At 36.9% G+C, this 72,089-nt stretch overlaps 2 protein-coding genes across 3 annotated transcripts; one reads left to right on the plus strand and one right to left on the minus strand.

Moving 5' to 3' along the window:
- Positions 1-17,584: 17,584 nt before the first annotated feature.
- LOC131159694 (protein SLOW GREEN 1, chloroplastic-like) lies at positions 17,585-49,341 on the minus strand. 2 transcript variants are annotated; one of them, XM_058114801.1, is made up of 2 exons: positions 48,069-49,341; positions 17,585-17,978 (listed from the first exon to the last, which is right to left on the minus strand). In XM_058114801.1, exon 1 carries the CDS (start codon positions 49,182-49,184, stop codon positions 48,141-48,143), a length of 1,044 nt encoding a protein of 347 aa, XP_057970784.1. In that variant the 5' UTR covers positions 49,185-49,341; the 3' UTR covers positions 17,585-17,978; positions 48,069-48,140. The 2 variants fall into 2 exon arrangements, with proteins under 2 accessions (XP_057970784.1, XP_057970785.1); XM_058114802.1 differs by lacking the exon at positions 17,585-17,978 and adding an exon at positions 22,960-23,420 and having other exon boundaries at positions 48,069-49,332.
- LOC131160893 (uncharacterized) lies at positions 40,357-41,551 on the plus strand. The gene is made up of 2 exons (XM_058116768.1): positions 40,357-40,445; positions 41,131-41,551. The coding sequence occupies exons 1-2, from the start codon at positions 40,357-40,359 to the stop codon at positions 41,549-41,551; spliced, it is 510 nt and encodes a 169-aa protein (XP_057972751.1).
- Positions 49,342-72,089: the final 22,748 nt, after the last annotated feature.

Consider the following 72,089-nt stretch of genomic DNA (forward strand, 5'->3'; position numbering starts at 1 on the left):
TATATTGTAATTAAGGTTGCAATTAATTAATCAATATATCCTACTTTTGAGAGGGATTAGCTGGGGCTGATGGGTAGGCAACCTTAGGCTTAATTAGGGTTAGGCACCATATCCAGGCATGCATCATCAAATCAAATCCCTTAATTAGGGACACCTTTTCTGATTTAAATGGCTAATGATGTGTAAATACGTCATCGTTTTATTTGAGGATAATAACACATCTTCTTTTATAAATTATATTGATCATTTTGTGAACCAAACGTTCATAAATAAAGGATAAGATATTTAATTATGGTTACAAATCACATCATAATTAAAGGACACTTAAATTAAATTCTAAGAAACCAAACGAAGATAGCAAAATTCCTTTATGAAGTTAGATTGAAAGTAGGCCTGACAAAACGGGTCATGACCTGTCGGGTTATCCGAACCCGCCCATTTAAAACGGGTTTGGGTTTAAAGAAGTCAACCCATTTAATAATTGAGCAGGTCACGGGTTGACCCGGTTTAATAGGTTTGGGCGGGTCACCCGCTGGGTGACCCGTTAATTTGGATCCTTTATATATATATTTTCAGTTTAGGCTGTTCAGCCTTCACTCTTCCGAAGACTCTCGGCATTCCATGACTCTCCACCCACACAGCCACATAAAAAAAACCCTAAATGACTAAGTCCCTAACCCGCGTCGCCGGCCGCGGCTCTCCTCTCAGGCTCTCAGCCCTCACCCTCTCAATCCTCTCCTCTCCTCTGGACCTCTAGTGTGCTGCTACGTTGTGGCCCACGGCTCTCCTCTCAGCTCTCACTCTCTCAATCCTCTCCTCTTCGGATCTCCTCTCAGCCCTCACCCTCTTAATTCTCTCCTCTCCTCTGGATCTTTGGTGCGCTGCTACGCTGCGGCCCACGACTCTCCTCTCAGCTCTCACTCTCTCAATCCTCTCTTCTCCGGCTCTCCTTTGGTGCGCTGCTACCTGCTGCGGTTCCGATGCTGCGAACGATCCACTCACGGTCCCGGATCAAGCCACACCTCCAGCCTCCACAGTCCACACCTCCAAGCTCCAGCCTCCACAGTCCTGCATTAATAAATATAATGCAGTATTTTTTTTTTTAAAGTCATTTTATATGGAATTTTTTGAAAAATTTTAAAATAAATAAATTATATATTTTAAACGGGTGACCCATTACCCGTCCGTTTTTTTAGACGGATGGGTTAGGGTTGGCATGTGTGTGTCACGCATTTAACATCAACCCGTGTATGACCCGACTAGTTGGTGACCCGCCCGGACCTGGCCCGCCCACCCGTTTTGCCACCCCTAATTGAAAGGTATTTTAGTTTGATTAAGAGATCGAGAAATTATGGGGTAGTTATATAGGTATGTGGGGGCATTTAAAAAAAAAAATACGAGAGCAAGTTAGGGGAGTCTCCTTCCTAGTATTAGAGATTTCAAACCACTCAACAATTGAAGTAAATACAAACAAGTGAGATTCCTTGAAGAGGGATGATATGAAATCACCTATCAATTAATATACGATTCAGGTTGACTCCTCTGCTATACACACTAACACACACATATACTTGAAATTTATATGTGTACTTAAGTATTTGTCATATAATAACAGGATATTATCATCAGTTAAGTATTATTGTTTTAAATGAGATTTTTGCTTTGAAATGACAAAACTTAACATTAATACTGTGATCGGTCCAAGATCACCACTCATAATTAATTTTTCTTATCCTCAATAATAATGTAGAATGGTCCTTTAAGGGTGTGATTCAAGTGGTAAACTCAAAACTTGATTAAAATTTTAAGTTTTGAGCTTTTGATTTACGATTTTTCGTTTGAAATAATACTTTAGTATTTAAATAAAAAAAAGATACAAGTACATATCCATTATCCTAAAAGATTAGTCAAGAAATCCTTAAAAATAATAACATAAATAGTGTTGTAAATTCATATATATACATATCCATGTGTATATTTAGCAAGTCGAAAGAATTTACAAATTGTCATACGCTTTTACGTGAGTAAGCATTTCTATTTATAATAGTGTTTATTGTACAATTTGATTACATTGCTACAATAAAAAAAATAATTAAAATAGATTTGTGTGTAACAATCAAGGAGGAGGATTTTGTGTAATATCTTCTGCGATCAAAGGAGGAAGATCAAAACATATTTGCGTGACATCTCCAGAATCCCGTGAATCAATGAAGGAGGATTTACAGCAATTCTCAATACAAGTAGACGACAATTTCATGGCCCCTAAAATTAAGCATGGAAAGCAAAAGAAACTGGGGGAAGATCCAAGCATCTCTGCTCTTGCTGCATGTGGATGGATGCAGGACGTACGTACAATCATACATCAGCATGGGTTGGGAGGTGAAGCTGCCCAAAACGCTCCCAGCCCTTGGAATAGAATCTCAAGTCTCCTCCGAGCCTAGGCAGTCTCATCGTCGTCGGCACGGCTTCCAACACGACGTCAATTCAATCGTACATATATCTGCCTATGCATGCATGCATGGATGCATGGGATTGGGAGCCCAGTTAAGCGAAAATTGAGCAGGTAATCCGGTCTGTGTCGCCGTTAAGGCCGACATCTGGCTTCAAAATTTTCAAAAGATGCCGTGCCGCACCACTTTCTGACGAAGGCTACAATGACACTTAGAAAGGAGAGACCCACCCCCATTCAATTAAATGGCTTCCGCCCGCACCCGCTCACTTCTTAACCTTGCTCATTTATTTCAGAAGTTGCTTTTAGTTATTGCTGGCAATTGGTAAAGGAGTAGCACACAGTTTGTGTATTTAAAGGGGAAATAAAAAGGAAGCTGTGTATTAATATTTATCTTAAAATAAAGATGGGAGTCGTTGAGAGAGCCAAAAGTGAATAGTGAAGAGGGCAAAGTAGTTTGTAGTTTATAGGCAAAGTTTTAGAATATATTTATTTATAGGATATGTAAAAGTATGAATAGTATAAGGTGATTTGTAGCTTTAGTGATTCAAAGGTCACGGATTCGATCTTTTCTTGATGCATTATGTCTGTAATTTATAAAGGATGTATCAATTGACGAGCAATTTTATCTTTCGGATTTGATGTCGCACCATAATTTTTAAAGTGGCGTAATGATAACTGAAGTTTTCAAATTATAAACAAAAAAAATAAAAAAAATATTAAAAATTTTCATTAAATGTAATTATAAATTAATTTATGGATAAAAATATTTTTATTTTTTTTTAAAGATTTATTGGATTAATATTTCTGAGAATAAAATTTCTACACTATATATAAAAGTATGAAGAGTGTAAATTATTTAATTGATAAAATTATTCTTATGTTTTGAAATTAAGATCAAATAATTTTTTAAAAAATAAATATCTATAATAAATATAGAAAATAAATTCAACCAAAATTAATAAAATTATATCTATAAAATCTATTTTAAATATGTTAAAGTTTGAGCCTAAAAAAGAAATCCTATATAGCCAAAAAAATAGTATTATAGAAAGAACAAATAGTATTATAAATAATTTTGTAGATAAAAATATTATTATCTTTTAAAAACAAGATAAGTATTTCAAGAAAAAATATTAAATTTAATAACACTAAAAAAAATCTACAGCTAAAACTTTTATTTTGAACAGGTCAAGATATTTGGACGTAAAAATTTCATTTCACTCAAAATAAATAAAATAATAATAATTGCAATGGTATTATAAGTGTTAAATAAAATGTTAATCCCAAAATAAAATTGACGAATTTCCCTTATATCTTCTAAAATTATTATCAAGTGTCTGACATCATTTAGATGAGTAATAATATAATTCAAAAAGATAAATTTATATATGAAATTGTAGATCTAGAAGTACATACCCTTTAAACATAATAAATTTAAAATTTAAAAAATCTCATTCATTAAATAAACAAAGATAACAATAATTAAAATTTTAAATAGCATATCACAATTTAGAAATTGTAATAAAATTAGTAATATTTTTCTAAGAAAAAGTCATATGTTGAGATTTTTATAAAATAAAAAGTAATGAAAAATTTACTTATTAATTTTTTTGATCTATAATGTTATGTAAATATTAAAATTCAATATTTTTTACAATTTAAATTAGAGTGTTTGTCATATTACATCTTATATTTTTATTTCACATCCCTAATCCTCATATTTATATGGTATTATAATAGTATCTAATGTCGATGTTTGTATTTTATAATTTCTAAATAAAGTATTAATTTTATAAATAACTGAATATTTACACTTTAATATTTAATAATTAAATATATCTAAAGTTTATTAAAAATTATAAAAATATTTTATGCAATATTATTAACATATAATCACATGCAATACAAGTAACATTTTAACTAATATATATATATATATAATGTTAGTTTTTCTGTGAAATTGTCTTTAGCTAGCGCTGACTCATATTAATAAATTATTTTGAAGCCATCCTCTTTTGACTTTATGCAATTACAGTTATGTTGTAGATGTAAATGGTTAAGAAACAACTTTATGTCTTGGAAGAAGACAATAAAAGGTAATTCCATGATGAAGATTCTCAAATTGATTGGATTTGTTGATTATGACATAATTAATTTGATTGACCAAATTAACAAGCATCCGTCACGTGAATAAGCACTCAATATACATGTCGAGTTAGAGAAATAAAATAAGTCGTAGTAACGGTACTTCTAACACAAGCAAATTTGCTCGACAATATGCTCAAGACAATTACAAATTGCACTTCCGTATGATATAAAAACATTAGCTCAGTGAAGTCTAAATGTGATTACTCTCAAGATAACGTCAATATTATCAAGTAATATGTGAGAGTGGTGTGAATATATCTTTGTGTTAAAAATGTATATATCAATCGCAACCAATAACCACAAAGAAATCAATAGAATACTCAAATATCTCTAGAACAAATATTAAGTATAAGGTATAGGAGATATTTGAAATCAAGCTTATTTGAAAAAAATATTTCATAAAGCACAAAAACAAACCTTTGAATACTTGCAATAATAATGTAAGATTTACAAGCTCTAGAGAGTATTCCCACTGAAGATTTATGAATTAAATCACAAGGCGACTCTCAAGCTCACTCTAAAAAAATCAACATCAAACAAATACAATGAGAGCATGAGCCAATATAGACAATCTCAATAATACTCTTACCAAAAGATTTTTACAAGAAGGATAGGTAAGAGATGAATTTATGGCTTGTATATGATAAAATAAGGGTTTTGAAATTCGGAGAGTTTTAGCTAATGATATTTGCTAATCCCTAATTAATCTTTTCAAATGAATTGGTATATATAGACATTCATAGAAATATAATCGTTGGGAGACATAGGAGTCTTTTTAGAAAAGATTAATGAAGGTTAGATAAAATTAACCTTATTTTACTACAATTAAAAATGTTCAACCCGAGGGGTTTCGGGCGACTACATTTTAAGTTCGGTCGACCCAATTGCCAAGTTTGGTCGACCGAGGCATTTTTGAGCTGAAGGTTTGGTCGACTAAAATAAGGCGATTTTCGAACCCTTCGAGGTTTCGGTCGACTATATCTATGTTCAGTCTGCTATACTTTATGATTGGATTGACTCAATAAAAAATAATTTGGAAGTTCGGTTGACTAAGTTGTTGGAAAACAGACACGTGTGAGTTCGGTCTTTTTGACCAAATAAACCTAAGTTAAATCCCTATTAAAGTGAGTTATGAGCCTATTTACTTGAGGGATTCCTATAATCATTCTATGGTTTTGAACTTATGCAATCTATCATACAAGTCATGCAATTAATTATAGACCAAATTGAAAAACAAAAAAAAATTATTCTTCTTTCTTTTGCTCTTCAGATTCCCATGGATTATACCAGGAGTATGTACTCGTTGAGATCTTTCTAATAACCACATCACTTTTATGTGTATGTTCTAAATGATTAACTTGTTCAAGTACTTCAATACACATATTAGTAACATGCGGTTTGTCATTATTAAAACTAGGGATCAGATTGGAAAAGTTAACAGAGGTGAAAATACTTAGATTAGAACAGGTAATGAGAGACATAGAGGAAAGAGAATAATAGGAGAAGAAAGCGAGAGAGAGAGAGAGAGAGAGAGAGAGAGAGAGAGAGAGAGAGAGAGAGAGAGAGAGAGAGAGAGAAATAAAAGGAATAAATGGCGAGACTCGGCCAATTTTTTCTTGAAAGAATACAAATTCAATGCTCGCCACAAATCAAATGAGTCTTCAGAATATGGAGCATAGAAGTTCAAAAAATTTCAAGGAATACGCCTTAAAATGGAGAATGGCTAGTGCTCAAGTAAACATTTAGATACCAAAATGGTTAGCACTTTTGTGGGAACACTGAAAGGTCTTTATTTTGACAAATTAATTTCACAAAGTCTATCAAAATTTGCAATAGTTGTGGTTATCGGGGAAAGAACTGAAAGTGGGTTGAAGTTAAGGGAATTGATTGATTACACCATTCTAAAATCAATTGAACAAGTCATCAAAAGGAAAATCTTCATCAAGAAAGAGAAAATTGAAGGAAAAGTGAACGAAATTTTAAAAAACGAGGCATAAATCCAAATCCAACTCAAGCAATTTGCACTTATACCACTCAACCCATCATCACTTATAACCAAATTAAGCCAGTCCTAACCCCAGATCAAGAGAGGAATTCATCACTCTTCTAATTCCTTTGATTGTCTTATACACTCAATTGTTAGCTTAAGTGAAGATTGTGCCAATACCCATGAAATTAGGACAGAATATGAAGTTCTATTATCTAAATCAAAATTGTGAATATCATATAAATGCATTTGGTTATGCAACCAATAATTGTTTAAACTTGAAGCATCAAATTCAAGGTTTCATTGACACCAATATATTGAAATTCTAACCAGTAAATAATGGTTCAAATCCTAATGTGAAAACAAATCCTTTAAAAAAAAAAAATCCTTTGTCAGACCATGGTAGCATATCCATCAATGCTTTTATAGTATGTGAAATACACATCATCAGTTGGTCCACACCTTCTACATCTCCCATTACTATCAATTTCACACTAATAAACATCCAATACAAGTCATCATCCATATCCAACACTGAAACCTTGATTCCTAAACCACCTACCCCATTACCATATTCCTCAAACTGAGTTGTGCCTTGGAAATATTAAACAAAGGTATTGAAAGCAAGTGAGTTATTAAAGGTGGCTGATCTATTTGGTACTAATGGTATGATGAGAAGTGGTCATTGCTGAACTTCAGAAGACTTTGAAAAAAAAAATATAAAGGAAAAAAGGAAAATGAATGAAGAGAAAGAAAATAAGGCAAACCTGGAGAATGACAAAGAAGTTGACGATGATGAAGTTCAGAAGCTCTTGCAACAACTCAAAATCAATGACAACAACATTGTGGAGCAATTGAACTAAACTCCAACTTGGATCTTTATACTCAACTTGCAAGAAAATGATACAACAATTAAGATTTTTAACGAAACCATGCAAGGATTTACGAGAGAGAATGATCTTGACATTGAGGTTGGTCCTCGTATCTTCACAATTGAATTCCAAGCCTTAGACATTAATCCTTCCTTCAATTTTTTATTGGGTAATTCAAGGATCCATATAGCCGAAGCAGTGCCATCCTCATTGCACCAAAAGTTGAAGTTCATTCATAGTTATCATTTGATTAATTACTATGAAAGGAGATGAGAACATTGGGGGAAATTCAATCGAATGTGGTACCCTGCATTGAAGTCGAGCTAAAGTCATTGCATACCCTAAGTAAAGTTCCAGGAGCTCATTGAATTTTATTGAGAAACCTCGGGTCATAGGGCTTGGGGTTGATTTTTGATCGATGTGCATCTTATCTTTAAAGCCTTAGCCGCATTAAAATAGTGAGTCAAAACTATGGACGCAATGTTTATTTAGTCACAAGTGGCTTTGTGCTCAACCTCCAACCTTGCCACCTCGTGTGTCTCCTCACCCAGTTTGTCACGCAAAGCGCAAAACTGGAATTAGGGAGATTTTGAGGCTAGTCTATAATGAGGCATCCTTAGTGAATGCTAGCATCACCAGCAAAGGTCTTCAAGCAAGCCTTATACTCCCTGTTCCTTGCCTAAAGAAGCATTTATATCTTGGCAAGCTATCAATGGATGATTAGGAAAGACATAATCTCTGTCTGCTGAGTTTAAGCTTAGAGGACAATAACTTTAGCATCATTAGCCAAAAATGAAGTGCCCTCAAAAAGTGGTGTGGATAAATGTCGAAGCATTTGTGTTGGTGTCGCCCTTGGGAGGGGGCATAAGGCCATGGAATCTGGGTTGTAATAGTGCACGTAGAATACCAATGGAAATTATTCAAGTTCAAGCAAGTTTCAACAATATTATGGTGACTATTATAGATGTACAACGTCGGGTGATTTCTTAGTCCTTTGTGGGTACATAAGTGATGCAAGAAGAGGGATACCATTTTCTGCTCAAACCACAATAGGATGCTATTCATATAGTAATGGATCAAGGTATTCAACAAGCAAGAGTCATCATAAAAGGTCTTAATCTCGAAATAGAGAGTAATGATCTCTTTGCTTAAGATTTAGTGATAGGAACAAAAATAATATCACCTCAACAATGCAAAAACAAAAAACAAAAACAAAAAACAAAAAACAAAAAACAAAACAAAACAAAAACAAAAAAACAAAAAAACAAAAAAAAAAAAAGATGACAAGTTATAAGCTTTGGGAAACAAGATGGGACTAAGGCCAATACTTGGGGGGTGATTATAAAAGACGATGTTTTGAGCTTTTACACTGAGCTCTTGGAAACTAAAAATGAAGTGGTGCTCACTTTTAATCCATTTTTTCCAAATGGCTTACTAAGTTCCAACTAGTCAATGGGAGCACAGAAAGCTTGGAAAGCCTATTGATAAAGAAAAGAGAAAGAAAGTTGTACTTTATCTTCTAGATTAAGAAACCCTAAGCATTGATGGTTTAATGCTAGATTTTATTAGCATTTATAGATTATTATTGAAATTACTTATTGGCTTTACTTACCTCTCTTTTTCCTTTTCCCCCCCCCCCCCCCCAAAAAAAAAAAAAAACTAAATTCAAAGCTACTAATTCTAGCTTCCAAGGTCAAGACTCCATCTTCCCCTCTAACTACAAGCTAGCGAGTTGTTGCAATGTTTTATACAATCACATTACAAAAATACTAACCATTAAACTTAAAAATGCTTAGTGTTCTTCTACTAGCTCCAATGAAATAGATATTGCAAGGGAAGATACATCCCAAGTAATTTGTTGCTTGCAAAAGGAGCTTTTACACAATTTTCATTGGTTATCAAGTCCTCAAGAAGCAATTGGAAATCATGTTGTTATATACTGTGTTAACTTTATGAGTCCAATCCTATTTTGATAATGACAAATTACTTGATATTTGATCTGTGCATTGAGAATTTGAGCATGAACATTACTTAGCATGCACGAAAGGTAATGAAGTCATCGAAGCCACAAGGATTAAAACATATATAATCTGGCATAATCCATGGAACTAAAAGAGTAGAAGAATGGAGATGCAAGCGTCAAGTTCAAGATCGTCATGGGAATGGGTATTTAGAATTGATTGTATTTGCATATTTTATATCATATAGCTAGAAGCTCAAAATATGCCCTACACATGCATCTTATGAAAATCTTATAGGGTTAAACATGGACTTAGAAACCTTAATTTGAATCCCGAAAAATTTTTTATAAGAGATCAAAGTAAGAGAGCAAAATTGATTTTGAAACTGAAAATAAAAATTTTGAAGTTGGTCTGCCCAGATGACTGAGGTGTACCCTTAGAAGTCTGAAAATGCAACCTCAAAAGACTGAAATTTTATTTCAGACGTCTGAAGAATTTTCTTAAAAGACTGAAAAATTAGTTCAGTCATCTGAAGAATTAATTTTGAAACACAGGAACAGGCAGAACACCTTCAGATGTCCGAACCCTCAATTCAGTCGTCTGAACTGGGACTTCAGAAGATTGAACCTACAGTTCAGTCGTCTGACCCTGTGTCCAGACTATAATTTTCAGTGCTTTAAGGAACATCAGGTGTTTAAACCCAAACGCTCGATCCTCTAAACCTGCAAAAACTTTAAAAATATGAACTTTAACGAGAAAGCACGCTCACTTAATCAAATTGTTCCAACGGTCAAGACTTAACCTAAGGTCGAGATTACTTATAAAAACAACCTTTAAACCCTAGTGCCTCACTTTTCGCATATGATTGGGAGCCTTGAACATATACTCAACTCTGGAAAGCATTTAACACATTGCTAAGCTCTTGCCTACGATTTCAAAGCATTTACATCATATCTAAACTTGGGCTACGTTGATTTTCAAAAGGAGTTCCAACAAATATTGTGCAAACAACTTGGGTATTGAGGTTTGACAATCAAACTAATTGTTTGCTTATTCTCAAAAACGTTTTCATCTCACAAACTTATTCTTGAATATTCATTTTGAGAGATTGATCTTGAGTTATTAATTATATATACATTTTGTAAAAGATAACTACATGAGAAAAGTTTTTGTTTAAAACTAAAATCTTGAAGATAGTTTTAAATATATCTTCATTCAAAGATTTTCTATTTGATTAGTCTAAGAATTATTTGATTGCAAATACTAAGAGCTTCTAAATACATATTCTTGAGAAATATTATTTTTAAAACATAGTGTTTAAATCTTTGCAATATTCAAAGTCATATATTTATTCAAAAATTTAGCTTAGAAAATTATTGATAGCAAGAACATGGATCTGCGCATTATTCAAGATTATTTTTTAAAGGATTTTATTTTCTAATCTTGCATTAAGTATTCTAAAATCGAACCATACAATTTTCTCCAAATCATTTATTTATAAAATCATTTTTTGGAGATATCGATTTAAAGGGTAGATTTGTAAAGCATATCATTCATATAATGATCTCATCGTTACATACATACTAAACTTCAAGTTTTATCATATGAATATGTGTTAGGATTTCAATTGTATGCACTAATTTGGTTAGAAACAATATTGAGTTTTGCAAAATTGTAATTCTATATTGTAATCACGGTTTGAGTTGTGAACCGGGGGAAGAGGAAGTTGTGCCTCTTATAAGCAGTGGAGTAGGAGAAAACTGTACCTCTTGTAAGCAGCGGATTATAAAAGAAACTCCGTCTCGGTTAAAGAAACAGGGATTTAGTGGAATTTTTGAGTGGGTTGCTCAAGGTGAGGGCATAGGCCGGGTTGACTGAATCTCGTAAAATCGTGTTTGCCTTCTCTCTTCCCTTAACTTTTTAATTTTCACTTGCATTTTATTATCAGTTTTTGCATGTTTGTATGTTGATTAATATTACATGCACTTGATAATTAATTGGGTATAATTGAATTTATTGAGATAATAATTTGAATTAATTTTAAGCCCTTGCGATTATTTTTTTAAATATTGAAATAGGAATTATATGGTAAAATAAATTTAAATAATTTTGAAATACCCAATTCACCCCCCCTTCTTGGGATAACACCGTAATTCATATACTGGATTCAAGAATACATAACCATCTCATATTCCTCTGTCTATAAATGGCCTTCTAGAGGGCTTTTTTTTTTCAAAGATGAAAAATATTTGGTTAGAGGGATATAATTTCACCATAACATTCTTCACCAACTTGTGCTTTGTTAACCAATTTTCTTATTTTTCTCACATGGAGATGTGATGTTTGCAAGGAGCATTAAAATTTTTTTGGAGTTTTCCTTCACCGACTTGATTGCTAAGGTTTGCTAAGAATACATTCAAGGAGAATTGTTAAAAAATTATATCAACTTTAAGCTTCTTTCCCAATTCCAAGAGGATTCAATTCATCAGTTTAATTTTTCTTAGGTTTCTTCACTCTCAACTTTGCTTGGGATCAAATAAAGGAAAAGAACCCTATTAATCCTTGGTTTTCAATTCTTTGGTTCAAAGATAAATTCCTAGACATATCTTCGTAACATGGCTAGCAGCTTAGAAATAGATCGAACTCATTTTCAAGCAACAAAAGTAGGGTAAAGCTTAGTCTTTTATCTAACTTCCATGTGATCACACACTAGAGGAAAGGAATCAGTTGTTTTTGTATTGTCATTACACAAGCGTAATAAATTTAATAATTCTTTTATATTTCTATTTTCGGTCCTGAATCAATTTACATATCCTTTTTATCTTAAGAAGTTTGTAAGATTTGCTTTCCTTGATTTTGATTGTTTTTCATTTCCCCCTATATGCTTGTAACTACCGTTGTTGTTTCCCTTAAGCTTATACACCTTTGAAAAACTTGTTGTGACAAGCTTAATGAATAAATTTGCTAAATTAAACTAATAAAGCTAAATACAAGCGCATATTAAACATTATCAAATTGAGACAAGCTATATTGGATTGTGCTCGACTAAATTTGTGCCAAATTGTAAAATAAATTGTAATCAAATTGCACATAAAAATAATGTCTATAGTTAATAGACAATTTCAGGTTATAGTGAATGTAAATTTATAGTCAAAGTAAATAATCATAATATATAATATTTGTTTTAAAATGCATGCATACAATTTACAATTACGATGTGTGTTCTCCTAAGATCACCTTGTTGTATTTGTGTGTGGCTCTTATACTTGGTGGGAATCACAAACAAAGGAAGGAAAACATGAGATAGAGGTCTTCATGTGCTGGTAGCAGAAGACTCATCGTCGGCGAGAGGATAGACTTATCGACGAGTGGGCTTCTTTGACTCGTCGACGAATCCCATGTTCTCGTCGACGAGTGCGCCTGGGCTGCGAGAAGAAATTCAAATTTTGAATTTGAGCGCTGGGGTGGTTGGGTAATTGGAGGGAAACCTCCGAAGGAAAGTCTATTTATCCATATCTGAGGGTATTGTGAGATATAAGAGAGATGAAGTGTATTGTGTATTCTTAGATTTTTTTAGTGAAATTTTTGTGTTGATTGCTTCCGTGGATGTAGGCTTTGCCGAACCACATACATCTTGTTGTTGTGCTTGTCATTTCATGTTTTCTAGTTAAGTTTCATTTACTTGTTGTATTTATTCCGTTGTGCTTTGTATTTATCCTATTCATATTACAACAAATTGGTATCAGAGCGATTGTTGATATGGCTTCGGGATCATCTTCTGCAAGATTTAACTTCGTCAAATTTGATGGAACCGGGAACTTTGGTTTATGACATAGGAGAGTAAAGGATAGACTTGTGAAACAAAGAATGACTAAAGCTCTACTTGACATTCAACCAGTTGGAAAGGATGAGGCAACATGGGGACAATTGTAACCAAATACCATTTCTACAATACGCTTGTATTTGGCCGATGAAGTTCTCTATCATGTGATGGAAGAGGATTCTCCAGCGGCTGTGTGGCGAAAGTTAAAAATCTGGTATATGTCTAAATCCTTGTCGAATAAACTTTTTCTTAAGCAAATGTTGTATTGGCTTAAAATGGTTGAGGGTTCAAATTTGAACCAACATATCAACATTTTCAATCATTTGAGGAGGAAGACAAAGCATTAATGCTATTAAAATCCCTACCTACGTCTCAAACTTATGAGAATTTGGTTACAACTCTTACATGGGACAAGGATAGCCTGAATTTGGAAGAGGTGACAAGTGTATTGCTTGGTTTTTATCAAAGAAAAATGATTAGCGATGAAGCTTCACATGGTGAAGGACTTGTTGTGAAAAGTAATCAAGAACATGGGAGACACAAGTCCCAAAGCAAATCTCAATTGCAATCCGGGAAAAAGAAGAAGAAGGACGTGAAATGTTCTAAGTGCGATAAAATTGAGCACATAAGACCGAAATATCCGGAGTGGAAGAAAGAGAATTCTGAAAATCAGCAAAATCTATCAAAATTTGTAAATGTAGTGAAAGAAGATTTAGAGTGCAGTGATGGGAATATGCTATGTATTTCATCAGCTTCGGAGTGTCTCATGGATGATTCTTGGGTCTTAGATATCGAATGATCTTATCACATGTCAGCAAATAGAAAATGGTTTGACACCTATAGGTCAGTCAATACTAGTTGCGTTTTGATGGGAAATAATATTTCATGCAAAATACTTAGTATTGGAAATGTTAAAATCAAAATGCATAATAGTGTTGTAAGAACCATATGTGATGTAAGGCAAATTGAGGGTCTAGGAAAGAATGTTATTTCATTGGGTATTTAATACTGTAATGGATTTTATTACAAGTCTAAAAAAGGGATAAATGAAAGTGTGTGAAGGCAACTCAATAGGGATGAAAAGAGAAAAAATAGTGGGAAATATCTATGTACTGCTGGGTGTTACCATTGTAGGTGGAGTTACAACTGTTGAATTTGAATTATATACTTTGTGGCATATGCAGTTGAAGTATATAGATGACTACATGTATTCAGATGTTTGGGGACCGATGATGATAGCATCAAAGGATAGACATATTTTTTTTGTGAATGTATCATGGAAGGTCTTGATTTATTTCATGTGGCACAAGCCTGATGTTGAAGTGTTTTGGTTGGGGTGGAGCACCAGACCAGGAAAGAAATTGTCATGTCAGCCATTGGGACTGAGTACATTGATTTTATTCAAGGAGTTTTGTGAGCAGGGCAAATCATATGTAGGGCTTGTAGGGTACTTTTTGGTGAAGTCAATGAGTATGGCGCTTTTTTCGTGTGACTGATCGCCAAAGGTATCACTAGATGGAAAGTTGCAAGTAAATTGTGGACAAGTCTTGCGGTAGACTATTCGATTGTGAGTGGATTTCCACTAGTGCACTTTCTAGTGATGGACGATCTAGACTTGGTGTTATGTCCCGAGAATACATCTTTCTAGGTTGTACGAAATGTGAGTGTAAGTTGGGTGATCCTATGGCAAACAATAGGGTGATTGAGGACATGACTTTTGTTGTTAAAGTCATGGGACAACTTACTCAAGTAAAGGAAAAGAAACAACTGCTAAAAAACTGTAGCAGCAACAATCATGTTATTCATGTAGAGTTAAGGACTCAGGACAGAAATGCAGGAAGTTCTATCTCGAGTCAACAGTATCACGATATGAATGGGTATGTGATGCAGGTGGAGCAACAGACTCGGGGCAAAAATGACATTGGTCATATTTTATGGAGTTTTAGCTCGGAAAATTAGTAGGATCATGGTGGGCCCATGTGCACTATCAGACCACCATTCAGGTAGAAATTGGTGAAGCTTCCAGTTGGGAAGAGGGTGATAGTGATGTATGAAGTGATAAAGCTGTTGTATGTGAATGACATGTTATTAGCTAGAAATGCTTTAACCGAGGCTAATCAGTTGGGAATTCTATTGAAAGTTTTTTACATGTATATGTTGGGTACGGCCAAGATGAGTCTTGGTTTGCTGATTTGCATGAACAGAGCTGTAGAGAGATTTTGTTTGTCGTCTCAGGGAGGTTCTGTGGAGAATTATTGTGAAATGTCTACCGTTTGGTACCCAAGAACGGACTGTGATGTCCGAGATATGTCAAAGGTCCTCCATGATTGTGTAATGGAATGTTTCAGCAGGCAACAAAGTGGACTGTTAGTTGTTAGTTTTGTTGAAAACTAGGCAAGGGGCTTTGGTGATATAAGACTTGTAGCAGCTTTTGTGTTTACTGTTGTAGAAAGGTCTTATTGGAAGCTTAAAGCGAAGTCTTCGAGTGTTGAATCTACAACTGTGTCGGAGTTGATGATAGAAACTAAAGCTGCCATCGGGAAGTTCAAGCGGCATTGCTTAGACTTGGTGCATGTCTCCAAGTACAAGAAGGGAGAGGATCTCAATCAAGCATTTCAAGTTCAAGGTAGAGTAATCAGTCATGTTTTTGGGATCTCCTAAGGGACGTATAATCGCTAAGGTGAAGATTGTTGTATTTGTGTGTAACTCTTATACTTGGTAGGAATCACAAATAAAGGAAGGAAAACATGAGATAGAGGTCTTCTTGTGCTAGCAATAAAAGTGCCTTGTGCTCGTCGACGAGCAGATAACGAGAGCTAGAAAATCTCAAAGTTAGAGACTCGTCGACAAGTGGGCTTCCTTGACTCGTCGACGAATCCTCTATTCTCGTCGATGAGTGCGGCTGAGCTGTAAGAAGAAATTCAAATTTTGAATTTGAACGTTAGGGTGGTTGGATAATTGAAGGAAAACCTCCTAAGGAAAGTCTATTTATCCTTATCGGAGGGTATTGTGAGATATGAGCGAGATCTTCGTGAAATATATTGTGTATTCTCAAATTTCTTAGTAAAATTTGTGTCGATTGCTTCCTTTGATGTAGGTTTTGCCGAACCACGTACATTTTGTTGTTATACTTGTTATTTCATATTTTCTGGTTGAGTTTCATTTACTTGTATTTATTCTGATGTGCTTCGTATTTATCCTATCCATATTACAACACACCCAATATAATGTATGATGATATTACTGAGCCAAAATGTTGGTACATTACTATAATGGCCAATGGATAAAAAGGTCCAATCGTCATTTGCATGCCACCAAATAATAATTTTTTTTATTTTTTTAAGGTCACTACACTATCTCTTTTTTTTTTTTTTTTTTTTCATGTAGAAGATAAAATAAGAAAAGGGCAACTCACATGATTTAGAGACCTACAACATAGGTCAAATAGTACACCAATGAAAAATGATCTAATCACTATGAATGGTAGTAGAACACGTACAGATGCACCTAAAATAACTTAAAATGAAATAATAATAATTTAAAAGCCTTAAAAATGTCGAACAAAATTATCCATAATTGTGTAATCTAACAAAAAGAATATTCATGTAACCAATATCATATATTGGGGACTTAAAGGCTTGGATTCTTCTTGTTGTGCCATCTATTTTCATGAATGCCTAAGCTTTCATAATTTAGATTGTTAAAAAAAATTATACCTATCTCAGGATACAAAAGTTTTATGTAAATACTTTGTTTTTCTAGTCATTTAGGTTTCGTTAGAACATCACAAAAAACAAAAATTAGAAAAAATAAAAATAAAAAATTTCACTTCTTCACATTTAATTATAAAAATTGAAAAAAAATAGACTACATATAATTAGTAACAGAATCTAATTTTAAATATCATTAATATTATTTTTGTAATCGTAATTAGTAGTAATATTTAACAAAGAGAGAATATAATTTAAAAATTCCTACTTATTTTACTCCCTCTCCCTATATCGAACACCCGATCCAAACATTACCCTCATGGAAAAATGACATTTTGATACACTTACCATTTTGAAAATTTGAACCTTCCCATTAACAATCATTTACAAGATGGCATGCACAAGTGCAGTGGGCAAAGCCTAACCCTTTTACATTCATAATTTATCCAAAAATGGCTCCAAATTTTAAAACAGAAACAATCGTCGAAATGACAAAAACCTCGACTTACTATCTATTTTTTCCCCCCTTAAATAAATTGAACATTCCATGCAACGAAAAATAACTCTCTACTCTATTTTTCTTTCCCGATAGAGCGTAAAAATCTCAAGCTTCAACCACTAAAACATCTCCTAAAAAATAACATTATATGTTAATTATTAAAAATATTTTTATCATTCTTCCTTTGTTTAAGGAGCATAATTGTGACAATCAATTACCGTCGGTGGCACCATTTACAAGTTAGCTCCAATGTTTTTTTAGCACAAGCAACTCAATTAACCTACAACAATAAGTATAAAACAATAATAGCTAAGTTAAAAAAATAACTTAGATCGCCTATGATACTCCTTACCAGGTCAGCCCAAAATTTTAAATTAATCATAGCGAGTGCGCAAGCCTCAATCATATCAAATACTTTAATTATTTGCCAAAAGCTCCTTCGTCAGGCCAATGTTTGGCATTGACATTTCCCTCTTAAACCAAGTCCACTCTGCTTCAATACTCTGCCCCTCCTCTTTCTCCGCACCTTCCAAACATGAAAAATATTATAAATTTATAATATGAAAAAATTTACTAAAATATAACATGAACAGACTTCAGTTTTACATGACATTAATTTTTAATCTTTATTTTTAGTATTATTTAGTACCAAAAAAATTATGAAGAAAAATTAATTTTTTTTTCTTAAACAAAATCCTCAATGCCAAAAAAACTACAACCACCAAAGCAGAAGTGCCTCTTAATACTGCATTTAGAAGCATAAATTTTATTTTTTGTATTTAAAAATATAAATTTAAGCAAAACATAATATAAAATTATATTGAATTTCTTCAAAAAAAAAAAAATCCACAAGAATCAAAATCCAAAGGGCGAATCGATACTCTCAAATACCATCTAAAAAAGTACGATCATATAATGCGAGAATTGAGATCAACCTCCTCGTGTACAAAACCTATTATTTATAGCAATCAAACTCTTCAGACTCTCTCCAAATTCCAATTTTACTAGTTTAAAGCCCCTGATTAGTGTATGAAGCTAAGGCTTTATACAGAGCCATTACCGCATGAGCAGTAATATCACTCATCACAATCCATATTTTCCACGACTAATATGATTAATATAGAACTTTTCAATCCTGCAACTCTTAAGCCTTTTTATATATTTTCAATCCAATAGCATCAATAATTATTGCTTTTTTCTTTTTTCTTTTTTTTCTAAGGTAGCTACAGCTATTCTTCTTCCCATTATACCTGACAAAGCAAATCGAGTCGGATAATCCGTGGCGCATAAGGCGAATTATTGAGTGAAGAAATTATAATCCATATTCAACTCGTTTAAGTGACAGATGAGACGATTTGGGGTCGGATAATTCATGACAGATGAGGCGATTTGGGATCAGATAATTGATGGCGGATGGACTAATAATTCGCCATTCTCAAATATAATTTTGTTAATAATTTATTTTATGTCATAATAATTTAAGTTGCATACAACTTGCGATTAATTTGTGTATTAACTTTTCTAATAACTATATCAATCATTGAATCATTCATACTAATTAATTAACAACTCCTTATTCAAGTAAAATTGTAAAACATAAGCATTAAAACCTAATCGTTCATCAAACTGTCGACGGTTACATTTGTCCGCTGCAGATTCAAATAACGAAGATCCGAGTCAAATCATCACAATAAAAACTAAAGAGTGTCAAAGATCCAAAGTCAATTGTCAGAGGATCGTATATGCTAAGAAATCAATGTCTATTGATTCAAAAGGAGCTTATATGTCTATAGATTGTATCTCAAATCATGAGATTCATGATATTTATTATTACCTATATCATATAATCGTGTTAAATACCCCTGCTTATATCATTTCTAAAGCACGTAGCGTTCACAGCTCAGTTATTTGAATAAGGATATTATTGTTCTCAATATATATATTTAAGTGGGTTAACGGATATCCGCCAAATAAACCTGACCCAACCCGGCCCGCTAAGGAGGCAGATATAAAATTAAAAAACCATATTTGACTCATTTAACAAGTAATTAATTATAAGTCGATTAAAACGGACTAGATGCGGACCGAATTAACGAATTTTTATCCATTTTACAAGGTCTACTTCTCATGAAGATCCATGCTAAGTAGGTTAGCCCTCTTGTTTAATTAAAAGTGCGCTTCAAGCACCGAAAGGATCAGTAAAAATGAAATTCAAGGGCCAAAAAGTCAAAGCAAGGTGGTCATATCCGTGGCCGCTATCATTTAACCCTTTCTACTTGCTTTACAGACATTTTATGAGAGAAGTAGATCATCGAGCAGATCTGGCCAAAAACAGTCAATACATTTGAAACTCATCGGTCAGAAATGGTGAAGCATGGGAACACCTGACTCAGCCGAGTCCCAAATTAGAAAAGTTCAGTGACAGTTCTCAGAAAGAACAATCCTGCACCAAGCTGTGTCTGAGTTTGAATGATATGCACTAATGTGTTAAGTCTGGGAATCAAACCCTCATGATGAATGTGAGACGTGCCTCGAAACTTACACCAATTGAACGAACTAAGCTACACTCAATTTAAATTATTTACAGGGTCAGCTCCTTCCCATCTCACCCGACATGCTGGGTGATATGATCAACATATATGTGAGGAATAGGTCCATCTCCGCAGGTCACCCATAATCATCCAGAAGGAAGCAAGGAGTAAACGTCTCTTGCACAATTTTTATGCAACGGGCCGGATGACCGGTTCTAAAATAGATAAATACCAATAATATCATTGCATGTACCATGGAACCAAACAAAAAAAATAAAATAAAAAAAGAACACAGCTATTGCATGGTAACATGACGACAGCTCTAGAACTTAATTCAGTTCCAATGTGGCAACTGCTCTCGAGTAACCACAATCAATTAGTACAAGTCTACAACCCCACATAAAATATCCACCAGAGATCCATGATGCCCTTCGGCTACATTTTCTGTGCAGAAATCAATGAGCAAGAATGAGGTCGCACTTGGAACGGGAATGAATCTGATGTTGGATCTACTGTCTGGGAGTCATTCCTATTCCCACCGAACCTCACCACAGAACCCAAATTCCCATCCTTAAAACTTTGGATTGGGAAACTAATGGTGTGGGAATGCCAATCCATGCCTCAAAATGGAAATATTACCATTACATTACAAAATTTTTAAAAAAATATCTTCTATATTCTCAAGATTCCAATTCCTAAAATTATCCAAACACAGATGGGACTAAACCATCCACTTCCTAAGAATCGGAATGACTATATTGGGATTCCTAATCCTTCATTCCCATTTTGGTTTCCACATGTGACATTTAGGTATATCAAGGCTGGCCCCCCTAAAGGCACCCTTCTAATATCTCAGGCAAAAAATGTGTTCATTCTCCAAAACGCATTTTCCAAAAAAAATGTTCCCCACAAGTATTGTTTTTGTACCACTCACTAGAATGATGATGAGAAATCTTCAAGCAATCAAACTCACTCTTCAATTTATTATCTATGAATTTGTTTAATAAGAAATTCTTTCGGAAAAAGATTATAGATTTGAAAATTTCCAGATATGGAAAGAGGAACCTTGACTTTAGCTTATTCTATGTCTAATCAAGGTACTCTTATCATACCTCAATTAAGAGGAATACTCAAGAATTTTGTGCCCAATTAATGAAGAAAAACATGTAACCTGAACCTCGTGAAAAAATAAAAATTTTATCCTCTCTACATATGGAATATGAAGGATAGGGGTGTTCATTGGATCAGGTAGGATCAGTTCTGACACTAATTTCTATCCAGACCAGCATGTCAGTTATTCTGATTTCAGAAATGTCTAACCAACCAATCCGACTAATTTTCTAAAACCAAAGCATAAAAAAAAAATGAAGCCCTAGAAATCAAAGTGACATGATGAATAAAGAAACATTAACCAAAGCATCAAAACACACCTGCAATTCAAAGAAAAAACAAATAAAAAATTAAAAAGACAAAGTATGGAGAGAGAGAGAGAGAGAGAGAGAGAGGCAGAGTACCTACCAGATGATAGAAAAAAATTAGAACACCAATTTTAATCTCGAAGGCTTGAATCTACATATGGAATATGAAGGATAGGGGTGTTCATTGGATCAGGTAGGATCAGTTCTGACACTAATTTCTATCCAGACCAGCATGTCAGTTATTCTGATTTCAGAAATGTCTAACCAACCAATCCGACTAATTTTCTAAAACCAAAGCATCAAAAAAAAATGAAGCCCTAGAAATCAAAATGACATGATGAATAAAGAAACATTAACCAAAGCATCAAAACACACCTGCAATTCAAAGAAAAAACAAATAAAAAATTAAAAAGACAAAGTATGGAGAGAGAGAGAGAGAGAGAGAGAGAGAGAGAGAGAGGCAGAGTACCTACCAGATGATAGAAAAAAATTAGAACACCAATTTTAATCTCGAAGGCTTGAATCTAACCCAAAAGTGTGGTTCTATCAAAGCCCACATTTTTGTGATGGAAAACTCTATCCACCACAAGAAAATTAGCACAAGAACTTTTCATAAGTAACATGTAATCATGTGACCTTTTTGAAATAACCAACAAATGCCAAAACGAAACATTACTCATGAAAAAAAAAATTGTGCTGATTTTCTCGCAATGAATAGCCAAACTCTTTTGTGATTGTGGAGCTTATTAAATATATAGATCTAGGGGGAGCTTCTGCATGCCTCAAGATCGAGGTTTGTAACGAATTAATCCATGGAGAAAGAGAGGTGGTTAGCTGCAGAAGGCAGAGTGAAAGGATGCCCAGGTGAGCTGCTAGATAGATTTTGGGAATTGGAAGATGAAAATGGAAGGAGAGAAACCCAGGCTTGTGTGTTTTAGCTAGAGGAATATAGGACAACAACATTTATTTGGAGTTAGTTCTGATCAGTTAATGGACCATATTTGACATTTAAACCTGCCAACCAACCCAATATTTTTGTTTATAAATATTTTAAACCTCTTCTAAATAAACAGGCATATCGGTGCAGGTGGGATCAGGTTGGGCCAGTCGGGACAAACATACCTACTGAGGTATCAGAATTTGAAGACAATTTTACAACTTAATATACAGAAGAAGAATGATAGATAATTGCACTGATAAATTAAAATTAGTTCAAGAAATTAACCCTTGAACACGTCCAAATGCACATCATGCAATAAAACAACAATCATTTCAATTACTCCATCTTTTCCCTTCAATCTTCATCTTCCCCCTCTTCTTTCTCTTCTTCCTCCCCCCACTGTTCTGCAACTTCTATCTCCCTCTGCTGCTGCTGCTTCTCCTTCTCTTTCTTCTTCTTTCCTTCTCCTCTGTTCTGTAACTTCTCCCTCCCTCTCTGCTGCTACTTCTTCCTTCTTCTCTTCTTGTTCTCTGGTTTTCTGCTGTGCCTCAGTTCTGTTTTCTCACTCTCTGTTCTGTCTTTCTTCTTCTTCTTCTTCTTCTTCTTCTTCTCCTTCTCCGCCTTTTTCTACATTATTCCTTCGTCTTTTCCTCTATTTCCCTTCCATCATTCTCTCTCTGATTCTTCTATATTCTGAAATTTCAGTTTAAAATTAAAAAAAAAAAAAAAAGGAAAAACAATTCTGCAGTTTCTGAACTTTTTCAGAAATTCCAGTCATGTCCCATTTTTCGAAACCCTAATTTCCAGCCTAGGTTCTGCAACACCACCAAAAACAGAAACCACCCAAACGCTTCCCCTCAAAATTGTATCACCAACCGACCAGCCATGAAGCCCAATGCGCCACCTGAAATTCTCCATCCACCGGCCCATTCAAGCTCCACCCTTGCCAGAGTTTTTTTGACAGATCACCACCACCCTTCGATCTACCACTCCCCAGAAAATAATTTCTGGAAGTCGCTGCTGGCGACTCGCGCCCCACACTCCAGCGACAGCAAGTGAGGATTCTGCCAGACTTCCTGCTGTCACCAGAATCGCAAGAAATTGGTTCTCACAATGAGAAATTGGTCTTTTCTCCATAATATTTTGATATGCAGCATGATATTTTGATTGTGGACACTACATTGCAAGCAAATGCAATACTTTTTGGCACAAAACCCTAGAAATTGTCACTCCAGTATTAAAATTCAGGTTTTGTTGCTGTAGTTTGCGAGTTTTCTTGTGAATTTGTTTCATTTCAGCAAGACAATCAATATCAAAAGTGAATTGAAGATAGTTTTTGAGAAATTGGGAGTAGCTTGTGGGAAATTGCGTTAAAGGGGTGTGATATATAGCTGCAGCATATAATGTCATCTATCATACCTTGGGCACAATTTCAAGCTCTTCAACACCTTCCTCAAATGCGTAGAAAAGGCTAGCGAAATCATTATTGATGGAAGATGTCCAATGATATGGTTTCCATAAATGGAGTCACACGAATGCAGCTTCATCTGGAACCTCACCAGAACCTTATGAGATGTCTTGGGTAGATAACTCTATTGTACATGTTTATGAATGATGTTTGGTGTGATATCCCACCTACGGAGATTGGCCATGTATTCCTTGGTTCTCCTTGGTTTGATGATTCTGGTGCAACTCAAGGACATGGGTGCACATGTCTTCCACTACAATGGGAAGAAAATCATTTTGAAGGCTACTCTAGCTACCAACCAACCAAGGCCAAAAATCTGAGGTTAGTGATCATGTCATCAAATTGAAGACACTACCAGCAAGGTAATGGAAGTGTTTGACATTAAAAGTCTTTCAAACATTCTCATTGTAGAGTTTGTCATCCCTGATGATTTCATTGATGCTAATTCTCAAGTCAAGTTTGTTGTGCTGCCAACAGAATGTGGTTTCTTGTCTCATTCAAGCACTAGCTTTCGAGGAGTCCAAGTTTTCTTCTCCCTTTTGAATCTCCAACATTTCAAAATTTGAGGCTGATTTTTTTCTAATTAGGGGAGAGTTGATGTAGGACAAGAAGCAAGATCTTGGGAAGAGCCATGTTGGAGAATAATTAAGAAGAATTGGGTTAAGGGATTGCTAGGTTTAATTAGTAGTTTATTATGTATTGAGTTTAATTAGCATAACATTATGTGTGTTTTGGGGGCTTGTTTGTAATATTTGTGTAAAGTAAGGGTATGTTTGTAATTCATGTAGTTTTAGGGGTATGTGCGTAATTTTATTTGTTTAAGCTTTCTTATAAATAGTGTGTGAAAGCCATGTTGTAAGTTAGTTGTTAATGAATTTGAATTGTTGATTGAACGTGAGTTCCCCCCAAGTATCTCCTCTCTCCTCCTTTCCCCTCCCTTCCTCTCTTTTATTTCTTATAATCTCTCTCATGGCAGAACCTTGATGCTGCCCCTGCATCACCTAGTAAATTCATTCATCACTAATGCAAAAATATAAAGGCTCAAAGTAGATCCTTAATGCACACTTATTTTGATTGGAAATTCCTCAGACACCACCTAAAATCCTAAAGCTAGTCATTATTCCATCGAACATATGCTTAACGAAATCGATATACGTACTACATACTCCTTTTATTTAGAACCCACCATAAATTCCCAAGATACCCTATCATAGGCTTCCTCTAAGTCAATAAAAATCATGTGCAAGTTCCTACTCTTTTCCCTAAATCTTTACCTTAATCTTCCTAAAAGAAGATAATCTTACATGGTCGATCTCCCAAGCATAAAATCAAACAAATTTTTGAAGCCCTAACCATAGTCTTTGTTTAATAACGCTTCCCTACATTTTCAGTGTATGACTCATAAGTTTAATTCCAAAATAGTTATTATAATTTTGAGTATCTTCTTTATTTTTGCATATAAGTATTAAAGTGTTTTTCCTCCATTTGTCTAGCAATTTCTTAGTTCTAATAATTGCTTTTAATAAATTAGTAAACCAAATGATTCCATTATTACCTAGGCATTTGCAAACTTCAATTGGGATGTCATCAGGTCCTCTTCCATTTTTCATCTTTTTTAATGCAAACTTAATTTCATTAACTCTAATTTTGCGAAAAAATCTCAAATTATTAGCCTTTAGCAAAATAAACTAGTTAATGCTATTGATAGGAAAAGAAAAATTCACTTTCTCATGTGTGACAAATAAATTGATTAGTTGAAGCAATAAAAAACTAATAAATTTAGGCCAAGAAGTTATATTAGTAACCTAAACAACAACAAAACCAAGCCTTAGGTCCCACTAGGTGGGGTCAACTATATGAGTCCTTTTTCGCCAATTGATGTGATCATGGACCATTTTTTTTGACAAATTCAGCGCTATTAAATCATTACTCACTATCTCAGTCCAAGTTATATTAGGTCTACCCCAACACCTTATACTACACCCCACAGTAATTAACTCACTCTTCCTCATTGGCGCACTATGTAGCCTACATTACAAGTGCCCAAACCATCTGAGTCGTCTTTCCCTTGTCTTATCTTCTATAGGAGTTACACCAAACCTACCGCAAATATGTTCATTCTTTAATTTATCTTTCAGTGTTATATCACTCACTCATCTAAGTATTCTCATATTAGCAACTTTTACATTGTGGATATTTTGTTTTTTCGTCCCTTAACATTCTAATCCATAAAGCATAGCTGGTCTTATAGTCATCCTATAAACTTCCTTTTTAATTTTAAGGATATTTTACAATCACAAAGCACTCTAGAAGCACTTCTCCATTTTACCCAACCTACTTTAACTCTATGCATCACATCATCTTCAATTTCTCCTTCAACTTACATAAGAGATCCAAGGTATCAAAACATACAAGTGTTATTTATTTCTTTATCATTAAGTTTAACTTTGTCTCTAATATTCCTCCTACCATGACTGAAATTACATTTCGTATATTCTGTCTTATTTCTACTTATCCTAAAGCCTCTAGATTCCAGAGCTTCTCTCCATAATTCTAACTTAACCTCTACTCCGCTCCTATTTTCATCAACCATTACAATATCATCTGCAAACAACATACACCATGGAACCTCATTTTGAATGCTTTTAGTTAGTTGGTTCATCACTAAAGCAAAAAGATAAGGGCTCAAAGCAAGTCCTTGATGTATACCTATGGTGATTGGAAATTCTCAAGTTTCTCTATAGTCCATACACTAATCATTATATTGTATAACCTAATCTTTAAAATTACAATCATAAAATTTATCATTAAAAAATAAATTATTAAAACTAGAAGCCAAAAGCTATAAAAAGAGAAGGCTTTGGTTGAACAATATATAAAAGAATTATCAAGTTACTAGTACCAAAACATATAATATTTCTAAAGAAAACATTGCTCATGTCAAATCAATGTTTTAAAAGGCGTTGGCGTAAGGCGAGGCGTTCTAACCCTCAAAAGGCAAGGCGTAAGTATCAAGGCGTTTGGGCGTAAGCCTTTTGAGAATTTGTTTTTTAAGATAAAAATTTATTAAATAAATTATATATATTTAAAATAAAGTAAAAATTAAGAAAATCACAAATATAATGTATAAAAGAAAAACTAGCTGTACTTAACAAAATACTTGTTGGCCATTCAAAAATTGTTAACTTGAATACATGACATAAATCATGACAAGCGACAGCTATACCATTACAAAGTTTAAACTATTTTCATGACTTAATATACAAGTCCAGTTATTTTGGAAAGGTTGAGGTTCAAGAGTTTTAGAAATAAATTCATATTATGATATTCCTTTTGTACAAACAAGTAGTTAAAATTTTCTAACCAATTCTAACTTGAGAATCACACACCCAAAATGCGTAAGCCTCAACCAAAAAGGCACAAAAGGCGTGCTTTTTGCAAAAATGCGTAAGCCTTAGCATGTAATGCATTAGCCTTTTTGGAATTTGATATTTTAGATTGAGCCTCAAGGTGTTTTAAGCATGCCTTGCCTTGAGGCGAGCCTCGATTGAGCCTTTTAAAACATTGTGTCAAATTGTTAATGCATCTCTTACAAATATTGCACAGCAAGAAAATATTCTATCATTATCATCCTCATTATAATCTTTTCCCCCTTTGAGTTGTTTTCCCCCTACTAACCTGTGCCTATAGACCGAGTGAAGAAATATTAAAATAATAATAATAAATCATCCACAAAAAATATCAATGCACAACAGTGAGCAATGTCTAAAAAATCCTCAATAGCAAATTTCAAGTACTAGTAAAGTGCAATTGTGCTAACATTACTACAATTGTTGAGCATCAAAATGGTAATTTAAACAAGTTTGGACCAAAAAGAAGTCGTCTTCAATGAGAAGGAAGCAAAAACAGTTGTCAATGACAACACTAAGACTAAACAAGTTATTAAAGGCTTGTATAGTATCGTTTCTGTTTTTTATTTTCATTTCTATATGGTGAAGAAATAAATTATGAAGATGCATTTTCTTGCTTACCAATTTTCAGTTTCAATTGTCGGTTTTCTACGATTTGCAGAAAATATTAAAACTAGATTTTATAGTTTTTTAGTTGTTTTGGTAACCTTTTGCCAAAATGTTTTAATATCCAAAATTAACTTTTCCAAATTAAATCATTCATTTTATACATATTTTTCAATTAAAAATTGAAAAAAAAAAAAAACCATAATATGAATTTAAAATATAACTAAAATAAAACTGTAAAATAACAAAATCCAATTATTAAATATTTTTACTATTTCCAACTGTCATATTCAACAAGATTGCACTTGTCAAGTGGAGTTTGAAATATAATAATTAAACAAAATAATTTTAATAATTTTTATTTTTATTTTTATTACAATATTTTAAGTTTGTATTATTTTGTAATTTTACAATTTTTTTTTTTTTTTTATTGTTATCTAATTAAAGAACAAAAATGACCATTTGTTTAATCAAGGTTTCAATTTTTCTTAGTTTCAAAAAATATTAACCAAAGAAGTTGCTAATTCCTTGGTTCTTAATTTCTGTTTTTGGTCTTCAGTTTTCGTACTTGTATTCATAATTTTAGACAATGATACCAAACGGTCTCTAAGTAAACAAGTATTGAGAATGAAGCAAACATTTGCCAAAGAAGAGAGCACAAATGATTAACAAGTTTGTTAAGAAAAAGATTATTATTTCTTTTAAGGCAAAAAAGGGTTGGAGGGGGACAATTGCCTAGGCTATGCATGACCAAACAAGAGACCTAAACAAACAACTTACGGACTAGGGTGTCCAACTTTAGGGGTTCAATGTGGGGGTAAGGAGTTTGGCAGCTTAAGCCCTAGCCAAATGCCAAAACTCCAACACCAGAGGACATGACAGCATCAAGTCAAAGACCACAAATTAACAACTCTATTAAGAAAAAGATAAAAATCCTTGATAAGTTCACAGCTGAGTACCAAAAGTGAGGGCTTAAGAGTTGTTCAAAAATTGACATTTAAGCCAAAAGAATCCACAAAGAAACTTCAAGACTTGGAAATTGCAGAGATTAAACCATCCATGGAGGATAAGACCATTGAGCTCAAGGTTGAAGGCAGAAGTGAGATCAAGTATGAGGAATTTATCATTCCAATAAGTTCATTTTCAATAATTCCTTGCATTCATATTTATTTTTTAAGCATGTGGGTTAATGGTACCAAAGCAAGTTTCTTTGACTGCTCAATTCTTCATCCTCAAAGCATTTCAAGTTTGAGGCTAAATTTTTACAATCGGGGAGGAATGATGCAGCATGAATTCCAAAGCCTACGCTGAGAATGCTTGGCATTTTTAGGATTTTTGGGCAATCTCGTAATTTATTATTTTAGGATTTTTCCTTTTTTTTTGCAGCATTTTTATAGTAGGATTTTATAATCAAATAATCTAGTAGATTATCTACAATTTTATGATTATCTAGTCTTTATGTTTTAAATATTTACTTTATGTGTTTTAATTTTTAGGGATTAGAATTTGATATTAATTACTAAATATTTTTTACTTTTTTAGCATTAGGAGAAAGCTTGTATCTTGCAACCATGAAGGACATATTGGCATATTGAGCATTCAGCCCTAATTGCGGTTCATCTCCATTCTTTTTCATTCTCTCTCTTTTTCCTGTGGTTTTTATTCTCTATCTTATTTTCATGTTTATTTTCCTATTGTTTTCTCTCATTTTCCTACTCCCTCTCTATTGGTCTTCCACATAGTTACCAGAAAACACACACCCCAGCAAACCACGTGTTGATCCGAACATCTTGAAACGAGGTACATTTTTGTTCCAAAATGCTAAATCTATCGATCGAAAGTTTTAATTCAATGTTTTTCACATAACATAACTTTTTTATTAGTTAAAAGCCAGATATCATCACATATGAAGTTTTTTGCATTATTATTAATCAATTCCACAATAAGAAATCTCGTCTACATTTTAAAAAACACCTCAACACCCCCTCCAAAACATATGCTTTTTTCACCAATATATCTATTTAAGTATATCCCTACCATTCCACATTTTAGAACATATACCATGATGCCATACCTATTCCACGAATCAGAACGTTCCACGTTCTTGGTAGCATTGGTCCTACATCAATTTGGTATCAAAGCCTCATCTCGATCCTCTATCAATTTCAACACAACCACTACTCACAATCACCAGCCAACTTTTGCCTTCCAGAATCCCAGCCACAAATGCTATCAGCCTTTGACACATTTTTCACATGGTCACTGCCTAGCAACAACAACACAGAACCCTTCCTATTGGCCTACCATGGCTTACTAATCTTGTTTTGATGATAACAAATCAAAGGTTATTTAACATGTTTTGTTGTGAGTAAAAATACTTCAGGAACCAGGTGTTTCAAGCTCAAGTTCATTGCAAGACTTCATGTGAAAGGAATATGAAAGCTCAAAGAATATGTGAGCATGAATACCAAAGAGAAATTGATGAAAGCTTAGAGATTTGAAGCTCAAGGACAAAAATGACTCAACAAATAACAAGCATGAAGACTCCAAACTTAGAATGTGTTTAAAGTCTTAAGAGAGTCTCTATGTAAGTACTTCATTCAAATGATGATTTGATTAGGTTTAAAGCTCATTAGGAAATTTATTGACTTAGAGACCATGTTTTGAAAAACCAAGGAAAATTCTTTTCAAAAGTCTTAAAATATTTTGGGGAAAGCAAAAGAGCAAAATAAATTTGGAAATAAGTTGAAAAATCAGTTGTTGGTCTTTCCAGGCAATTGACAAGATCCCAGGTGACTAACAAATAAAATACCTGATTTTGAAACAACCCGAGAGGACCCAAGCAACTGACTCGTGATTTCCCAGTCGATTGACTCCTATATTTGAAAATCTCTGTGTTTTAATGTTTCCAAGCGACTGACTCCTACTTTCCCAGTCGACTTACTCTTCGAGTTTTTAAATTTTACATAACAGGAACTTTCCAAATTTGACTTTTTGAATTCTAAACATTATGTAAACTTGCGAAACACTCCAAATCACTTGGGCAACACAAAATACTTTTGAATAAACATCTATAAATACCTCCCCAAGGCTAAGGATTCAAAAACACCAAGCAAATACAGCATTCAAGCTCTGTTGTTCTCAAAACTCTCAAAGCTCTCTTGTGCAATCAAATTCTGAATTTCTTTACTGACGTTTTCTGGGAATCTCTCACAAAATTCTGAGCATACTCTGAATTCTTTCAATCAAGAAAGAAAGCTCACGGTGATATACTTCTAAAGGCTTCAAACTCTTTCAATTATTATTTTGAATTGAAGTATATTTTAGTACTGAATTATTGTACTAATCTGCTCTTGTTGAGAGTGTCTTTGTACACCAAAACATGTTCTTGTTTTGTAGACGGTTTAGGTTCTTGAATCGTTATTGGACCAAGCATGGGGCATCGTTTGGAGAGGCGTACTCTAGCCCATTGAAGGAGAGATTGTAAGGTTGCTCCTGCCTATAAAAGAGTGGTTATAGTGGAATCCTTAGGTAGTGTTGTCCAAGGCGAGGACGTAGGTGGGAATAGCCATACCTCGTAAAAACTCTCGTCTCACTCTCTTCCCTACTCTCATTTAAATTTCTGTTCATATTAACTACGTGGTTGAATTTTAATTTTTCATTTATACTAAGTGGACTGGATTATAAAAAAACTGAAAATTAATTTGACTTTGGGATTGCGGAAACCAAAAAGGGAGTACGTTGGTTAATCAATACTAAGTGCGGAAACCATAAGAGAGTACGTTGATTGGTTAACACTCAAAACTCATTAATTGAAAGTTTAATTAAAATCAGAGTTTTTGGAAGAGTGTTGGAAAATTGAATTATACTTCATATTGAAAAAACAGGTTCACCAATACAGAGCTCTTCATCAACAACATACATCAACTCTACCTTGAGTTACTAAAGTGCTGAAACTTTGAAAGTATTGCTGGGATTATTGCTTATTGTGGATTGTGTTGTGATTGTGTTGGTTAAATTGTATTAAATTGCTGAAAGGAATATTCAAATTGATATATTCATTCATAAAGGTTTTAACTAAGTTAACTTTCTGAACTTGTATTTGAAAAATAACTTTGCTTGTGTGGTGGCTGAACTTAAAATAAGTTAAGAAAGAATCAATCAAAGAAATTTTAAATCCCAATTCACCCCCTCTTGGGCATACACCTTACTTTTCACTTCCCATCCATCATAAACCAAACCCCCTCCCTACATGACCCCCAAGCTTCACCAACACATCAAAACCCCGATTCCTATTCTTCAAACAGCTACACTATAACACTAACCACCAAACAATCCATCACAGAGAAGGAACCCATTTGATTTGCAGCATTGTGGGCAAAGACAGCATAAGCCAAGAAACATTTGGAAAGGGGAAAAAAATAGTTGTTGTTGTTGGCCGCTGCCAGAACAGGGGATACGTAGCAGAGAGCAGGAAAAAGCTGCTGCTCATCACCACCATCTTCTTCTTCAAGGAAGAAACCCAACCAGCTGATCTTTGTCCTTGGAATCTCCTTCCCCTTCAATTGTGGGCCACAACTAGACCACCGTCATCATCAAAAAGCCCCACCAGCAATAGCTGCAGCACTGCAAGCTGCCTGATGCGCATCCCCAACATAACGATTCATGGCTTTTCCTCATCTGTCTTTGTGAGCTATTGAACAGGAGAATTTCGCAAATCCATAACCCACAGCCTCAATTCGATCCTCACTGCTGTCATCATCACCCCACTATCACTCTTGCATCCCTGCTGTCACAACCCATACCTGATCCTTGCCGATAGCCATGGTGACCAAGGACCAAATTGAGCCAATACAGTGAGATGTGCTTGAATTGAAGAACCGGAGAGATATCCATGTCCTTGTTGAACAGAGAAATGTGGATCTAATATATTTCAAGAATGAGATCACAGACACTAACATTCAACTGAAAATGTAATGGCTCGTTTAGAAACAGGGATGAAGGGGACTGTAGTTATGGAGCAAACTACTCCAATAGTTACTGAGCCAAGCAATCAACCTGATATTGTTAAAGCTCACAACATGGTTGACCAAAAAGAGTTTATTGTTGAGGAGAGATCTGTGGAGGTGCTTAGTGAGCTCGTGTCAAAACAAAAGCAGCAACCAACTTTATTGGTAGCAGGATTTGAGGGTGTGAAGGGCATTCCAAAATTGACATTTAAGCCAAAGGAATCAATGAAGAAACTTGATGAGATAGAAACAGCAGAGATTAAACCATCCATTCAGGGTAAGTCCATTGAGTTCAAGGTTGAAGATGGGAGTGAGATTATGAACGTGGAATTTATTATTTGATAAGTTCATTTCAATGACTCCATCCACTTGCATTCATATGTATTTTGAAGCATGCAGATTATATGGTTCCAATGCAAGTTTATTTGACTATTCAGTTCTTTATCCTTCAAGTATTCTGTGTTCCAGTGTTGAATTTTTACAGTCAGGGAGAATGATACAGTATGAGCTTCAAATCCCAAGATGGAAATGTTTGGCATTTTTATGATTTTTGGGCAATCTTGTAGTTTATTATTTTTAGGATTTTCCCTATTTTTGCAGTTTTTTTTACAGTACAATTTTATAAGCCAATAATCTAATAGATCGTCCACAGTCTTAGCGATTGTCTATAGTTTTGTGATCTAAAGATTTACATTTGTGTGTTTTAACTTTTAGGGATTTGACATTGATATTATTTTTCATTAATTAGAATTTGATATTGTTTCCTAGAGATTTTCTACTCATTTAGTATTAGGAGAAGGTCTATATAAAGGCTTGATGTGCAACCATGATACAGATTGGCAAAGTGAGCATTCAGCACTAATTAAGTTTTACTTCACCTTTTTTTTTTTTTTCCTGCTCCCTTCTAGTTTCCTGTTTATTTTCCTATCATTTTCCCTTATTTAGTATTAGGAGAAAGATTATACAAAAAAGGCTTGATGTGTAACCATGAAGGACAGATTGGCATATTGAGCACTCAGCACTAATTGAGTTTGTCATTTTTTTCACTACCTTTTCTAGTCTCCAGTTTATTTTCCTACTGTTTTCTCTTTTTTTCCTGCATCCTCTCGTGTCCATCAGTCCTGCATCAAAAAAATTTCTGTTTATTAGTTTTGATGCTATTGTTTCATGTTTCTTCTATATATTGTCTTCTAGCAAGATGCCTTCATCCCCCCATATTTTCCACCCCCCCCCCCCCCCAAAACTTATGTAGTCAGCAGGCAAATGACACAAAAAGACAAGAATCAAACTTCCATAAAATACCACTATTCCAAGTTTCAACCATTATTTGGAATTAGCTGGCATTCTGTGTAATGGCCTCCACTATGTTTTTTGCACTAAATCGTACAAGTAAGAAGATACCTCGGTTACCCTAGGAAATCCAAACATGCTTTGATGAACTCCTGCCATGCTAAACCCACATAACTTACACGACGCCATTCAAAAAGAGAAAGCAGCAGAAGATCTTTTGCTCCTCTATCAACATAACAAGTATACTTGACTTTCCTAAATAATGTTCAATCAAGAGCTAACCTCCCAAAAATCATTCAACCAACAATAAAAGTTATCCAAGCCTCCCTGTAATCTGCTAGACATTAACCCAACTATAGTTTCAAGATAACTATTATTTTAAAGCTTTTAAGATAAGGTGCATAGAATTGAAGTGATAGGAACAAAAACAACCTCATTATATGTGACTGACCATGCCTGAACTAGCCATTCTTTGTCTCATCAAAATGGTGAACCCATTTCTCCCAGCTCTGCAGCACAAACAAATAACCCCCTGTTTAACCCATGTGCAAGAGAATCCACCACTCCACCATCCTGATGCCAAGACACCATGCCATAAAAAGACTAAGATCTTCCACTATCAAAGAATTTCTCAACAGAGAGAAATCCACCCATATTATTCAAAAAGAGTCACGAGAGAATGAAATAGCTGGATAATCCTACAAGATCTCATCCAGGGATCCTCCAACTTTGAAAACAGAAAAATTGTTAATTGTTCCTGTATCCAGCAACAATCCTCCTTCACTCTGTCACCCACTTTCACTCTCTCTCACCCCTCACTGGCTCCTCTACCTCCATTGTGATTTTGTGGCCCCCTACCCCACTCCTCCCACCCCCACCCCCCCCCCCCCTCCCCCTCAAGATCAGTGATTTGTGCCAATGATTATTTCCTCTACCTCCATCATGATTTTGTTCTCTCTCTCTCTCTCTCTCTATAACCCTGTCCTTGACTTCATCATTCCGTTTCGGCAGCATCTGCCAGAGTCATCTTTGGTGGTCTTTTTTCCGTCCTAGAAATGAAGGCCTAACAAGAAAAGGATTAGGCAGGACGTCATCATCCTTTCAGGCTGATCATAAGAATTCTAGCATTCCTTTCCAACTAAAGAGAAACACCACAGGGCTCCAAAGAACGCTGCTGAAAGTGGCTACATCTTTAGAGATTCTAGCATTTCTTTCCAACCATATACACCAAATAATAGCCAGAAAGATACAACACCACAAAGCTTCCGCTCTTTACTCTAAACATAATAATACAAAAAACTCTACAAAGAGGGAGGGCACATCCAATTTGACCAAAAAACCCAAACAAATTATTCCAAAGAATCCAAGTGAAGGGACAATGTAAAAACATATGAAGCAACATTCCTTATTCATAAAGCTAAGTGTTATGGAGTGACAATGTAATGGGGGAGAGAGAGAGAGACTGCACTAATTGTATTCTCCAAGGATTTATAATGAACCTTTGATTGCTTGTGTTAATGTTTGTATGGTTATCCACTTGGATGTGAATTAAACAAGTAGTCCTTTTCATTATGGTGTTTTGTTGCCTTGGATTGGGATGTATCTTAATGCTTTATTAATATTCCTTGTATATGAAATTCATGAATGTCTTGCTCGTGTGATATCCTGTCATTCCTAGTTTCTCATGGATATTGAGACTTATCTGGTGCTGGTGCTTGCAGGCTTGAACGCATGACTACTGGCTGACTCGTCAAGGGAGAGCTCTCAACAAGTGCTGCGCGGCCCTTTCTTGAGTCCTCTTTTGGAGGTCCGTGACAGTTGGTATCAGAGCATAGTGTGTGCGAGCACCATGAGTGGTAAAATGAGAAACAAGTATGGAAAGATAAAGCGCATTAAGGCGCTTGAGACGAGTGGCAAAACTCAAAACCTTGGAGACGACGTGCTTTGAACTCCAAGGGTTGGTGGCAGAATTGTTAAAAGAAAAAGGCGTGGCAATAGAGATTGAGGCTGCTGAAGAAAACCCTAGAGGAAACCTCTATGGTGTATCGATACTTAAGGAAAGAATTGTGGAACTTAAGAAATTCATTCCACGTATAAAATCCCTAGAGAAAAGGCTAATAGAGCTTAAGGCCTTCTAGAGGAACATTAAGTAGTTAGAAGAATTCGAGAATAGGTTGAAACATATTGAGGGCATATTGCCGCCCCTAAAATCCTAAGGGGGAGAGCCAATAGAGCTTGAGGCCTCCCTACGGGAGTTGACTGACAATTTTTATTTGTTTGCAGAGAACATCAAAGAGTCCATTATTGCTCTGAAAAAAGATCTGAAGGAAATAGGCAATTTCCATAACACTATGGACCAGTTTCAGAATGACTTACAAAAGATGAGTGTGAAACTAAATGTAGTAGCACAGATGTCCCGAAGGCTAGTAACCGAGTCCAGTGAGGGAATTCGAATTAAGTTACCAGAACCTTAAAGTTATGGGGGTACTCGAGATGTGAAAGAACTGGACAATTTCATCTTCGACCCGGAGCATTACTTTAAGTGTTCAAGGATAGATTTAGAGGAAGACCGATTGAACATTGCAACAGTATACCTCTCTAGGGATTCCAAATTGTGGTGGAGAACCAAATGGGAAGATATACAACACAATCGGTGTGTCATTAATACCTGGGAGGGGTTGAAACAGGCTTTGAACACACAATTTTATCTGGAAAATGTAGAGTAAGGCACATGCAAGGTGTATGATTTACAATAGACAGACTCAATAAGGAGCTATGTACGGGAGTTCTAGGCCCTGATGCTTGACATTAAAGACATGATAGAATCAGATAGGACATTCCATTTCCTTAGGGGGTTGAAGACATGGCCGAAGAATGAACTACATAGACAGGGGGTTAGTGACCACTCCTCCACCCTTGCAGCTGCCGAACGGTTGGATGATTTTTCAGATAGTTTTGTAAAGAGGAAATACCCAATGTCCACCAATAACGGATCGAGGCCTAATAAAGTGTAGAAACCTACAAATGGGGGAAGGGGTAGGGAAACTAATAGTTCTTGGAGAAATAAAATATCTTCAATGACTAGGGCGTGGAAGGGTGGATATATAGGGAGTGGGGAGCGTCGACCGCCAATCTTGTGCTTCCTTTGCATGGGACCACATCTAGTAGCGGAGTGCCCTGAATGAAAGACTTTGAATGCTCTAAAAGCCCTTCAGGAGGGAATAGAAACCCCAATGGTAAACCTAGAAGAAAAACAGGATATGGTGGGAGCCTTAAGGTTTTGGGGGGCCTTAGAGCGCCAAGCGATTACCAACAAGTCTCAGGACAAAGGCTTAATGTATGTATACCTACTTTTGAAAGGAAAGAAGACCAAGGTCATGATTGATACAGGGGCCACTCAAAAATTCATTATTGATACAGAAGCCCAATGGTTAGAAGTGCAAGTTGATAGGGACACGGGAAAATTGAAAGCAGTAAATTCAAAAGCGTTAACCATTGTGGGAGTCGCGCCTAAAGTAGCCTGCCAAATGGGGTTGTGGTCAAGAACAATAGACTTCACAGTGGCACCCCTCAATGATTGTGATGTGGTTTTGGGGATGGATTTCCTTAAGGTTACGTGCTCGATGCCGATTCCGGCTGCATGTTTGGTGATGATAGGAGATACCCCTTGTGCAGTGCCCGCTGCTTGCAACACCTTAGACAAAAAGAAGTCGCTTTAAGCCCTCCAATTCAAGGAGGGAGTGAAAAGGGGAGAACCTTCTTTTGTGGCACTACTTGTAGTTTCAGAGAATGAAGGAATAGCGCCTATTCGATTGAAATTAAGGAAGTGTTAGAGGAATTCAAGGAGGTAATCCCAAAACAACTCCCTAGGGTGTACTTAACTGGTCAAAGAGATATGCAATCAAAGGAATGGGGTACTTATTGCGAATAGTTGCCTTATTGAGAGCCCGATAATCCACACACAATCGCAAACTCCCATCTTATTTCTTTTGAAATAACATTGGGGCCCCAAAAGGCGCTTTTGATGGCCTAATGAATCCTACTGCTAATAGCTCATTTAATTGCCTTCTAAGTTCAACTAATTCAGGCGGCACTATTCGATAAGGGGCGTGGGCTAGCGATTTTACACCAGGTAGAAGCTCAATTTCGTGGTCTATTTGTTGTCAATGTGGTAAAACCCTAGGGAGCTGCTCTGGGATTACCTCCTTGAATTCCTCTAACACACTTAATTTCAATCGGAAAGGCGCCTATTTCTTCACTCTCTAAAACTATAGGTAGTACCCAGAAAGAAGGTTCTCCCCTCTTCACTCCCTTTTTGAATTGGAGAGCTAAAAGCAACTTCTTTTGGTCTAAGGTGTTGCAAGCAGCGCGCACCACACAAGGGGTATCTCCCATCATCACCAAACAGTCCGCAGCCGGAATCGGCATCAAGCGCGTAACCTTAAGGAAATCCATCCCCAAAACCACATCAAAGTCATCGAGGAGTGCCACTATGAAGTCTACTATTCCTAACCATGACCCCATTTGGCAGGCTACTTTAGGCACAACTCCCACAGTGGTTAACGCTTCTGAATTTACGGCTTTCAATTTTCCCACATCTCTATCAACTTGCAATTCTAACCATTGGGCTTCTATATCGGCAATGAAATTATGAGTGGCCCTTGTATCAATCATGGCCTTGGTCTTCTTTCCCTTCAAAATTAGGTTTACATACATTAAGCCCTTGTCTTGAGACTTGTTGGTAAGTCCCACCATATCCTGTTTTTCTTCTAGGTTTACCGTCGGGGTTTCTGTTCCCTCCCGAAGAGCTTTTAGAGCATTCAAAGCCTTTCCTTCAGGGCTCTCCGCTATTCGACCTGGTCCCATGAAAAGGAAGCACGAGATTGGTGGTCTACGTTCCCCACTCTATATATCCGCCCTTCAACTCTCTAGTCGTTGAAGATCTTTGATCTCTCCAAAAACTATTAGTTTCCCTGTCCCTTCCCCCATTAGTAGGTTTCTACACTTTATTAGGCCTTGATTCATTATTGGCGGACATTGGGTATTTTTGCTTTACAAAACTATCTGAAAAACCATCCAAACGTTTGGCAGCTGCAAGGGTGGAGGAGAGGTCACTAACCCCTTGTCTACACAGTTCGTTCTTCTGCCATGTCTTCAACCCCCTGAGGAAATGGAATAGCCTATCTAATTCCGTCATGTGTTTAATGCCAAGCATCAGAACCTGGACTCCCGTACATAGCTCCTTATTGAGCCTATCTGTTGTATATCATACGCCTTGCACCGTGCTAAGTACTCTACATTTTTTAGATAAAATTGTGTCTTCAAAGCATGTTGCAACCCCTCCCAGGTATTAATGACACACCAATTGTGTTGAATATCTTCCCATTTGGTTCTCCACCACAGTTTGGCATCCCCAAAGAGGTATACTGTTGCAATGTTCAATTGATCCTCCTCTAAATCGATTCATGAACACTCAAAGATTAAATTGTCCAGTTCTTTTGCATCTCAAGTATCCCCATAACTTTTAGGTTCTGGTAACTTAATTAGAATTCCCTCACTGGACTCAATTAATGGCCTTTAGGCTTTAGGACACTGTGCTACTGCATTTACTTTCACACTCATCTCCTGTAAGTCATTCTAAAACCGGTCCATAGTGTTCTAGAAATTGCCTATTTCCTTTAGATCTTCTTTCAGAGCACTAATGGAATCTTTGACATTCTCCGCAAGCAAATAAAAATTGTCAGTCAACTCCCGTAGGGAGGGAGGCCTCAAGCTTTATTGGCTCTCCCCTTAATATGTTTCAGCCTATTCTCAAAGGCTTCCAATTGCTTAATGTTCTTTGAAAGGCCTCAAGCTCGACTGGCCTTTTCTCTAGGGATTTTATACGTTGAATGAATTTCGCAAGTTCCACAATTCTTTCCTCAAGTTTCAATGCACCATAGAGGTTTCCTCTAGGGTTTTCTTCGGCGGCCTCAAGCTCTAATGGCATGCCTTTCTCTTTTAACAATTCTGCCACCAACCCTTGGAGTTCAAAGCACTTCGTCTCCAAGGTTTCGAGTTTTGCCACTCTTGTCTCAAGCGCCTTAATGCGCTCTATATTTCCAGACTTGTTTCTCATGTTACCACTCATGGTGCTCGCACATACTATGCTCTGATACCAACTATATGCCCTGATTACACAAGGGTACTATTGGCCAAATATGCAAGATGATGTAATGAGTTATACAAAAACATGCTTGATTTGTCAACAAGACAAGGTAGAAAGAAAGAAGACCTTGGGATCGTTGGACCCATTGCTAGTACCGGCAAGGCCATGGGAGAGTCTCTTTAGACTTCATTTCCTCATTGCCAAAGGTAAAGGACCATGACACAATTTTGGTGGTGATTGACTAATTTTCAAAAAATGCAACTTTAGTACCTATTTCAAAGTCATGCTCAGCAGAGAAGACAACTTAGTTATTCTTCTAGCATGTAGTGAAATACTGAGGTGTTCCAAAAAGCCTAATTAGTGATAGAGATGTCAAATTCACTGGTGGATTTTGGGGAGAGCTCTTTCACTTGATGGGGTCAAGCCTTAATCTTTCCACTAGCCCCCACCCTCAGACAATGGTCAAACTGAATGCTTTAATGGAATGCTAGAAGAATACTTACGACATTTTGTAAACTCCAATCAAAAAAATTGGGTTTCATTGTTGGATACAGCACAATTTTTTTTTTAATTCTATGAAATCTTCTACCACTAACAAAAGCCCTTTTGAGATTGTGACAGGTCAACAACTGACTCTCCCGCACACTCTTGATGGTCCATAGTCATACAAGGGAAATTATCCGAAAGCATATCAATTCACAAAGAACTAGTTAAAAAATATAGAAGTCGCTCGAGCTCAGTTGGAAAAAGCTTCAAAGTACATGAAGAAATGGGCAGACAAAGGGCGATGACCACAACAATTTGAAGCTGGAGATATGGTTCTTGTAAAAGTGCCACTAGATACATTTCAATTCGCAGCAAAGATAAAAGGCTTCTATGTCGATATGAAGGTCCAATCAAGGTGATCGAAGAGGTGGCACACGCATCTTATCGACTTGAACAACCAAAGTGGATGAAAAGCCATAGACAACCAGTCCATCCGGTGTTTCACGTTAGCAACTTAAAGTCATTCCACGTTGCTGAAGAAGATCTGCACCAACAAAAGTTAAGGAGATCGACAATTTTCAAAAGGCAGATTGTAAACAGAGATGTCAAAGAGATCCTTGGATACAGAGTCATCAACGAAGAAGGTCGTCAACAACAACAATATCTGGTTAAGTGGATGGGGTTGGGAGAAGAAGAGAACAGTTGGGAAAAGGCAGAAAACCTTCGGCATGCCACACAAAAGATTCAAGATTTCAGAAACTCCAAGCCAATAACACCAGCATCAGAACATTGAAGAGTCCTTCTACAGCAATTCGACGAGAACATCACTAAATGAGTGGGGGAGGATGTTAGGGAGTGACAATGTAATGGGGTAAATGGGGAGAGAGAGAGAGACTGCTCTAATTGTATTCTCCAGGGATTTATAATGAAGCTTTGATTGCTTGTGTTAATGTTTGTATGGTTATCCTTTTGGATGTGAATAAAACAAGCAGTCCTTTTCATTATGGTGTTTTGTTGACTTGGATTGGGATGTATCTTATTGCTTTATTAATATTCCTTGTACATGAATGTCTTGCTCAAATGATATCCTGACGTTCCTAGTTTCTCGTGGATATTGAGACTTATTTGGAGCTCATGCTTGCAAGCTTGAATGCGGGACTATTGGCTGACTCGTCGGGAGAGAGCTCTCAAAAAGTGCCGCGCAGCCCTTACTTGAGTCCTATTTTGGGGGTCCATGACACTAAGCACACAAATATCGCGGGACATGGCCTTGTTAATTCTTTGCTTCTAAAGCAACTCATTAGTAATAATTTTCTCAAGGATTACAGTCCAAGAAAAGGTTTTGATCTTTAAAGGAACTTTAGCTTTCCAAATTAAAAAGTAAAGAGCAAAAGGACTAACATTAGGGCCATGGATCAAATGAGAAACGCAAGATAGGCACAAGAAATCCCGAGATGAGTCTGGCTCCAAACACATTTATCACTTCACTATTCAACGAAAAAGAATTGAGCACAATAGTTAAAGAAGCAAGCTCATTAGTTTCTTTCAATTTGAGATCCCTCCCAAAATGAAAAACCAATGAATGGCTATATGCAACATGAGAAACGCAAAAATTCTAAATTTCATATTCTTATTCTCCAAGTATTGCAAAGCCTACATAATGCCTCCTATGTACTAGTTCCTATTCAGAGTTGAGTGACAATTTGTATTCAGCATTGGCCTTGCGTTAGACCAAAAGGTCTAAAAGAAAGCAAATTGACAAAAGAAAAAAAAGGGGAAAGCTAAAGAGAATGGTATGACATCAAACTTCAAGAAAATTATACAAAATAATCAAAAAATTTTCTTTGGGCTAACATGTGGAACAAAATAAGAGCTTTACCTTTTTTTGCAGGGGTTGGGAGAGAGAGAGAGAGAGAATCAACAAGAGGTGGGGGAGGGAGGATAACACACGATAAGGAGAATTCGACAATGGTAACCTAATTAATCAAATTAATAATTGGGAAAGGACAATGGGGAAAAAATTATAGATCAGAAGTGAGGTCTAGAATAGGAAACAAAATGCAAGTAAATATTCAAAGATGAGAAAAATCACAAAGAATCAACTAGAAACCAAATAAAAAGTAAATATCATGTCTTGTAGCAAGAACATAGAAATTAAGATTCAAATTTTTTGGTTATTCTAGAAATTTTGGTTAATTTAGGGTTATTGGGAGTATTTTTAGTTTTTTAGGTGTTGTTCTACATTTACTTGTTTTATTTTTAATGTTGGGTGTATACGTACTCTGTTTTAAGTAAAATGTTTAGTTAGAATGCAATTTTGAACTTTGAATCAAACTTCTTACTTCTTTGTCTAGATGTCTATCTCCTGCATTCCTCTTTTTTTCTCCTACTTGTATTCTCGCTTCTTTCCCCTGTTTCTCTCTCCATTTTGGCTTATTTCTTCCTTCTTTCTTTTTTTTTTTTTTTTTGCATAGACAGAGAACTTCAATAAAAGAAAAAAGAGAAAAGTACAAAGATTAGAGGATAAGTTGCCCACCTACGACCCAAAAAAAAAAATTCGTAACATTAAAGTCCTCCAATACCTTCGAAGATCTAAAAACAAAATTCCTCGAAAGAAACCCAAAGAATGAGCCCAAAAGAAGCAAGGAAAACAATTCAATCAAATAAAAAATGTGAGGGAGCGCCGCCTCTCCATAAAACCAACCCTTTCTTAGTCCTCCCAACACCTATATATGCACCAACAAAGAAGCATCAACAATCAATAGTAGCACCAATGCCTGATCAAAAATTAAGAATAGATAAGCCCAAAGTTGCTTAGTCATCCAACAATGGAGAGACAAGGGATAACTAGTTTCACTCCACTCTAAACACATAATACAAATATCCGGACCGATACCTTATAAGGCCTCCTCAACTGCAACAAATCATTAGAATTAAGCCTATTAAGAGCACAATCTGCATGAAAGCCCTCATCTTGAAAGGAACCCTAGCCTTCCAACTGGAATTATTCAAGTGGAAAGAAAAAAGGTTTAGGGATTTCAACAACAGAGAGAAAAAGGATTTTGTGGAAAACAAACCAAAAGTATCCATGACCCAAATCCTTGAATCATTCATCTCCCAACAAATGGTCAAACTATCAACCTTTCTCTCATTGAGATTTCTAAAAATACGAAAATCTCAGGAAAGAGAGGCCCCCACCAAAGAAACAAAAGCATCAATAAAGGCAATAATGAGTGAAAGACCATTTGAAAAGATGAGGGACCAAAGACTCCAAAGGAACCTCACTCACCTAACTGTCCTCCAAAAACCAAAAATAAGATTCTCATTTCCAACTCAAAAACAGGTAAGGGGGAAGAATAAGTTAGCAGCTTGAAATAAGTTTTCAAAGGCTTGCACAAGAAGCATTGCCACTACCTCTAGTATCTCAACCATTATGATGCAAACCATACTTGCTTCTAATTTACCATGTGCCATAAGAAGTCAACCTAAAAGGAGAAACTCCATAGCTATTTCCCAACTAGAGATATACTTTTAGACACCACTTTTCAAGGCCTATACCCCCTTTCAAACTTGGGGGTCTTCTAACCCTATCCCAGTTAACAAGATGTTCCCTCTTCCCTCCCCTATACCCAACCACAAAAAATCTCTCAGAACTGAAGGAACTAATAGAAAGAACAGCATTGATGGGAGTAATACAACCTGCTAAGGATAAATATGCCCTCTTCCAGCCCTCCAACCTTAGTATCCACTCCACTTTCTCCACCACCAAATCCCAAAAAGTAGAGGAATTAGAATTACCTCCAAGAGGGAGACTGAAGTAAGTAAAAGGGGGTAGTCTAAAATGGCGCAACCAGCTTAAACGACAATACTCTCTCACACACTCCTTCCCATGGCCTAAATTTTCTCAAAAGTTTTAATTAAGCTTAGAAACCTTCCAAAATTTGACAACAGCATCTTCAAGAAAAAGAAGGGTTTCATTCGAAGATGGGACACTACAACCACCCACCTGCCTACCTTAAGCCCCTGAATTACGCTAAGGCCCTAAGCATGGGTAATCATGCTAGTATCCTACTCAACACATCAACTAATAACGTAAATAAAAAGGGGAAGGGAATCCCCTTGTCTTAACCCTCATGAGACCTTAAACCACTCCCTCACGGTCTGTTTGGCATCATTGCTGTTTTCTGCTTTCTGCTTACTGTTTCTGTTTCTGCACAGTAAAGAAACAGATTTTAAAAATAATAATAACAAAAATAATATAAAATAAAATCACAGAAATTTGTGAATAGCAGGGTAGGAACTTCTTAGTTCTTACAGCCCATCACAGTCCTGTCTGTGTGTTACTTTACCCATCATTGCAACGCCAATACCATCATCCACAGCACTGCTGTTGCTTGCATCTAGCAGATCTGGGTCTACCGTAATCAACAAAGAAAAAATAAAGAAAGGTCTATTTCAGATCATGCAAAGATGTGAAGAGAACATGCCATCGCCTGAGCTTCAATCACTGAGCTCTTTGTTCCAACACTTCCACTTGTCAATCGCAGATACCACCACCACAATAGAAATTGAATCTAGAACCAGAAACACCATCAACAGTGAGTTCACGCACTGCTGGATGCATACCACCAGCACCACACATGGTGCATGCACCAATGGCAGTAATCCTTTGTTGTTCCTTCACTTGTGCTGTTTCTTCTATGGCCATGAGAATTTGAACTTATCACGATATTTTGATCGTAATTTCGGGAAATCTTAGAAATTTGGGAAGAATTAAGCAACCAGCAATCAGATTGAAACTCAACTGTGATATTTTATGATTTCCTACAAGAAATTAGTTTTCTATGTGATACTCAAAGTTACCCTGCAAAATTGGAGATTTAAGTGTGAGAAATTGCATCCATCATAAGAAATCTGCATCAATCAGTTAAAATTTCAATAGCTGCACCATGAAATTGAAGAAATTTACTCTGCCAGCACCAACTGAATTTCTTTCATGAAATTTGTAAATTCCCTGCACAAATTTCAGAAGGAATTTGCATAGGCAAGCAAGAAACTCACCATCAATGGCAAAATACAGGTATTATTCATGATAGATTCAGACTTTTCAGTGAGAAATTGAAGGGAAATATAAGAAGGATCTCCTAGATTGCAAAGTCAGCCTAGGTATTACTTGGACTCCGCATAAATTGATTTAATGCTACTCATCTAATTGGAGAATGACTGTGCCAGTACTAGTGAAAAGTGGGGCATGTGAATCCAAATGAAATGCTGCGGGAATGGAATGGGCCAGGTACTTAAATATTACATTGCATCTGGGCCAGATTTTGGGTATTCAAAAAGATTCTGTTATGAATAAACGGCAGGCTTCAATTACCCAGCACATACAGGCCCAATGTACACAGCCCATTATATCCAATAGTATTCAGGCCCAAAATATGACTAAGCCACTGAATCAAAATCAAAAGTTTGTTGAAAATTCCTTCGTCAATGAATCTATTATTGAGGACCCCCTTGAGATGATGTCACCTCTATCCATTGAATATGTGCCTCCATCCCCAGCTTCTTATCCCTCCACATGATTCTTAACCAAATCCACTATGAAACATTTTCTGTCATTCTAGAATATGGATTCAATGCATACTATCTTGAGTTGCCAATGGATTTGGATACTAAACTGATCTCTGGTTTGGAAGACTTATTGTAGGATGACATTGGAGCCTTCTATGTTCCTTGCCATTGGAGATTTCTTTTGCCACTGACCCATTGTGATAAAGGATACAATGCAGTTCATGCCTACATGCCACCATTGATTTATTGATTGCATGCCTTTGCTCCAACTTATGGAGTTGCTGCTAGCGTGCCATTTCAAAACCCAAGGCCAAGTTTTGATGGCAGACCACTAATAAAGAATTTTAAGCTCTTGTACAGCAGTAGTAAATTTAGAAATTAAGATTTCTACTCTGCCTTAAAAACAAGGTTATTGTAGAAGTTTTGGTTAATTCAGGGTACTACAAGTTTTTTTAAATAGTTGCTTCGTAATTACTTGTTTTACTATAAATATTGAGTGAATAAGTACCTCTTTTAAGTGTATTGTGCAGTTAGATTGTCAGAACGCAGTTGTCAACTTTGAACCGAATTTCCTGTTGCTCTCTCTTGCTCTCCCCTACAGTCCTCTCTTATTCTCTTCCCCATGTATTATAAGTACTTTAGTTATGTGTATTGGGCAGGTAGATTGTTAGAATACAGTTGAAAACTTCAACTAAAACTTTCCTCTCTGTTATTTCTATCCTACGTTCCTCTCTTTTTCTCTTCTCCTTGTACTCTCTCCTCTTTTCCCACCGTCTCTCTCAAATCTCCTCTATTTTTCCTCTCTACCTTATTTTGGTAACATCACATTCCAATGAACTATGAGGTGATTCACTAATCCAACTCTCAAGCAAGAATTCACAAACTCTTGTGGTTCTCAGATTATGGGAGGAAAAGAAATTAATGAATAAATCAAGTACCCGCAGCTGCATCAAAATAGTGAGCACATGAGATGGTGCAAATCAAATATACATTTTGCATTAAAGATGGGGAAGATCATTCCCTAAAACAAATATGGGTTCAACTTGATTGGAAAAAGGTTTGTTGAATCTGCAAGGGGGGTGCTAATAGGCCATAACATCGAAGCTTTCTGAATTGTTTCCTTTTGTTCTTTTCTTTTATGTTTTTTTTTTTCTTTCTTCTAGAGTTATTTGTGTGAGAGAGAGAGAGAGAGAGAGAGAGAGAGAGAGAGAGAGAGAGAGAGAGGTTTGGAGGTTTGTCTGCGTGTCCACTGAAAGTTGGATTGCACAATTGGGGTCAACAGACAACTGATGCAATAGTACCAGTATCAAACTTCCATAAAATGCCACTGTTGCAAGTTTTAACCATCACTTGGAATTAGCTACAATTCTGTGTGATGATCTTCTCTGATTGTTTGGTGCACTAAATGATATAAGGTACTTCAGTTACTCATAGAAAATAGAATCATGCCCTGATTGCCATATTCAATCCACATAACCTATAGGATGCCATTAAAAAAAGTTAGGCAGCAAAATTTTCATTTCTCCATCAACATAACAGGTATATTTCACCCTCATAATATATGTTTGACCAAGACTCAACCACACAGTTAACCATTCAAGCAACCATAAAAATCTAGCTGGGCGTCCCTATGGTCTGATTGACATTAACCGAACTGCATAAAAGATCATGAGAACCACTATCCAAAGCTTTAAAGAGGGCTAGGAACAGAATAAAAAGAGTTGGATCAAAAATAAAACCTTGTTACATGGGGATCAACCATGCCTGAACCAGCCATTCTTCACCTCATCAAAACGGTGGACCCATTTCTCTCACCTATTTGAACCTGCTCTCTGGTTTTCTGCCATTTGAGAGAAAACCCGTGTTGCAATCATATTATCATCGAAAAATTGCGCATATGGGTGTCCTTTTGGAACAAGCCGCCGATATTTCTGAAACTGTTTTTCCGCCTCATCTTTCTTCCTCAGCAGAGTGTAAATAATCCCCTGACATAAATATGGCCTAAAATCTCTGGGCTCTTCCTTCACAAGCTCCTGATAAACCTTCAAAGCATCAGTATAATTCCCCTCAATTACCTTAACCTGCGCAATCAATAGCTTAAACTCCCTCACTACATCCCTCTTCTTCTCCTTCTTGCACCTCTGCATTGCCTCATCAATTCTCTTGATCACACCATTTAATTCTCCTCCAGATTCAGACTGCGCCATTACAAGCCCATGGTAAGCTTCAACACGAAGAGGGTCCCTCTCAAGTATCTCTTCAAACTCCATTTTCGCCAATTCCGCGTCTCCACTGTAGATATGAATGTGGGCTTTCATCAACGGCCACTCGCGTTCGTCGGGCTCAATTGTAATCAAACGGTCGATAATGTCTATCGCTTCGTTAATCTTGCGACTCTTGATTTTGAGCTCCATAAGGGACCTGAGAGAGTCCACATCATCTGGGTGCGACACCAAATACTCTTCCAAGGTTTTCTCCTTCTCTTCATCTGCCACACCATTCGTTGATTCTTTGGTGGGCTCGACGGTAGCGACTGGGGCGGCGAAGATGGGCTTGTGGATGGAGCGGGCCCAGAACAGAGCAGCGGCTGCTATGGCGATGCAAGTGGTTTTAAAGAGGGGACTGAGGGTTTCAGAGAATGGGGTTTTGGGCGAATTGGGGTTTTGGGGAAAACGATCGGAGGAGGATGACTGTGCGAAGGATGAGGCTCTGATAACCCGTAATCTGTTCGACGACGACGACGGTGTTCTGAGGGAGACTGAAGAAATGGGTCCTGAGAATGAGGCGCGGTGGTGATGAACCGGGAGGGGAAGTGGCTGTTGCCTGCTGCAACGGAGTTTGGCAAGAGCCTCCATAGCGATATGGTTTTATTATGCCTTGCGCGCAAGCAGGAGGGAGAGAGACAGGGGGAGGGGGGAGCTCTAAAACCCTGATGATGGCGCAGTGGAAGGGGTGAAAAAGAGGGTTGAATATCATCAAATAAGCAATTTCGCGAGGCTTCCGCCCGCTTTTCCCAAACCGGACTGTGGGCCTAGCAAAAAGAAAAAAAAGGTTACATCTCACCATGCCCCATGCGACATCTCACCATGCCCCATGCCATCTTATTCACAAGGTTAGAGTTGTTGTAAATGAAATGAAATAGAAATGCAAAAAGTTTGGAACTATAAAAAATTAGTAGTCTAGTTTTTCAGGAACTAGACGTTGTTAATTATCTTATTATCTTATTTTATTGTATATATCTTTATATAGACAAATACATTAGTATCTCAAAGGTTAATCACATAATAAACCATTATATAGACATACCAAAGATTGTAACCTATTATTTAGATAGTCGTTCACATAAATATACATGTTTTACAATACTTCCTCTTGAATGACTATACACTATAAATATATCTCATTCAAACTTTCGCTAAGGAAAATCTTGTGGGACAAAATCTTAACGAAAGAAAAAGAGTACAATATTCATACTTCCCCTAAAAAATGCAATCAATTAAGAAATGTCCTTAAATTGTACATGTTTCTTAAAAATTGAAGTTGACAATGCTTTTGTGAATAGATCTGTTGAGTTATCACTTAAACGAATTTTGCAAATGTTAACATCTCCTTTCTTCAGAAGTTCATGAGTATAAAAGAACTTTGGTGAAATATGTTTAGTTCTATCACTTTTTATGTACCCACCTTTGATTTGTGCAATACATGTTGCATTGTTCTCGTACAATATTGTTGGCGTGTCATTCTTCAGTGATAATCAACTTGTCCCTTTAATGTATTGGATTATAGTTCTTAACCATACACATTTACGACTTGCTTCGTGAACTGTCAATATTTCTGAATGGTTTGAAGAGGTAACAGTGATCGTTTGTTTTACAGATCACCATGGGATAGCAGTATCACCACACGTAAAAATATAGCCTATTTGTGATTGAACTTTGTAAGGATCATAAAGATGTCCAGCATTAGCATATCCTTTCAACACAAACTTACTCCTTTTGAGTAAAACAAACTCATATTAGATGTGTCGCGAAGATAACGAAAAACATGTTTTACTCCATTCCAAGGTCTCTGAGTTAGTGTAGAACTAAACCTTACCAACAAATTTACCGCAAAAGTTATATCTAGTCTAGTGCAATTTGCAAGATACAAGAGTGCTCCTATTGCACTAAGATAGAGTACTTCAAGACCAAGGATTTCTTCATCATCTTCTCGAGGACGAAAAAGATCCTTTTTCACATCAAGTGAATGAACAACCATTAGGGAGCTTAATGGATAAGATTTATCCATATAAAATTTTTTCAAGATTTTTTCTATATAAGATGATTAATGAATAAGAATTCCACTTGTTAAATGTTTAATTTAAAACCAAGGCAAAATTTTGTCTTCCCAAGATCCTTCATCTCAAATTCTTTCATTAAGTAGTCAACGGTAGTTGAGATCTCTTCTGGAGTTCCCACTATATTTATGTCATCAACATAAACTGTTGTTGCTGGGTAAATTCAGTGATAACCAATGAGGTTGCTCCCTGACCTCTGTTGACCTAAAATGGATAGAAACAAAAAGACTTGGAGGACCCGGGGTGTACTATGGGGGATCACTCTGATGCCTAAGTAAAAGAGATGTTCTAGAGAAGTTGAATGCAACAGCAGAATGGGTTCAATGATTTACCTTGGCCTCTTCCCCACATCCCTTCTTATAGGGGCTAGAATTGACCCTTGGTTTATCCATCTTTATTGCGCGAGGGCGTGAATCGCTCCCGGGTCAAAAAGTATCTACGTGCATCACTCGACTATTTAAGTCGTTGGCATGGATCTCTCCTCCTCTTTATTGGATTGGAGTTGATTGCTTTTTCCAGTTGGTTTGACTTGGGGGGTGCGGGCTAGGTGTTGACTCGTTCTTATTGGTTGGGTTATTTTGGACATATCAGTTGTCCCCCCCCCCCTCAGTTTCAAATTTCTAGATGGAATTTTGAAAAGTTGCGGCGTTCCCGCATTTTCTTCCTTATCTTCAAGATGCATAGGTATATACATATGATGTTCCTCCCTTCTCTCCTCTCTATATATATATATATATATATATATATATATATATATATATATATACATTTTTTTTTTTGGCTGAGGTGTTGCTCTAAGCCGAGCTGCTGCATGGAAATATTTGTCGAGCTACTCTTCCAACCTGTTCCATAAAGCGCTTTTGCCGAGCGGGATCTTGTCGAGCTGCTCTATGGAGCAGTTTTGCCGATCCGTTCTGTCGAGCTGCTTCATGGAGTCCTTTTGTTGGGCAGATGTTGCCGAGCTGCTCCTTGGTGTGCGTTTGCCGAACAGCTCTTGTCGGGCTTCCTCATGGAGCCAATTTGCCGAGCTGCTCTTGCCGTGACGCTTCATAGGCAAATTTGTCGAGCTACTTCATGGGTGATTTTGCCGAGTTGCTTCATGGGTGATTTTGCCGAGCTGTTTCATGGAGCACTTTGGCCAAGCAGATCTTGTTGACCTGCTTCATGGCGCGAATTTGCCAAGTTGCTTCATGGAGCTTTTTTATCGAACAGCTTTTACCGAGCTGCTTCATGGTGCAAATTTTCCGAGCTGCTTCTTGGAGCATTTTTACGAGCAACTCTTGTTGAGCTGCTTCATGGAGCACTTTGGCCGAGCAGATCTTGCCGAGCTGCTTCATGGCGCGAATTTGTCAAGCTGCTTCATGGAGCATTTTTACGAGTGGCTCTTATTGAGCTACTTCACGGGTGAGTTTGCCGAGTTGCTTCATAGAGTACTTTTGCTGAGCAGATCTTGCCAAGCCACTTCATGGAGCAAATTTGCCGAGCTGTTCTGCCAAGCTGCTTCATAGAGCGCTTTTGCCGAGCAAATCTTGCCGAGTCGCTTCATGGAGCAAATTTGCCGAGCTGTTTTGCTGAGCTACTTCATGGAGCGCTTTTTCTGGGTAGATCTTGCCGAGCTTCTCCTTGGTGTGCGTTTGCCAAACAGCTTTTGCCGAGCTTCCTTATGGAGCAAATTTGTCGAGCTGCTCCATGGAACACTTTTGTCGAGTTGCTTCATAGAGCGCTTTTGCCGAACAGCTCTTGCTAGGCTACCTTATGGAGTGAATTTGTTGAGCTGCTCCATGGAGCAATTTGGCCAAGCCGCTTCATGGAGCACTTTGCTGAGCAAATATTGCCGAATTGCCTCATAGAGCACTTTTTTGGGGCGAATCTTGCTGAGTAGAGTCATGTTCGTCAGTTGGCTTGACGAGTCGTGCTCGTCAGTTGGGCCTATTCCGCCTATCGAGTTGTACTCATTTGCTAGGCAATTGTTGGCCTCACGAGTCGTACTCGTCAATTGGGTCTATTCCGCCTACTGAGTCGTGCTCATTTTCTATGCTGTTGTTGGCCTCACGAGTCATGCTCGTCAGTTGGGCTTGTTCTGCCTAATGAGTTGTGCTCATTTGTTGGGCTGTTGTTGGCCTCACGAGTCATGCTCGTCAATTGGGTATGTTCAGCCTAATGAGTCATGTTCATTTGCTAGGCTGTTGTTGGTCTCACGAGTCGTGCTCGTCAGTTGGGCCTGTTCCGCCTAGTGAGTCGTGCTCATTTGTGGGATTGTTAGTCTGTCAGGCTCGACTGGGCTTTTCTCATTTGATGAGATGTTCTCATTTATGGGGGATGTCAGTTTGATGCTTTTTTCGAGGTGACGTTGCAGTCGTTTCGAGGCACCGCCCCTCTTGCAGAAGTGTAATAAGTGCATGTTAAATCAATCATACCTTGGGAAGTCGCGAATTCTTGGTATTGACATCATGGCAGCGCGCGTACAGAGATTTTCGTATGTACAGGGATTTTTGTGTCCTTTCCCTCTAGACGCAATCCCTTTTTGGCTTACGAGGTCTCTCGAGATTCCAACTCTCGGGGATCCGTGCAGCCTATTCTCTATAAAGGCAGGGCCCCCTTCATTTGCTTCTCATCTCATTCGAAGGGGTTTCTACTTGTCATAGGTACGCTCTCCTTTGACTCCTCTCCTTGCTTTTCTCCATCTTTGTGTTAAATTGCATGTTTGTTTTGTTGTTCTTTATGTTCTTCACTGATCTTGCTAGAACTTTGCTTGTTTGATCTTCTTTTGTTTGGTAGCTTTGTTGTTTTCACACAAAATTTATCCGTTTGATCTGTTTTGGCATCTTTTATTCCTTGTTTTTGTGGGAGGCTTGCCTATTTGATCTACTTGTAAAATCTTTGTCTCATTCGTTCTGCATTTTTCTTTTGTGATGGAGTCTTCCTCGCAACCGGTGAGGGCTCCAACTACTGTAAGGAACACTTGATGTGACCTGACCCCCTTAGATATACAAAATGTTCGATACTTTTTTGTCATCCCCTCTAATATTACTATTAGGTTGCCCGCCAGCACGAAGTCAGTTCTTGATCTGAGCTCTAAGGAGCTTTGCCTGTACATTGATTATTTGGACCTAGGTCTTAGACTCCCTTTTCCCCCCTTTATTTTCTAACGTGTTACGTTTTTACCGAATAGCACCGTCACAACTAGTTTCGAACTCCTACCTATCACTAGCTTGCTTTGTCGTCCTTCTGCTCCGACTAGGTCATCAGCTTACAGTGCCTCTCTTTCGGAGTTGCTTCCAAATGTGGACGCATTCTGTAGAGAAGGAGTTGTATTATTTCAACTCTTTGTCGAGTTATAAACTTTTTACCATGAGCAGCTCTTCCATACACAATTGGAAGTCTTGGTACTTCTTCGCCTCGGGAGAGTTGAACTATACGGGTTCTCTAGTTTGGTCTGCTCCTTTAGATGGTGATGTTCTTCTTCCTTACCTCATTTTTTTTTATACAAAGCTACGTGTGGGATACCCAATTACTTACTTGTTTTCCTCTCCCCTTTTGTTGTAGTTCGGGTGCACCACATTCTTCCGAGGCTTTCTCTCGACGACCAGGCCATTTTGAAGGAATTACGAGCCCTTGTTCAGCAGGGGATTGTCCCTCACAAGGAGCTACTCAAGGAGCGAGTCCTCGTGTAGTGGGGGATTAGCCCCGTTTCCCCAAGTCTTGTCTTGCCTTCGATTTCCATATATATACTCATATACTTTCGTAGTTTTTGGTGTTTTTATCCCCTTTTTGTACTTTTTTAGATATGGATTTCAAAAAATATGAATCTCTCATGGGGGAGGCCAAGAAGCAAAGAGCGAGTAGGAGTAGGAAGAAGAGAAGAGAGCTTGAAGGAGAATCATCTTAGAGAGATGCCCCTGCTGCAGGTGACAATGAGGCCCCCGTTGGGGAGAACCTCACGGCGGCACCTCCACCAGTCCTTGTGGCTTATAATGAGGCGATTTTTCATAAGCCGACTCGTTCTGCTTCCGCTCTACGTCGAGCGGTCCACGTGGAAGACTTCATGCAGGCTTAGTATTCTCTTCCCGACATGCTTTCGGCGAAGATTCAGCACACCTCTTATCAGGTATCGGATTAGTTTATGCTTCTTAACTAGTTTTTTCTTCTTTTTAGATGGAGTTTAACTAATCTATTCTCCGTTGTCTTTTCTTTTCAGCTGGCGACAATGGTGTTGGCATAGGAAGAGAAGGTTGCTGAGATGTACTGCTAGACTTTGGATGCGTGGGAAAAATATGTAGTCTCTCAAAACGAACTGTACTTCTAGACTTTGGATGCGTGGGAAAAATATGTAGTCTCTCAAAACGAACTCCATGATGTCGAGAACCAAGAACGGGTCCTCCAGTTGGAAATTGAGCGGATCCGTAGAAAGGAAATTCCCACTACTACCACTGCTGCTGCTACTGATGCGGCACGAGCCGAAGTAAAGCAGTACAAGGACTCTTCGCAATTCGTGATGGACACCGCCAAGACTTATCGAGTGGGGTTCAAGAGGTGCCGAGAACAAGTGAAGACTAAGCATCCTGATCTTCCTTTGGACGGTGTGAGTTCGCACAGTTATGGATGCGAGAGTCCAGACTTTGCGGAGGAGATGGACGAGGAGGAAGAGATGGAAGAAAAGGAAGCTGGAGAGGGGAGCAAAGCGAGCTAGTTTGCTGAAACTTCATTTGTCATTTTGTTCAACTTTATTGAAATAGTACAACTGTTGTAATTGGAATTTTATTACTATGTTGCATGAAACACTTATGAATAGTATTTTTTTAACATATCAGAGTTTCACGTATTATTAACCTTCTTTCCTCCTATGTCCTCTAGTTTGCATGTCCTTGGTTTTATCTCTGCTATAACTCGGTATGGACCTTCCCAGTTCGACTTTAGCTTTTATGAGCCTAAGTCTTGTGTGCCATTTCGCGTCTTCCTGAGAACCAAGTCTCCGGGCTGGAAGTTTCGCACTCTTACTCAGTTGTTGTAGTATTTTGCCACCCTTTGTTGGTAAGCCGTGACTTTTATACTGGCCTGATCTTGTCTCTCCTCCAGCAAGTCTATTTACGCCCCGAGCTCGTCATTGTTGTCTTGCTCGTTGAAGTATTGCCTTCGCCAAGAGGGGACCCTACTTCTACAGGTATAACTGCTTCTACACCAAAAGCGAGCATAAATGGGGTTTCCCCTGTTGCCGCTCGTTGGGTAGTGTGGTATGCCCAGATGATAGAGGGAAGTTCCTTTGTTCACCTGCCTTGCATGGATTCGAGCCACGTCCTCAAGCTGTACAGTATTGTGTGGTTCATGTTTTCCACTTGTCCATTGCTTTAAGGGTGTGCCACTGACGCAAATACGTGTTTAATGGATAGGTCCGAACAGAATTTTTTGAAGCGCTTATTGTCGAACTGTCTTCCATGGTCGGTGATTATGGCCCATGAAATTCCAAACCGGCAGACCACTGATGTCCAAACAAATCATGTGATGTTTCGCTCGGTTATGTGGACTAGAGCTTCGACCTCTACCCACTTAGTGAAATAATCAATTGCCACCACCAAGAATTTCCTTTGACCAGTTGTTGGGGGCAAAGGTCTCAAGATATCTATTCCCCATTGGGTGAAGGCATAGAGGCTAGTTAGAGGGGAGAGGGGATTGGACGGTATGTGTGGGATTCCCACGCACCGCTGGCACTTGTCACATTGTTTGACGAGCTCGATCGCGTCCTTCCTCATTGTGGGCCAGTAAAATCCTTGCCGCAAGGCTTTGTAAGCCAGGGCCCTATTGGCTAGATGATTTCCACATACCCCTTCATGGATTTCCTTTAGTATGTACTCTCCTTTTCAACGAAGGTACGGTAATGATAAGGATGGTCTATACAGCTCTTGGTTTATCAATGTGTATCTCGCTGCCTTCCTTCTCACCTTACTATACTCGTTGTTATTCCCTGGTAGGGATCCATCATGGAGGTATTGCAATAGAGGCACCCTCAAATCCCCTTCGTCGATTTCGGGTTCCAGCAGGTTAATGCTGCACTCCTCGTAGAGGGTTTTCCGACCTGCTTTAGGTAAATAGCATCGCTCCATTCCGAGCTGGTTGCTGAGGCCAATTTTGCGAGGGCATCAGTCTTGGCATTCTCAATCCTTGGAACACTCTCTATATCAAAATGAATGACGATCCTTGCGTATTCTTGGGCCTTGGCCAGATACTTCTTCATTTTTTGATCCTTAGCCTCAAATTCTCCTTTCACCTGCTCTACCACCAACTGGGAATCACTTGACACTTTGATCTGTGCTACCCCTAGTGTTTCTGCCAGGTGCAAACCTACTAACAAGGCTTCGTACTCAGCATCATTGTTCGTTGTTGAGAACCCTAGCTTTAGTGCACAAAGAGTCTTGGTACCATCCAGTGTCGTGAGGATAAATCCTGCCCCTCCTCCAGCGACGTTGGATGACCCATCAACGTGTAGTGCCCATGCACATGACTTTCCTGTCACTTTGGGGAGTCTTTCGACTGAGAAATCGGCAAGCACCTGGGCCTTGACAGTAGGCCTTGACAGTTATTGTTTGTCGAATTCACCAAATTCAATGGACCACTTCGTCATCCTTCCCGAGCTCTCTGGCCGTTGAAGAATCTGCCTTAGTGGTAGGTTGGTCAGCACAATTATCTTGTGGGCCTGAAAGTAGGGCCTTAATTTTCGTGCAGTATAGATGATGGAGAAAGCTGCCTTTTTAGCCGTACTGTAATTCTTTTCGGCTTCGCTCAGCACCTTGCTAGTGTAGTATATGGGTTGATGTTGCCTGCCTTCTTCCCGGACTAGAACTGAGCTGACCGCATTTGCTGTTGATGCTATATATAAGTATAGGTCTTCTCCTGTTTTTGTTTTCGTTAAGAGAGGTGGGGAGCTAAGGTACTGTTTGAGCTGTTCGAAGGCTTTGCTCTACTCCTCCCCCCTTTCAAATCCTCCTTGCTTCCTTAGTACTTTGAAGAAGGGTAAGTCTTTGTCTCCTGAGTAGGAGACGAACATGCTGAGGGAGGTTATCCTTTTGGTTAATACTTGGATCTCCTTTTTCGTCCGCGGAGCCTCCATTTCTAGCAGTGCTTGTATTTTTTCCGGGTTGGCCTCTATACCTCTGTGTGTCACTATAAATCTAGGGAACTTTCCTGTTGAGACATCGAGCACGCACTTTGATGGGTTTAGTTTCATGTGGTATCTATGCAAAAGTCCAAACGTCTCCCTCAGGTCTTCGCAATGCTTCTCTTCTTTTAAGCTTTTTACCAGCATGTCGTCTATGTATGCCTCCATAGTTTTTCCAAGATGATTTTTAAATATTCTGTTCACCAACCTCTGGTATGTGACCCCCCGCATTCTTTAATCCGAAGGGCATGATTCGGTAACAGTATAGCCCCCTCTCGTTGATAGAAGATGTTTTCTCTTCGTCAGCTTGATCTATGGGGATTTGATTGTACCCCAAGTAGGCGTCCATAAAGCTGAGAAGTTCATGTCCGGAAGTCGAATCTACCAGCTGATCGATTCGGGGAAGAGGGAAGCTATCCTTCGGACGTGCCTTATTTAGATATGTGAAGTCTATGTAGGTGTGCCATTTTCTGTTCGACTTCCTTACTATAACCACATTGCTTAGCCACTCCGAGTAGTTCACCTCCCTGATGAAGTTGACTTGCACCAGCTTTGTCACCTCCTCATCAATTACCTGGATTCACTCCATCGCGAAACTCCTTTTCTTCTGCTTTACGGGTTGGTGGTTAGGGTCAACCTGCAACCTATGTTCTATGATGGCAGGATCGATGCCCAGCATGTCTTCGGCCGACTAAGCGAACACGTCCGCGAATTCGTTTAGCAGCTTGCTTAGCTCTGCTTTCAAGGTGTCAGGCAGGCGACTCCCGACCTGTACACATCTCTCCTGTTGGCCGTTTAGAGGAACATGAGTAATGCCATCATCTACTATGCTGATTTGGGGATATTCCCCCCTCACTTCTAGATCTTCCACAATTAAGGTTTCTATCGCCTCCATTTTTCCTTTTAAGGCCATAACATAGCAGTTCTGAGCTGCCGCTTGATCTCCCTTGACCACCCCTGTCCCATGGGGCATAGGGAATTTCATTTTAAGGTGGTATGTCGATGTTACAGCCCAAATTGCATTAAGCAAAGGGCAGCCCAATATGATATTGTATACTAAAGGCCGGTCGACCACCAGGAACTCTATCAGTGAAGTAACTTGCTGCGGGGTTGTCCCCATTGTCACTGGTAGTGTGATCATCCCTATGGGATGAACTACAACTCCACGAAACCCAACTAGGGGGATTGAGATTGGTTTAAGTCGTTCCTTACCAATCTTCATTCCTTCGAGTACTGACCAGAACATAACATTTGTCGAGCTCCCATTATCTATCAATACGCGTCTAACTTTGTAGTTCGCTACCAACAGAGAGAGTACCAATGCATCGTCATGTGGCTGTTGTATTCCTTTTTCGTCTCTACTGTCAAAGATGATATCATCATCTTGTTTGTTTCTTTTGCTACTTGGTTCCCCTCTCTCTACTGAGTGCACTTGTTTAGCGTACCTTTTGCGGGCACCTCCACTAGGAGATCCTCCGAAGATCACTCCAATTTCCCCTATGACGTGCTCTTCCTTCTCTTTCGCATTGGGTCTCCTTTGCTCGTGAGGTTCCCTTTGTGGATCTTCTTTCTTTATAAACCTTGACAGGTATTCCCGTTTTATTAAGGCTTTAATCTCATTTTTTCAGCTAAATGCATTCCTCTGTGTCGTGGCCGTGATCCCTATGGAATTGGAAAAACTTGGACATGTTTCGTTTATGTAAAGGGGTCTGCATAGGTTTGGGCTACAATACATACTCCTTCTTTCTTATCTGCATCAGTACTTCAGAACGCGGTACATTTAAAGGTGTATAGATGGAGAACTTACTGGATTACCCTCTCACTTTAGGGTTAGAGAACAGCTTGCTAGTCTCGTGCCTCTTCGTGGATCTAGAGGATTCTCCCATCTCCCGGCTATTAGTTTTCTTTTTCATCTCCATGCGATTTCCCCTTGTGTCCATCATTTCCTCAAGGTTAATGTATTTCTACGCTTGGGCCATCAGTTTTCCCATGTCAATCGGAGGCTTCTTCCCTAAGGAGTACAGGAAGCTTCAGGGCTGAAGGGTCGTGGTCAGAGCTGCCAAGGCAACCCCCATGTCTAGGTTGTGAATTTCCAAGGTCACAACATTGAAGCGATGCATTAATTTTTTTAATGTCTCCCTAGACCATACTCATTAGGTGGGATGTCGTTTTGACGATCCTTAGGGATGATGAACAGCTGCTTCAACTTCGAGAAAAAGCCAATTGATCCAGTTCGTAGGGTCTGGTACCAATCTCTGGCACTACCTTTAAGGGTTGCTGCAAAATCTTGGCATACAATGGCATCAAGAGCGCCTTGCAGCTGCATTAAAACCCTGAAGGTATCCAAGTGGTCGATTGGATCGGAGAGACCTTTGTACCTTTCAAAAGTAGGCATCTTAAATCTACTTGGCAATGGGGCCTCCATCACTTCTCTAGTGAACGGCAACTCTGAGGATCTTGGAGACGCTTCCCCATAGAAGAGGTTCGTCTTGCCTTCTTTCATTATTTTTTTCTATCTGATCAATTTTCTTGATTCTCTCCTCCAGCTCAGAGGACCTTTGTTGGTTGATATCTACGCTATTTGCGTCTTCTACCTTTTTGGCGGGGAAGGTTTTATCCTCGCTCTCCTTTGGTTCCTCTGCTTTTTTGAGTGGATCGGGACTCACCTGTTGTTGACCGGGGGGGGGGGGGGTATGTCCTTCCTGACTCTTTTGCTACAAGAGTAGTTTGAACATATCCTCCATCTTCTTCTGGAAGGCAATGAACTCTTCTCTGGTGACTCCCGAAGGTACTGTGAGCGTGGAGTGGATGGATAGAGGTGACTCTTTTTTGGTGGGGCCAGAGCTAGAGCCGTGTGTGGTTGGCATTTTTTGAACATCGAAGGTCCAGAGCAAAAGATGAGTGCCTCTTTGGAGCAATTCCCACAGACGACGCCAACTGTTGCTGGGTAAATTCAGTGATAATCAATGAGGCTGCTCCCCGACTTCCGTTAACCTGAAATGGATAGAAACAAAAAGACTTGGAGGACCCGGGGTGTACTCCGGGGGATCACTCTGATGCCTAAGTAAGAGGGATGCTCTAGAGAAGCTGAATGCAACAGCAAAATGGGTTCAATGACTTATCTTGGCCTCTTCCCCACATCCCTTCTTATAGGGGTTCGAGTTGACCCTTGGTTGATCCTTCTTTATTGTGCGAGGGTGTAAATCGTTCCAGGGTCATAAAGTGTCTGTGTGCATCACTTGGCTATTTAAGCCGTTGGTGTGGATCTCTCATCCTCTTTATTGGATTGGAGTTGATTGCTCTCGCCAGTAGGTTTGACTTGGGGGGGTGTGGGCTAGGTGTTGACTCACTCTTATTGGCTGGGTTATTTTGGGCATATCAACTGCAACTATAGCAAATCCAGAATTTATCTTCTTAATGAAAACACAAGGACAAATAAGATTATTTTCATATCCAATTTTCAACAAATATTCACTTAGACAATTGTATCACATTCGTTCATATTGCTTCAATCCATACAAGGATCTTTGTAATTTAACATAATACATTTGTCATTGTTTTTTATTTTATGCTTCAGGCATTTTAAATCCTTCAAGGATTTTCATATATATATATATATTTATGTCATTATCCAATGAGCCATAAAAATAAGTTGTTACTACGTTCACGAGGCATATGTCCGTCCTTCAGAAACCGTTAAACTAATTAAAAATCTAAAAGTAACTACATTCATAACAGGGGAATAAGTCTCAGTATAATCTATAACAAACCTTTGGGAGAAACCTTATGCTACAAGACGCGTCTTGTATCTCACAATTTCATTCATTTCATTTCTTTTACGTGCAAAAACCCATTTATACCCGACAAGTTTGACATTCTCAGGTGTTTGGACTACTGGTTCAAATACCTTACGTTTGGCTAATGAGTATAGCTCAGCCTGTATTGCTTCTTTCCATTTTGGCCATTCATTTCGATATCGACATTCTTCTACAGTTTGAGGCTCAGGCTCATTATCATTAATAATTTCTAAAGCAATCGCATATGAAAACACATTGTCAACAACAACTTCATTTCTTCTCCGCATATTTCCAAATTTTAATGAGATCTCATAATTTTCCAGTACCGAAACCACTTCTGGTGTTGCTTCTGTGGAAATATGGGATTGTTGATCTATATTTCTTTTAACCTTTTCTTAAGTGTTAATGAACTCTTTTGGAGTGTCACTTTTATTCATTTCCTTTTTCTTTCAAAGAACAGTATCATTTACATCAATTGGTCTACCACACTTTTGGCGCACTTTAGATTCATTAGTTGCTATTCCCATTGGGTGTTCTTCATGAACAATCAATCTAGTAGGAATATTTGCGGCCAAAACATGTGATTGAGTGAACCTTTTGGTGTCTATAAAAACATTTGACAATTGATTTGCAGCATTCTAAAAATGAATTATTCTTTGAACTTCAAGTTCATATTGATTTGTGCGTGTATCAAGATTAGACAAAGTAGGCGTGTTCTAACAAATTTCTTATGTTTTTAATCCTTTGCCTTTGCCTTCTCCTAATGACGGGAAAACTGATTCATCAAATTGACAATCTAGAAATCTTGTTCTAAAAAGATCACTTGTTAGTGGTTCAAGATATCTAATGATAGAAGGAAAATCAAAACCAATATAAATACCAAGCTGACGTTGTGGTCCCATCTTACTTCATTGTGCAGGTGCAATAGGAACCTATACAGCACCACCAAAAGTTCTAAGATGAAATATATTAGGTTGGTGGTTACACACAAGTTGTGAAAGTGAAAACTTGTGATATGTAGTTGGTCTAATTCTAATCAAAGACGCAACATGCACTATAGCATGACCCCAAGCAGGTGCAGGAAGTTTTGATCGCATAAGCATAGGTCTAGCAATAAATTGTAAACGCTTAATGAAGGATTCCACTAAACCATTTTGTGTATGAATGTTAGAAATGGTGTATTCCCAAGAGGGGGAGTGAATTGGGTATTTAAAATTTATTCCTAGGTATATCCAAATCAGCAGTAGTAATACTCAACCTAGGGTCTGTTTATATACTCATAAACCTAAATGCGTAGATAAATGAAAGATGCTAAAATTAAATCATGCGCAACATTCACACAATAACATACATGTGTAGGAATATAAATTGGGAAAATATAAAACATGACACACATGATATGTTATCAGGGTTCGGCCAATACTGCCTACGTCTCCGCCTTGAGCTCACAAGCAAGAGGGTTTCCACTATGGCTCACTTAATGGGTGGAGTGGGACCGTTTACAACCAAGTCAATTAATGGGGCTGACCTCAACCTACAACTATACCTTACTAGGATGGTGCACCTAGCTTTCCTAACCGAGTCAAATTCAATTTGAAACTTTTACCAGGGCAAGTCTCCCTCTTCAGGCCCATGCTTGGAATACAATAATCAATATGAAATTACGTACAATTTAAATGCTTCTCTAATAAGCATATTTGCACTGATATCAATCAATGCACAACACACAGATATGAATTATAAGCTCAATGCCAAAGAAGTGTAATCACACTAAATCTGTGAATAGTCAATCAAGTGCAAGAGTGTATTCTCAAACTATCTTTGAAACAATATATCAATATACCTTAATCACAAGTAGGATTTCAAAGATATCTAAATATAACGATCAAATATCTCAAAAATGATTTTTGAAAATGTTATGCACAAGAGATATTTGAGTATAAGCTTGTAAAAAATATTTTGCTTCACAAATTACAATACAAGCTTAGGAGTCTTGTAATACAAATGCTAAGACTCTCAAGCTACCAAGCTTTCCCCACACAATAGATTTATTGATTAAATCAGGGGGGAAAACTTTGGACTAAACTCTCAATTGAAAAGCAATCACACAATCAAAACAATGAGAGTTATAGCTTTGTAGGATCTCTCAAGATATACTCACTCTAAAAGATTTTGCAAGGGAATAGTAAAAGGATGAGTATTTGGCTTAGTATATGAATAAAAGGCTCTGAAAAATTCAGAGGATATTTCGTTAATCAAATTCCTAATCTTGTCTTAATTTTTGCAAATAAACTCATATATATAGACACCTTCAAAATTTTAACCGTTGGGATATAGTGGGAATTATTAAAATTGTTTTAACCCAATTTAACTTAAATAACCTCTTGTTACTGGAATTAAAAATATAGCAACTCGAGAGGTTTGGTCGACCGTACTTGAGGTTCGGTCAACCCAATTGCCAGGTTCGGTCGACTGAGGCGTTTTTGAACTGTAGGTTTGGTCAACCGGACTTGAGGCGATTTTAGAACCTTCGAGGTTCGGTCAACTAGATTGAGTTCGGTTGATCGAACTTGGGTGTTCGGTCGACCAAGCCATTTTTCTACTATCAGTTCGGTCGACCATGGCATTGGGATTACCGCACGTGTTAATTCGGCTGACAAGGGCGTTGCTGCCAATTTTGAGGTCAGTCAATCGAAGGGTCAAACCATTGACCCTGGGGAGGTTCGGTCAACCGAAGTGCTCTAAGTGTTGGGTTTCAGTTGGCTGAACATGCCAATATTGTCCATTTCGGTCCTATTCTTCTTATGAAGTTGCCCCTATTCACATGATAATTAATTCTAAGATATATGGGGGTTTTTTCATGCAATATATTGGGACCTATGGTTAGACTAAGGTCTTTGAGCTTTTTAATTTATCCCAAAAATCAGGCGTCGATCGACCAATCCCTATGGTCCATCTATGGTCTTGAGCTTATAATTCCTACCATGCACGACGTGCATTAATTATTACAGACTGATAGATAATTATTATAGACTCGAATGATAAATATAAAAATATAATAAAACTTGAAACACAAATCGATCTTCATGCGCTGCTCCTTTGTAACTTATGGAATACGCCGGGGTATGCTCGTTCAGGTGCTCTTACGGCTTCCACATTGCATCATCATCTATGCTAACTAAAACATAAACCTACTCAAGTACTCAAAGCACATGGATGAGATACCGTGGTTTGTCATAATCAAAACAGGGATCTGACCAAAAAGTTAACAATGAACATGTGCAATAGAATGTTCAACACTTATTCCTATTGATATGCACGTCACGTCCCGAACCCGTAAATGGGTCCCATGTGTGAATATAGTAACCGAACCTGTCTCTGTATCAATTCAAGAATACATGATACAATGCAATAAGAGGGTCCGACCCCGTGAGGTACATGGATGCCATATACACATACACATATACATCCATACTCATTAGTTATGCAGCGAAAAATGCTTCATCTATCTATATAACATACCATACCAGAGTCTGTATAAACCTAGGATACACAAACCCATACAATATTAAGGTATACAATCCCATAAATACCGTACATACTCCGGGTGTCTACAAAAACCATCACGACAACCTGGTTTCAAAATCTTGTACCTAATTCGGTACTAATAACAGCTAAAGACACCCCCGCTTCCATTTGCTAGGATGCTAAATACGGCTACCTGATGGACCTGAAAACATTGTACATACATTCGGGGTGAGACACCTCTTAGTAAGGAAGAAAGCAGGTCATATCAGTGTGTGACATACCAGTGTTATTTTATGTAATACATAACACTATACAATACGATACAGTTCGAAACATTTCTATACAGTTCCATACAGTTCTAGTATTTTCACAAATTCATTCCAAAACATACGATACCCAAAACATATGGTCAGTGTCGTCACACTAATATGCAACTACGCTATGAAATCCAAAACTTCACAGCGATTACATTGTCAATATGATGTAGCTCACACAAGTATGCAACTACTCTATGAATCTGAAGTTTTGCAGCGATTACATTGCCAACGTGCAACTACTCCATGAAACCTGAAACTTCACAGTGATTACATTGCCAATACAGTGTAGCTCACACCCCTCGGTGACCAGCGGAGATACGTAGTGACATTTCACACCCTCGAATATAGAGCCGGACACTCTCGCCCACGATTTTCACACCAGTACATGGCGCAACGTTTGGTAATTAGCCGCCACATAGTTGTTTCGGCATACGGTAATTAGCCGCCACTAGCTGATTTCACAAAACCTAGAATCATTTTGGAGCTCACACTCCTATACATATCAGCGTACTGTAATTAGCTGCCACTCGCTATTTTACAAAATACTTGGAACAATTACATACAACACATACCACACTTATTTGGTTTACGACAAATCATATCGTTTTCCAATTCAAGTATACAGTTTATGCAAATATGGGTAACAATCATCTCAATAATACAGTTTAAAAAAAAGCGAATGGTTTTCCAAATAAAGTAGAGATGATACCCGAAATTGCCAAATTTTTACGAAAACTGTAACCCAAAAATCTCATATTTTTACCCGATAGATTTCCCCAAATAAGTTACCAAAACTTACATATGATCATAGCCTACAAGTTTACCAATCCTGATTTCGAAAATAAACTGATATAAACTGAATCCCCTTACCTTAACCCGAATTCCAATCACAAACTCTACGGTCCTCAAAACCACGAACCGAGACTCCAAAACCTACAAACCATAGTACAATACATGCTTACAATTCGTACTACTACACATATTCTGAATCAGATACGAAAACCGAGCCTTACCTCGATTTTTACCCGAAACCCGAAACTGCTTGAAACGAGATTCTGATCCACTAGAAACGTAGAGAATCCTTCCCTGATCCTCGCAGTAACATCATATTTATGAATTTGGCGATGAACGATGAAGAAATCAAGAGAGAGAGAGAGAGAGAGAGAGAGAGAGAGAGAGAGAGAGAGAGAGAGAGAGAGAGAGCTTCGAGTTGTAGAGAGAGAGAGTGAGATTTTTTAGCAAACTTAGCTTGGAAGCAACCCTTTTGGATATTTATAGCCCTTTGACTTGGGTGAATTCGTCGATGAATTGGCATCCTCATCGACGAGTCCGCCATTACCTTCGTCGACAAGACAGTAGCCTCGTCGACGAGCCTGATATTTCCAATTTTTTTCCGAACCTCTCGACATTCCCTCGTCGACGAGACACTAAATTTCGTCGCCGAGAACAGAAGGAACTTCATCGACGAACTCTGACTTAGTCGACAAAGCTCGCCCAAATTACCACTTTACCCTTCTTTCAAATATTAAATCCACATACTACGGTTCGGGTTCTTACAATGTAACAGTCATAAAATGCTTTTGAAGAAAATTCACCCACATTATCTAAACAGATAGTCTAAATGGAATGATCAGGAAAACTTGATCTTAACTTTATTATTTGAGTAAGAAATTTAGAAAAAGCAACATTACGAGTTGAAAGAAGACAAACATGTGACTATCGAGTGGAAGCATCAATTAAAACCATGAAATATCAAAATGGTACGCAAGATGGATGGATTGGACCACAAATATCTCCTTGTATTCTTTGCAGAAAAGATGGAGACTCTAAGGATAATTTAGATGGAGAAGGTCTAACAAGTAGTTTTCCTTGAACACAAGAAGTACAAAAATAATCACCAATTAAAAGAACTTTTTGATCCTATAATGGATGTCCATATGTATTTTCAGTGATTTGTCGCATCATAGTTGAATCAAGATGGCCAAGATGATCATGGCAAAGTATAAAACTTCTAACTCGGAGCACTTCTGGTGCATAAAATTTGATTCAACCATCCTTATTTTTGTGAAATATAGGCTAGATGAAAAACTTGAAAATTTTTCTAATATGATCATCTGGTTTGAAACTGTAGATATAATAAAAAGATATTCCATATCTCTTTAATTTTTGGTTTCAACATGATATCCATTGCGACGTATATCTTTAAAACTTAGTAGACTTCTTCGGGATCTACTAGAATACAACACATCATCAATATAGAATTTTGTCCCATTTGGAAACATAATGTGAACTCTTCTAGAGCCTTTTATTACATTTGTAGAGTCAGATATTGTATTAACATTAATTTAAGCTAATGTTAATTGCAAGAAATATTTTTTAACATGAAGAATGGTGTGAGTCGTGCCACTGTCTACCAAACACATGTCATCCCCCATTTTATCAAATTTATTTTATATGATCTAGTAAATGAAAAGTAAAATTTAAGAATTAGGAAAGATAACAAAATATTACCAAACATATTATATGTAAAACTTTTAATAAAAAAAATTACATAAGTTAGTTTTTTTTTCAAAATAACATAAACATGAAGATAATTTAATAGTAGACATTTCCATCCCTAATCAAATGATCAATTTTGCCACTAGGATCCTAAAAAAAATTAGAAACATCAAAATCAACATCCAAAGGAGACTCATACTTAGCATCAATGGGTTCAGACAAATTCACTTCAACATTTTTCCCATTTCCTTTTAATGATGCCTTGTAAAGATCAACTAGGTGTTTAGGTGTGCGACATATTCGAGACCAATGACCTTTTGTTCCACACCTATAGCAAATATTGTCATTATTTTGCACTTTGTTATTTTGTTCAAAGCTTTCTTTATTTTTTGCCCATTTATTTTGAGTCTTTTTAGCACCTTTGCTTTCAAACTTTGAAGGATGATCATCACGGGTCCAACAATTTTTCCTACCACGATCCCTTTTACCACCACGACCTCGTCCATGACCTTGAGAAAAAGCCATATTCACTTTAGGGAATAGTATTGAGCCAGTTGGACGAGATTGATGATTTTTTAACAAAAAATCATTATTTTGTTTGGCCACAAGTAAATAAGAAATTAACTCAAGATATTTTGTAAATCTACGCTCTCAATATTGCTACTGCAGGAGCACATTCGAGGCATGAAAAGTTGAATGTATTTTTTCTAACATATCATCGTCGGTAATATTTTCTCCACATAAATTCAATTGAGAGCTGATTTTAAATAATGCTGAATTATATTCACTTACAATTTTAAAATCTTGCAGTCATAAGTGTATCCAATCATATCGAGTTTTTGAAAGAATTACCATTTTTTGGTGTTCATATCTCTCCTTTAAGTTGTTCCAAAGGACTAATGAATCTTTAATAGTAAGGTACTCAATTTTCAATTCTTCGTGTAAATGGTGTTGAAGGAAAATCAAACATCTTACAGGGATGTTTGATTTCCTTCTTAAATTGTATTTCCAAATTTCATTATATTAAGGTGAATCTCAGCATCAAGTACCCATGACAAATAATTTCTTCTAGAAATATCAAGGGCAACGAATTCAAGCTTTGTGAGATTTGGCATCATAAAGTCACTTTGAAAACAAATAAAAATTCAAAGTTAGGTAAATATTAAATGGAAACGTTATTCTCACATATATCCCAACATAAAAATATTTAAGGACACATACTCAAGATAAGAGATATAGTTAACATATAAATATAGTTTGACGAAAAACTAAAGTTATATAGATAACAAATGTTCAAAGAAACAAGATTCTTATTTTAGAATAATACCAACGAAACTTGTTATACCATTAGAGACTTGATCGTACTGATAACGTGTTGTAAATGAAATAAAAGAGGAATACAAAAAGTTTGAAATTATAAAAATTTAACAGTCTAGTTCTTTAGGAACTAAATGTTGCTAATCATCTTATTATCTCATTTTGTTATAAAGCATGGTCTTATACAGGCAAATACATTGGCATCCCAAAAGTTAACCACATAATGAACCATTATGTGGGCATACCAATGCTTGTAACCTATTATTTAGATAGTCATCCACATAAATATACATGTTTAACAACAAGATTAGTTTTAGTAAATTAATTATAATTAACTATCCAAAAAGTTATATTATTACTATAAAATAATTAATAATACAAAATATTTTAGGAGTCAATAACAAAGAATAAATAAAAAATAATTATTTTTAAATTTTATCAAAATATTTATCCTTTTCTTATTGCATGTTGAATGATATTATTAGGAATATAAAAAATAATTATTATTCTTTTAATCTTAAAAATTTAAATTATGTTCTATTTTATTCCAAGGAATAACTATTCCGCATAATTAAATGAGAATTTATAAGTACACGTGATCTTATCATCATATGCCTCTAAAAAATTAAATTTTAATTTTTTAAAAATTTGAAAATTTTAGAGTATATAATTAATTATTATTTTTAACTCCTACACTATTAGTGATGATTTATTTAACAATTTAATTATCATGACTTTGAATTCCTAATGCATAGCTAGTTTTTGATTGGTTGTTTTTTAACTCGTGTTAATGACTCATTTAAAAATTTAATCATTTTTTATGATTTTGTATTTAAATTTTATTTTCAGATACATATGTTTCCAAACCTTATTAGTTAACTAATAATTTTTAATGTTATAAATCTCTTCCATTTATGTTTGAATCCGTCTTTTTTTTTTTTTTCTTTCTATACCAATACATAAAACAAACAACTCTATCTTCATTAGCCTTTGAGTGTCAAAACTAATTTTCTCTTATTTTTTAAAAATTTTAATATAAAATTAATTTTTGATTGGCTAGCTTTTTATTCCCATAACACTATTAGCTTATTTAATTATTTATTTTATTTATGTTTAAAAAGAATAGTTAACTTGCCTACTAATCTAAAAGACATGACTTTCACTTTATAGATCTCTCTCCTTCAAAATTTTCCTCCACCGGTAGTGATACAACTTTAACTATGATGTTTCGTCCATCTTTTATCATTTCTTGAGTTTGCATTGGTGCAGTTTTGGGTCAAGTTAATGCAGATTAGTCTATTTCATAACTGCTTAAATAACTTAATCTAAATATTCTAACAAATAGAGGTAGATCTAATGCTTATGTACTGATTTTTGCACTACTTTTTTGTATAAACTTGGAGAATGGGCAGTGGATAGGTGTTGCTCTCTATGGTCACTCCTCACTATTTGTACTATTTGTGAGTGTTATACTTTTGTAAATTCCCCCTTCCGGGATTTATCTTTATGTTTTCATCAATTTTTTTAATATTATTTTTGTCTAATTTGTGTACCTTCATAAACCTTTGAATGTCAAATCTAATTTTCTCATATTTTTAAAAATTTTAATATAAGATTAACTTTTGATTGGCTAGTTTTATTTATTCCCATAACACTATTGGCTTATTTTATTATTTATTTTATTTATCTTCAAAAATAGTAGTTAACTTGCCTACTAACGTAAAAGATCGTATTTTCAATTTATAGATCTCTCTCCTTTGTGATTTTCCTCCATCGGTAGTAATTTGACTTTAACTACGATACTTCATCCATCTTTTATCATTTTCTCGAGTTTGCATTGGTGCAATTTTGGGTCAAGTTAATGTAGACCAGTCTGGTTCAAACTGCTTAAATGACTCAATCTAAATTTTCTAACAAATGGAGAGGGATCTAATGTTTATGTATTGATTTTTGCACTACTTTCTTGTATGAGCTTGGAGAATGAGTAGTGGATAGGTATTGCTTTCTATTATCACTCCTCACTATTTGTACTATTTGTGAGTGTTATCTTTTTATAAATGTCCCCTTCCTGAATTTATCTTTATGTTTTCATCGATTTTTTTATATTCTTTTTGTCTAATTTGCATATGTTGGAATTAGTGTATTCCCAAGATGGGGGTGAATTGGGTATTTTAAAATTTATTCTTAGGTTCAATTTAAATTCACATTCAGTATACCTCAATCTAGGGTCTGTCTAAACGAATACTAATTGCCCAACAAGAATTTGACTAAGCAAATAATCAGAGCAAGTATGGCAGGCTCAGTTTTTCCCAATCATTCAAAATGATAAAATAAAAACATTCAAGTGCAAAAATTTAAATTACGAAAATTAAAATCAGGCACAAGAAATGTTATCGGGGTTCGGCCAACAATGCCTACGTCCCTACCTCAAGCACACAAGTAAGAGGATTCCACTAAGTTGCTCACTTACAGGTGAAGCAACACCGTTTACAACACCTTACCAGGATGGTGCACCTAATTCTCCTAACCGAGTCTGAACCAGTCCAATGCTCTCTTAACCAGGTTCGAGCAAATTCGGTACTATTCATAGGCCTAGTCTCTCTCTTACGATCACCCGTCAGGAATACAACAAATAATCAATAAATTTTGTGTGCAAATAAATGTGCTTCTAACACTAAACAGATGATGTACAACAATATGCTCAATATACTCACGTATGATAAGGAATTAATGCTCAAGTGAGATTTGGTCTAAACAATGTATCTACTCACAGCAAGCTATATATATATATGTATGTATGTATATGTGTGAGTGAG

The sequence above is a fragment of the Malania oleifera genome, chromosome 7 (genome assembly GCF_029873635.1).
Source record: "Malania oleifera isolate guangnan ecotype guangnan chromosome 7, ASM2987363v1, whole genome shotgun sequence".
Classification (NCBI taxonomy): Eukaryota; Viridiplantae; Streptophyta; class Magnoliopsida; order Santalales; family Ximeniaceae; genus Malania; species Malania oleifera.

Bases quoted from the DNA above. Each gene is read 5' to 3' on its own strand.
- LOC131160893 (XM_058116768.1), top strand. From the start codon at position 40,357: ATGCTTGATTTGTCAACAAGACAAGGTAGAAAGAAAGAAGACCTTGGG. The intron at 40,446-41,130 runs GTCTCTTTAGAC...TTCAATTCGCAG, and splicing joins ACCGGCAAGGCCATGGGAGA to CAAAGATAAAAGGCTTCTAT.
- LOC131159694 (XM_058114801.1), bottom strand. From the start codon at position 49,184: ATGGAGGCTCTTGCCAAACTCCGTTGCAGCAGGCAACAGCCACTTCCC.